Source organism: Bidens hawaiensis, unplaced genomic scaffold, assembly GCF_021521415.1.
Source record: "Bidens hawaiensis isolate Kalapana, Puna unplaced genomic scaffold, B.hawaiensis_p1.1 tig00046108_1, whole genome shotgun sequence".
NCBI lineage: Eukaryota > Viridiplantae > Streptophyta > Magnoliopsida > Asterales > Asteraceae > Bidens > Bidens hawaiensis.
In genome coordinates, this window is record NW_027498210.1 from 39,619 (window position 1) to 111,707 (window position 72,089).

Genomic DNA, 72,089 nt, shown 5'->3' on the forward strand with positions numbered 1-72,089 from the left:
ATGTTTGAGAAAGCCATCCAACAAAAAGAATCACTAATTGCGTTTCATCAAATAATGTCAAATATGGGTAAATGTGCACCGTACGATCCTAGAAACTGGTTGTTGATTGAGATCGTTACGGAGGTCCTTCAAATTTTTAAATCTTGCACAACTAGTTTATCCGGGGTTTACTATCCAACAAGCCCCATTGCTTTACCAAAAATTGCTGTCATGTGCACAAAGTTGGGTGAACTTCATTGTAGGGGTGCACCTTATTTTGATATGGGTGTAAAAATGAAAGAAAAATTTAGAAAATATTTTCAACAACTACCCGCTGTTTTGACATGTGCTGCTGCGTTAAACCCTTGCATAAATGTTGGTGGTGTTGAAGCTTTAATAGAAAAAATTTGTGATGAGCTAGAGTTAAACGACGATCAAAACCCCTATTATAACCAAACTTTAAAGAATGCTTTCAACACCACCTTGTCTAACATGTATGATGTTTACCTTACAAAATACGGGTCGTCTTCCCAAATTCATGACTCGTTAAGAGCTGTTGCCCAATCCCAATCCCAAACCGACCTTGAAATGGGGATGTACTACATGATTTGGGAAGACGCCGGTAAACATCAAAAGGTAAACACCCCAAGCAGTGAACTTGGAAGGTATGGTGGTACCAACTTTGTGAAACACATGACTCCAGATGAATTTAAAAGTCTTGATTTGCTGGCTTGGTGGAGAGGTAAGGAGGATGGGTTTCCGATCCTCGCCGCCATGGCCAAAGATTTACTAACGGTCCAAGCTTCCACGGTAGCTTCGGAGTCTGCTTTTTCTGTTTCTGGCAGGGTTATATCGATTAGGAGGACTCGACTCACTCCACCAGCTGTAGAGATGTCTATTTGCTACAAGGATTACTTGGACTCTTTAGATAGGGCACAACATCAACGCTCACTCGAGGGGGAAATGGACTATGAGGCGGGCTTGTATGAAGACGAGGTCAATCAAGGACACACTCAACCAATGACCGATGAAGAAGCCGCGTACGACGATTACCTAAGGAATAGCTCGGGATCGGGTAGCGATGAAAATAATGAGTAAGAAACAGCAAGTTGTTAATGTAATCGTGTCTAAGCATTCTTTAATGTTTGTATTTTTGAGTTACGAATATGCGATAACGATTTAATGTTTGTATTTTTAATGTAAAGGCTATAAATGAAAGTTATGTATTTTTGAGTTACGAATATGCGATAACGATTTAATGCTTGTAGTTACCGGTTTGTTTATACTGTGAAAAAATAATGGTTATTTATTAAAAAAAAAAAAAAAAAAAACCGGTTAACCGGTTAGACCGGTTATTAAAAAACCGGTTCATAAAAAAACCGGTTTATTAACCGGTTCTAACCGGTTCCTAAACCGGTCCTAACCGGTTTGACCGGTTATGGTTTTCATACAAAAAAACCGGTTATTAACCGGTCCGGTTATTAACCGAACCGGTTTTTTTCCTGGACGAAAAAAACCGGTCCGGTTAATAACCGAACCGGTTTTTTTAAAAAAAACCGATTTGTGCACCTCTACCTTTGAGCAACTATTATTTTAGGGGCAGGGGATGTAGGCATCATAATGATGGGTGTAAACCAATTGAGTGTTGCATTAGTTGCTCTAAGGTAAAAGGCCTTAATCCAATCGAGCTTAAACATGTTTGGGTCCAAACTTATCTAAGTTCATTTAATTAATGAGCTTGGTTCGAGTTTAGAGAGCTTGACTATGCTCAAAAGCTTAAAATAATTTATTATTTATCAAATTTTATTCAATGTATGTTTACATAATAACTATTATAAAATACAAAATTATAATAAAAATTATTATTATAATAAAAATAGTTATATTCAAAATAATTTATATATTTTATTGTATGTCCTAAAAGTAATTAAATATTAAAAGGTAATAAACAATAAACGAGCCAAACTCGAGCTTAGAAACTACTCACAAGCCAAGCTCGAGTTTGAACCCTCTTAAATTAAATAGGTTGAGCTCGACTTAGCTCGTTTACACCTGTGGGTAGAATCCAGTCAGGACCCGGCCTGAATGCATATTAATCTGTTGGTTTTAATTTTAAAAGAATGCTGAGATTATTACTTTTTATATTTACATATTGTTAGTTGTTTAATTCAAACGAAATTTGGAATAATGATATCATCCATTGCATGTTCTATTGGAATTTGGAAGCCAATTTGCAGCCTAAAATCGGAATCCGGCTCAAAATAAATTTGCAGCCCAGCACTTAAATCCGGTCAGCCCAAACGAGCTTCTAGCCCGACCGCCTAAGTTCCTAACCCGTGTCGAACCTGGACTAACCCCCCCCCCCTCCCCCCAACCGTTCGGTATCTAGTTTTTCCACCTTTATCGTTTTTTTGTCAAATTCGTGATCATGCACAACCCTACTTAGGATTCCAGTACACAATCAACAAGTCAACAATATAAAAGAAAACATAAAATATTAAAATTTTAAAAGTATCTCACAAGAGTTAATAGACAAGACACGAAAATGAAATATATGGTTTGTTGTATGTTGGGTGAAGTTAGTGTTAATATGAATGAATATATTTTAGAGTATATATATAATTTCGATGGATCTTATGTTTTTCTTCTGTAGGAGCCAGGTATGTTTTGTTGTGTATGGAATTAGCTCAATTGCATACGTCAAGAGATATATTTACCAACTAGGGTATATGCCCGCGTGACATGCGGGTGAAATAACTTGTCATTAAATATAATCAACTTAAACATCAATTTAAACAAACATAATATTTCTTTAACTATTAAAAATTGATAGATTTATATTGTCACTTAACACATCACCATACCAACCAAAAAGTAATAGATTTACGTTGTCTTAATATTAAAACTTCCAAATTACAGAAAGTTAATTTGAACATAACAAACATAATAAATTTAAACAACAAATTCAAACAACACAATACTTCTTCAAACTTTCGGACCAAAACGTTAACCATTTACATTGTCTATATCTTAAAAGTTAAAATTTACAATAAGTTAATGTACATCGAACAACCAAAAAACATCAACAAAACACATAAACATGTACTTTCATATTAAACCACCATCAACTTCTTCAAACATTATATCAAAAGAAACTCATTTTGTTTCACCACCTGAAATATATAATAAAACAATAGCATCCAAATTAAATATATCGTAATAACATATTTAATTATGAGTAACATTTGAACATTAATAAAGTTATTTTATTAAATTTTGGTTTTTATTAAAACAAAATAACATACAACAACAAACAAAGTAAAATGACAACATAAAATATCTTTAACTTAAACCATTAAACCAAAAAGATATATCAATAAAAACCATTTTTGGCCGTCATTTTATACCTAACAAATTTTATACTCTTCTAAAACAACATGTTTTGAAATATTTTCAAAATAGTTACAAAATATAAAAAAAATTGGAATTAGTCAACTTTAAAAAATTATGAAATTTTGTTTGATTTTTGACCAATCTTGTAACAAACTTTTAAATCACTGACATTAATATATTGTTAAAATTGGAAACTTGAAAACATTTTACAATAAATGAATTTTCAAATAACTTTGGAAAGATTAAAAAATTTTATGTTGACTTTGAAAATAATTAAAGGTGAAAAAATATGATGCAAAAATCAATGAAAACAAGATATAAACGTATAGGAAATAAATTATCAAATATTTTTAATATTCTTTGAAAACATTATGAAGACTTAGACTATTAAATTGTTTGGATGTTATAATTAGAATATTTATATTATGTTTAAAAAACTTTTTAGTTAAAATGGATAAAAATATAATACGTGTTTATTATATATTGTTGAGAAATTTAGTGACATTAATATTTTGTGAACACATGATGTGTGAAAAAATATATATAAATAAAACACGAATCGCAACTAAGCTTTAAAAACCAAACAATCTATCCTAGTTCACACAAACGACAAGTGTACTGGTCGCGTATAGCAAAGATCAAGAAAGTCCGGATATCGAACTCGAAGGCACGTGAGAACGACTCAGATTATAAACCCTTATCCAAGTCCTACCTTAAAATATTTAATTGATATTATTATTCTTTTATTTTTTTTATATTTTATTTTAATTACTTTAACTAACTTACTTAAGTTAATGAAACTGACAAGAAAAACTTAACGGCACAACGGAGCTCTCAGATATGATGAAGGTGAACACCCAGGTAAGGTATCTTGACGACTATCAATGACGCTCAGGTGACAACGAACACATAAAACCGGGTTATAAAGATGATCTCACTAGACAATAATTAGGGAAAATAGGTCCCCACGGTCAGTTTTACTAAAGACCCCTAAAAACGTCTAGAAAAGAAGATAAAACACAGTTGATTTTCTAAGTACCCAATTGATTTATTACTTGATCCGTATCAAAATCACAAATTCCTCTAAAGCTCGTAATCTTAACAAAATTAAGGAATAAGGGGTAATTCAATATTAAAGATTAAATAATTCGGCTTACAAATTAACCTAATCAACAACTAGAAAACCGCACGTGGTCTCGCAACGGCAAACTAAATTGAATAGACCAAAGAGACAAACCAACTCCTAATGTCTTGGTCCAACTAAAAGGAGATGAACCATTGATATGAACAACTTTAACCAATCAAACCCTATGATGACGTCTACCACAAACAACTAAAAACACCAAGTAATTAGTCTAACATGCAATCCTAACAAAACACGAAACTAATTCATGTAAAGATATAATCACACAGGGTTTAATTAATATAATATTGAACAACTCAATAGCAATCATAGAATAAAATCATAATAATATGAACTTAACACTAGAAAATCAATTATATGTTCGTTACTCAACCCGAAACAATCATCAAAACATCGTCAATCAACCAAACCTAGGCAGTTCTAATAAGTTTAGCTACTCATATTCAATGACAAACAATAAAATAATAATATGCAAATCATGTTTTTAATCTTTGAAAATAATAAAAACATAAGCATGAAACAATAATAATAATACGAGCAGCTTCTTAGACCATGTGTACTGGTCACGTTGTGGCCAGATTGTGGGTGAAAACGCGGGGGGTACACCGCCCCCCCCCCCCCCCCCATGCGTTATGCTTTTTTTTCAAACGTTATATCCAAAACGCGATACATGACACGCAGATCCAAAAAAAGAGCCGTTGGTCTTGGAGCCGTTGGGCTTTTTTTTAAAAAAAAAATATATTAATTATATTTATACTATATAAACAAACCAAACTCATATTTTTTAACACATTCCTTCCACTTTTATACCAATTTATATCTTTTACACAAGTATTTATACCATCATGTTTCCAAACAACAAACAAAATATTCTTGGTTTCGGTCAATATGCCCGTCAAGGCAACCAAAATCCACAACCGAACCAATCTACCGCCCCGACGCCAACCGTACCCGTCCCGCAAATGTATGACCCGCAAATGGCCGCGTACTTTGCGCTTTTACAAAACTCTATGCCAAATGTGTTTGTCGGTTTCCAAAACCCGACGGCGAACATTTTTGCCGGTTCGAGTTCCCAACCCGCCCCGGAGACCCAACCCGAGGTCGAGTTCGTGCCGGAGACACAACCCGTCCCGGAAACCGTAGGCGGTTCGAACCAACGCGGACGTTCGAAAAAACACGCAAAGAAGCCCGCCGGCGAACCTCGGGTTAAAAAGACGGTGATAGCGTGGAGTATCGACGAGTGCGTACTACGTGCTCGTGCTTGGTGCCAGATATCGGAAGATGCCAAATGCGGTAGGTTTTTAAAATGCATATATATATTTTTAAATTTCTTATAACAAACATTAAACTTGTAATGTTTTTTATTTTTTTAGCAAACTATCAAAAAGCGGGGGCATTTTGGCACAAAATTATAGAGAGGTTTCACAACCTTGGCGGGGACTCGCGTCGAGAAAAAGATTCGTTACTGTCGAAATGGGGCGGCATAAACACCAAATGCATGTCTTTCCATACGGTTTTCTCTCGGATGAATCGAACTAGGAGTAGCGGTGTCTCGGACGCGGAAGTCATGGAAAACGCGTTGGTTGAGTTTCAACATAATGTCGGCGGGACCTTCAACTACTTTGGCATTTGGAAAGACCTATTGAGGTTTCACCCAAAATGGGGCTTGGTGTTGGATGCCGAAGCCGAAGCCGACAGTGGCCCGAGTAAAAAAAAGTTTAAAACATCGTCTTCGGTTGATTCAGACACGCCCCGTTCCGACGCTCGAAACTTCAACTTAAGCGATAATGACCCCGTGAATACTACCGAGATGCCTCGATCGGGGGTAGATAAACCAAAGCCAAAGGAAGGGGGAAAAGGGCCGCTTCGTCGTCGACAACGGGTTCAAATCCCGAATTGGAAAGCCAATTCAAATTAATGAACTCTCGACTCCAAGATTTACACGAACTTGGAACCCAACGACTTCAAGTAAATTTGGACGCCGTCGACCTACTTAAAAGGAATGAAATGGACAAAGACATCGAGGTTTTATCAAACGAGCTATCCGAAGATGACTCGATAGTCCAATCTCTAAAAGCCACTCGACGAGCGAAAATTTTAGAAAAATATAAATGAGTTTTAGTTTTATTAGTATTATTTATGTTTTTTTTAATTTTATGTATTTTTTTAATTTAGTTTAATGTATTTTTTATTTGGAAGTTTAATGTAATTTTTAATTTTATGTTAATTTATTTAATTGATTTAGTATATAAAAAAACAAATAAAATTAATAATGACTGTGCGTCATGTGGCGCATAATGCATGGATGTAGAGAGTTATGACTACAGCCTGTTTTTGTAAAAAACCATAACTCTGACTGGGCGCCACGTGACGCATAATATCTGGTAGTAGAGCTTTATGACTATACATAATCTTAATTTATTTCTTGCGTCTTTATTATCTTCCACCAAACCAAAATTGTGTCTCCCAAGAACTTCCAAAATAAGCCTGCACCAAACCAAGTTATGGCTATGCTTCTCTTCACAAAATTCTGTAGCCACTGTGCACTAATAATAATAATATATATGTTGTTCTTCTTTCTTCAAGTAAGGCTGAGGGGTGTGGGGGGCGCGAGAGGGGGCGTGAGTGGGGGCTCCAGCCAATAATATTGTGACGTGTGGCAGAGAGAGAAACTTGATAAGATGGGTGTTGGTTGTGGTGCTCGCGCCCCGGGCCCTGGTGTGGAGGGGCGCGAGAGGGGGTGCGAGCGGTTTTTTTTTATAAATGTATTAAAAAAACGTATTATTAAAAAAACTCATAAATTATTTAAAAAAACACACATTAATTAAAAAAACACATTAATATCTAAAAAAAAAATTAAAGTACTAAAAAAAACATTATTCTTATTCTTCGGCTTGGTCTTCTTCGATCAACCTCTTCCGGATACGTTCCTTTTGTTTTTCCATCAGCATTTGGTCGACCGGATTTAGGTTACTGAAGTCTCTTGTAAGGAAGTCCAAATCTCTCATTCTTTTTTTTTTCCTTTTTGTCATTAGAGACCACCTCCATGGTTTTGTTGAATTTATTGAGGGATTCAACAAGATCGGTGATGTTTACGGCTTCCCCCTCAGCCGGTTTTTTCCCCCTGGCGTCCCTTCCCAATGGCCGCCTCCTCGGCGGTGAAGACGTTTCCTCCCCCGCAACGTTTAGGTCGAATCCAACCCGGCAATCCGACCCGGCGGAAGTGCTATACGCTCCAGACGAACTAGTTTTAGTCCGTTTCGGCCCTACTTCCGCATCAAGGTCCGGCGCCACCAGCTCAACCCACTTAGAACACCTTCTCAACCTCTCCCACACCTTTACATCGTCCCACGTCTTCACCGTCCCATACCTCCGCAGGCACTCCTGCTTCCACCCTTCGACAGTGAAATTATAAACCGCCAAATCGTCACTGCCACTTGGTCTCATACGACCGGCGTTCCTGTTGAACAGATTAGTAAACAAGCCGACAAATTTTCTGATTTCGGTCCACCGACCCGAAATCATATCGGCGTTCCGCTCTGTACTCCCAACGAGCGAATAGAACGTCTCCCTAACCTTTGTCCAAAAGACCTTGCTCTTTTGGTAGTCCGCTGCAAAATGCATAAATAAATTTGTAAGTCATTTAACTTTTTTATTTAACTTTTTTATTAAAAATCATTTTTAAAAACGTTAAAACAATTACCGCAACGCCGATCCTCAGAAATGACTATCCAAGCCCGACACAGGGCTTCCTTCTCATCCGATGACCACGGAGTGGTTTTCCGTTTCGTCCTTCCAGTCGAAGCCGAACCCGACCCGTCCGTTGCAACTTGTTTTTTCCGGTGGACGCGTCTTCTTTGTCCCGCAGCTTCACCTTCTGGTTCTTGTGTCTCCGGAACAACAAAGTTAGGAGACGTTTGTATGTTGGATGGTTGAAAGCCGGATGATTGTTGCGACCCCGAATAAAACATCGGTTGGTCCGGTGCCGACCATAAATCGTCGTAACTGTAATCTGAATCTAGGTTTGGGTACCAATTTCCAGCCATGTTTTTAAAAAAAGGTTTGGAAGATGGGGTGATTTTGGGTTTTGGGTGTGGTATGTGATATTGGTATGTGATATTGGTTTTGGGTGGTATGTGATATTGGTTTTATAGAGAAATTTTTTTTTTTTTTAATAAACAAAGAGCCCAACGGCTCTATTTACGCATTCCCAGGCCACTTCACGCGTTCTCCCAGCCGCTACCCCTCTTGCGCCCGCCTGGAAATCCGCGCTCGCGCCCCTCTCGCGCCTCGGTGGTGTGGTTCTCGCGCCCCGGGGCGCGAGCGGATGGCCTCACGCGCCATTTCTCACGCTCCACACCCCTCAGCCTAATATTGATGTGACTCTGCCAATTGTTGACCCTTCCAATCAAGAATATATATATATATTATTCTTCTTCTTTTCTGCCTTGATGACTGTCGTCGTCTCTCTCCATCATATATATATCTTTTCTGACTTTTTCTACACGTAAAAACCCTCCAACCTATTGGCTTGAAGGATCCATTAATTGTTGTCTAGCCCACTAATTGATCAGCCCAAACTTTAAGATTATTAAACGAGCCTTAAAGCATCAATGCATCCATATTTCTTTTCTTTATGTGCCCTTCATCATGTAGGCCTACAACAACAATAATAATTCACGTGGACTCTGAAGTTGAGATGTAGCATATATATTGAATAATAATAATGATAACTCTTTCATATTTTTTTTCTTTTTGTTAAATATTAATATAATTAAGGAAAAGGAAAACAATGACAAATAAAATTTGTCAAAAGTTTGCTCGTTGGTTTAGTAAAACTGTTCCAGTTTAACTCGTTGACTCCTGAGACCATTAAAATTTGAATATGGGCCACATAGAAATGTTATTCAATAAAAACTAGCTCGAAACCAATTAAAAGTGTATGAATTATTAATATTATTTATAGATAATTTAGACCACATCAACACAAATTCAAAAAAAAATATTAAACATACATAATCAAATTTAAAACGGTGAATATAAAAAGAAACTTATGTTTCATTGTGGAATCTCATAATCAATTGAATCTACTATAAATAATAACAATAAGAAATTAATATGTGATTAATTTAATTTTTGAAATAGAAAGTGAAATTAATATTTTATGAAAAGTTGTCATTTTTAATAATATTCACTAAATCATATGTGCCGAATAATATTTATAAATGATGATAAAACGGTTATTTAATTTATGATATATTAAGTATTGATTATTAGAAACTATGTCAATTTAAATATTATGTTCTAAAATAACGCGGTTATTATTTTAGTATTAGTTAATAATTAATATTCACGTAAATTAAAGTAAGATTACATTTCAATTGTGGTAAGTATTTTTAGTTTGACAATCAGTTTTTTGAATATTAAAATGATAACTTATTCTAGTTAATGCCAAATCACAAAAATTAAATCAAATCGGTTTTAATTTTACTAATATGACTAATTAATTTAGAAATAATTACAAAAATGAAAATTAAATCAGTTAATTTGAAAACTTCAAAAAGTTATGGAAAGATTTGAAATGAGTTTAAAATTATGGAGAGTATTAAAACCTTTAAAAATTTGTTGAAATATTGGTCAATTTCTGAATTTAAAAAGAGTTTAAATATGTTAATTAAAAAGGAGTTTAAATTTTGTAGTTTTAAGTTTGAATTTTGTCTTCTATGTAAAGATATAAATAATTTGAAATATCTTGATTCATTAGAATAATAATATTAATAAATTATGAAAAGTTGTCATGTTTAATAATATTCACTAAATCATATGTGACGAATAATATTTATAAATGATGATAAAACGGTTATTTAATTTATGATATATTAAGTATTGATTATTAGAAATTATGTCAATTTGAATATCGTGTTCTAAATAACACAGTTATTATTTTAGTATTAATTAATAATTAATATTCAAGTAAATTAAAGTAAGATTACATTACAACTATGACAAGTATTTTTAGTTTGACAATCAGTTTTTTGAATATTAAACTGATAACTTATTCTAGTTAAAGCCAAATCACAAATATTAAAATCAAATATGTTCTAATTTTATTAATATGACTAATTAATTTAGAAATAACTACAAATATGAAAATCAAATCGGTTACTTTGAAAACCTAAAAAAATTATGAAAAGATTTTGAAATGAGTTTAAAATTATAGAGAGTATTCAAACCTTTAAATATTTGTTGAAAGATTAGTCAATTTCCGAATTTAAAAGAAGTTTAAATATCTTGTAATTAAAATCATGAAAACTTTATAACTTATTTATTGGGTTTTCCATATATAACGTAATTGGTTATATATAGAAAATATAATGTATCTTACTATATAATAACATAATAATGTTTTAAGTCAAATATATTGAAATATAAAAATGGTAAGGTGTAAATGTTATTATTCATGTCAAAATAAGATGTAACAACTAATTAGAAAAGGTAATGAATTAATAACAAAATTGCTAAAATTATAATAATTATTATAAATTATATAGATTATCATTAATAAATAAATAAATATAAAATACAAAAATAAAATTTTTCTTTAATACATCGGTTCTGATTAAAATATATTAAATGGACAAAACCAACACTATATATGATTGATTATATAAAAATCAAATAAATTATATGAATTGTGAAAAATACATAAATACATGAATAATAACAAAAATATACATCGATATTAAACAAAAAATAAGATATCTTATCAACAAATTTCAACCCTTGAAATTAGCTATATCAACCTGGGAACATAACCTGAAATGAGAAAATTAAATATTAATATTAGTTTTACAAATATTAAATTTTAATCGTGGTAATGTTACATGTTATGAAAAATTTACCCAGTAATTCATAAAATTCAACTTTAATTTAAATTTAAAAATTTATAAATTTTAAATTGCATGGTTTTAAAAATAATAAATTTTTGCGATGGTAATTTTAGAAATTATGAATGTTTGTTTAATCACCCATTTAAAAAGTTCAACTTAAAGTTAAAATCAACTTTAATGTTTGACCAGGCAGTTTAAAAATGTTTGACCAACTCAAACGTTTGACCAACAATTAAATAAAAAAATCAACTTTAATTTAAATTTCGAAATTTAAACTTTTTTAATCAAATAGTTTTAGAAAATAATAAATTGTAATGATGGTAAGTTTAGACGTTATGGAATATTGACCAACTATTTACAAATTTCAACTTTAACTTAAATTTGGAATTTAAAATTCGAAATTGTTATCGTTTTAGAAATAAAAAAAATTAGTCGCGGTAATGCTACATGATATGGAATGTTAAACCACTGATTTACAATTTATTATTGGCCTTACCGGAAAAAGAATAATGATAATGTACATGGATGAAACTTTTTATTTAGAACCTAGAAGAACAACATGTGAAAGAAAAAAACAGGAAAAATATAAAACTTCAAATAAATATAAAACAACCATTGTTATAGGTATAACACATGAACGGAAAAACTTATCGGAAAAACGTAAAAACGTAGAAATATTAGCTTCATCGCCGTTTTTGATTTAGAACCTAAACTGATTTAAAAAAAATCAGTTAACAATGAAAACAAAGATAAAAAGCTTAGATCTACAATAACCGGAAGAAAATATGATGTTGCCGGAAAAATATATAACCTTGCCGGAAAATCATATAACATTGTTGGCCATTGAGTATAATATATAACCTTAACAGAAAACGATTAATCTCGATCTACATGACCGGAATATAGAAGATGATGGATGGTGGAGAGGGAGAGAGAGATAGAGATTAAATACAAACAAAAACGGAAAACAAAAATCTTACCGGAAAACCGTAATAACTTCAAAATATCAATTCAATCTTGGATTTTAATATACAACCTAAAGAGATTATTACAAAATCATATAACAATTAAATTAAATATAAAACCATATCGGAAAACCTTACCGGAAAAAGATATTACCTTGCCGGAAAATCAAATAACATTGTTGGCCATTAGAGTATAATATATAACCTTCCGGAAAACGATTAATCCCGATCTACATTACCGGAATATAGAAGATGGCGGATGGTGGAGTTAGTAAGTCGAGAGAGAGAGAGATTAAAATGATTTTGGTGGAAAATATTAAGGTTTAAATAAATTTTTTGGTGTTTGGTCAACATGACAAATGGCACAATATTAGAACTTCTGAAAATGGTAATTTAATGACTGGATTGCACATGTGGACAACCTAATTGAAGGCCATGTGTCCACATTGTATTACTTTATGTGACATTCGTCAATTTCGGGTCTCGTTTGTATTCGTTTTTGTATTCGTTTATCATGTAAACCGACCCATTTTGTAAACCAAAGCTTATGATATAATCAAAATGATGGATTTTATGTTACAATATTGTTTTACACTTGTTGGGTCTTGAAAACATTCTTTTTGGTCTTTAAAACTCCTTAAAATGACTTAAACCAAACTTTGGGGACTATTATTGCCATTTACCAAAAACTTGTTTGACCATTTCAACCATCACATGCATCTTTACCCTATTTGTATGAACCATACTCTTACCATTATAAAAGCAAGGCTCTATACACCATTTTGGTTGTTCATCTTATCCAAATCTCTCTCAAATCCAAATATTCATCTTCAACATTTTGTTATTTTGATTTCTTAAGGTCAACTAACTATAGTCTTTCATTTTAACTTGTTCATCTAATATTACTAACACTTGAATATTGTGGTAAAACATATATATAATACACACCCCTTGTTTCCTTTATTTGTTACTTCACCGACTCCGGTTGGTTAAGTTTCGAATGTCATAAGGCAAGGCTTCATGGAGGACTTCGTGTTCTTGATATATATTTACACACACATAACTTATTACACATATCACTTATGACTAACTTCTAACCTTTTTTAGTTTGTTCATCTTATTTACAAGTTCCATGGTGTGGGTTTGTATAAGACTAACCCCGGTTTAACCGAAACTAGTCCAAACCGGAAACCGAACTTTTGTTTACTAGTTTTATTAAAATAGTTGTTTAAACATGTTTATTGCTAGATTTGAGTTTCAAAAATCATTTTTACAAGTTCTTTGATATTAAGCATATGGAATCCATCTATGAACTCGTTGGGAGATGGAAACCGAACTAAACCGAAACTTTTGCTTAAAAGACTTGTAGTTAACTTTTTAGTTGTAAAATTTAAGTTTTCTTCATTTATAAACCAATATACAAGTTCTATGATATTTGGGCATGTAGAAACCATCTATGAACTATTTGTGAGATGGAGACCGAACCAAACCGAACTATACCGACTTTTACTCGCTTAAGACACACAAGTGTGTTTTTAGCTATCAAGACTTGTATATTTCTTTAAAAATAGTTTACAAACTGATTTTAATTATTTTTTAAGTACTTGGAATTGTTGGATCCAACTTGATCTCATCACATAGTTTGGACCGACAAAACCGAACACTCGCTTAACGTGCGTTGTTAGTTCTAAACAATAGATCTACATACTTGGTTAAGTGTTAGTATATTTTAATGAGTTATCTCATAACAATTAATATGTTGGAAAGTTGACTTTGGGTTTGACAATTTGTCAAGACTTGAATCGACAACCCGAACACTCGTTAAAAACCCGTTTTAGTATCTTTGTCCCAAAGAAACTTGCATTTTAGCATTTTTCCCACCTTATTACTTAACATTGGTTAAGTAAATATTAAGGTTAGATACTTTAACCCGGTTTCGAGCAAACTTACATTTTTAAAATATTGTTATTATAAATTCTTAAATAGTTACATTTTAAACCTTGAACTTTAATTGTTTACTTTTTGCAACAATTATTTTATTTAAAGATCTTCAAGACAACCATTCTAAATCCAAGATTTTATTGTTATTTAGGCCTTGCTCGTTAAACTTCATCCATCCGGTTATTCATCTTTTACCGATCAAGTTTTATACTTGAACGTGAGTAACTTCATACCACGTTTTCTATCTTTTGTTTTGGGTGACATTTCATACTTATTCAAATCAAATGTTTTATACTTGAGTCTTAAACCACAAACGTTGTTGTATACTTTACTTGAATAATTGCTCGATTTGGTGTTCTATGCTTATATGCCTATGTGTTTATCGCTTTCGGTTGGTGGAATCTATAAATCCTAGACTACTTGGCATCCCCTTGTAGCAAGGTGTCGTTAACGTAATGCATTAACGATACTCTATTAAATCCTAGACTACTTGGCAATCCCTTGTAGCTAGGTGGCGCTAAAGTAATTCTATTAGCGATTGTCAATTTATCCAAGTTTATAGCTATTATTTATGGTTTTGTATACTAGTTTTGTGGATTTTCATACTATATATCTATTGTTCAAACTTATGAATTGCTCACCAACCTTTGTGTTGACAACTTTATTTTATGTACAGGTTTGCATATAGGTTGATTATGGAGTTCGGTGAAGGAAATGACACAAACACCGTTAGGATATTAGCGAAAATGAACAATATTTGATTTGCTATATTTTGCTATATTTTGTTGTATTTGACTTATGAATATTTGGTTATGTGACATTTTCGATGTTGTGAAATGAAATGAGTTTATTAAATATTGTCGCTTTAAATAGTGTCATGCGCTTATGGGCAATCGTTACACCTCGGCATGTTCCGTCGTCTTTGGTCGGGGTGTGACACTTTAATAGTATTTAAAGATTTCAGTACTATTTTATAAAACAAAATAGTTACTAGTGCACTTTGAAATTTGGATATGGTTAATTAGATTGGGTTGGAAACATGTTGAAACAAATGGTTGTGGCGTCATGTAATTCGGCATGCATACATGTAGATCTTGAAAAGTGATGTGCGTGTGTGCGGCTTGTATAAAATATGATGGATTGGATATTTAGCTTGTGCACAAGATCGTGGTTTAAATTTATAAAAGTGATTATTACAAAGACTAAACACACACTAAATAGGCAAGTGTACCTATCGTATATGTAGAATAGTATTGGTAAGAACCAAGTATCGATCCGTAGACACAAATGTTTCTAATAATAAATCGTTGTTTTACTTTAATCGGAGGTTTTAATCATTTTGAGGTTAATTTTTGTACTTTTTATAAAATGTAAATACTTATATATAATATATAGGTAACCAAGATAAGAAATTCTAAATGAGTTGTTCAATTATGCGAAGGTTACCATCTAAGATCAAGGATCCACTCCATTTTAGCATTGATAATTAATATTTAAACATGTGGTAAACTTGCCGTAGCAATATATGATAGATAGCTCCTTAAACCTTAAGTGAGCATCTTTGGCACTAAGGAGATAACATGCGTATTTTAAAGTCCATCCTTTCCTAATGTCATGCCATCTCAATGATGTCAATTTAAGTTGGCAAGTAGTTTCGTAAAGTAGAAAGATTAGGATTGACTTCGATTTCTCAAATACCAATTCTAACAACTTCGGTTGGTTGTAGTTAACTCACACAACCTCCCCTTGGTTGATTTATGTAGGTTATAATTACACATTCCATTAACATATGATTTCTTTAACTAGCATGATATCCTAGGCAAAGCCGTTTTCGGATTACCAAGACTTAGAGAAATACATCATAACTTATATCTCATCATTTCTAAGTACAATATAAGGATCCGTGTTTTGATAATGTATCAAAGTATTTCTATCTTTCAAGAACATGAATCGATCATGAACGATTGCCAATAGAATTGGCAACCACCAACTTTGAATTAGTGATTTAAGATGGTGAAACATTTCTCATCAAAAGATAATTGTAATATAACCATGTACTTTACTATACTACACCACATGTTTTATATAATTATCAAGTAAAACAAAGCTTCTTCATAGATTTTAGATGGTAAAAGGAGTTTAGCTCATAATGAGCATGATGATAAACATTAAGATGAATGATGATAACAAATACATGATTAAACTTGGAATGATCTAACCAAATGTAGATGAATCTTCCTTCTTAATGATGTTGATGGTTGATGGTGATAACCTCCAAGCCTTCAAACTCTTCACTAAACCTTCTATGTGAGTGTTAGTGTGTATTTTTATAAGAGAGAATCAGATAGAAATCTTTTCAAGGCACACTTAATGAATGCAACATGAGCCACTATTTATAGGCAATCTGGATGGTGAGGCACGGCCCCGTGCATGATGAGCACGGCCCCGTGTATCTTTATGACATGTGCCAGATTTGTTTTGTCTTTTGTGTGAGGTGGCAACGGCCCCGTGGTTGGTAGGCACGGCCCCTTTTTTTTTAGTGACATGTGCTCAACTCTTTTTGTCTTTTCTGTATCCTCGTCCACGGCCCCGTGCGTGATAAGCACGGCCCCGTGCTTTTTTAGTGACATGTGCTCAATTCTTTTTGTCTTTTCTGTATCCTCGTCCACGGCCCCGTGCGTGATAAGCATGGCCCTGTGCTTTTTTAGTGACATGTGATTAATTCTTTTTGTCTTTTCTGTATCCTCGTCCACGGCCCTGTGCTTTTGCTTCCAGATTTTGTCTTTTCTTATGTTAGAAGCATGGGGGCGTGTTTCTTGAGGCATGGGGGCGTGTTTCTTCGTTTTCTTGTGTTTTCTTCTGTTTTTCTTCGTCTTTTCGCTTCTTTCTTTGTTTGGGGCTTGGTTTCACCTGAAATTATGTTTTATTATGATAAGTAGTCTTTTATGCTATGTTATTAGATAAAAATTGCAGTTTTTAGAGATTATTTGATGCAAAAAAGATGAATATTTATATGTACATCAAAAAGACCGGTGGGATTTGAGCGAGAGACACGTCGGAGGATCTTCCAACATCGTGACAAAGTATTATCCATGCAAATATGCAATCTAATCTCCGGTTTGTCCAACATCCGTAGTAGTATGACTGTCTAACGGGTAAGTTATCCAACAACTAGATGTACCATCAAACTTGTTCTTTCCTAGCCAACCTGTAACGCTTCAAGTCAGGAAGACGGATGTGCCATTATGACATAAATGAGAAACAAATAAAGTATTCCATAAATATCAAAAGTTCTATAATAGATTAATTGCGTAAGTGAAATAACTTATTACTGAAAAAACTTGTAAATTTGTAACGTGAAAATATAAACGTGATTGAGCCCAATGCCCAATAATGGATGACAATAAGTAACACTAAAACAGGAAGTGAGCTGTAATGAAAGGACAAAACAAATTTGCACATATCGAATAGATTAACAGAATTCAGATGTATTTTTAAGTATAATTTACTTATTTGTAATAAAACTTTTAAGGTGCTTAGAAAATAGTGTAATTATCATGTTAACAAATAAACTATATTCGCAGTGAAGATATCTATTGATTAAGTTACGCACATATTAACATACTTTAGAGTAGCGATACGTTACTGAATCGGGGTAACGACGTGACAGGATCACAAGTAATGGTGTCTCTAAATAACAAGGTACCGGAGCAACAACATAGGATACTAAATCAATAATTAGAACATAACAAAGTCTAAGAAATCTTAATGAAAAGGATACTATTCAAGCAAATAAAAGTAAACAGAAGTTGCTAAACGTACACTCTTATACTCATTTTTACTAAATATACTTCATCCCTCAAGTTTTACATTAATGCAATTTCAAACTCTTTGTGCTTCTTTTTTATTTGGTTCATATTGTTAACTTTTATTATTGTTGTTTTTAAAACACATTTTTAAATATTTTTTATTTTTTACTTTTTTTAATACTTTTTAAAATGATTTTTTGTTTTTTCTAATATCAAAAATCAAAAAACTTTGTTTTCTTATTTAAAATAAATATATTTTTATTATTTATAGATACATTTTTTTTCTAAAACTGTTTTATTTTATAGGGAGTGTTTTTTAAAATAGTTTAATTTTAGAGATAGTTTGCATTTTATTAAAACAAATTTTATATTGTTTGATACAAAAAATAAATAAATAGTGTTTTTACATAATAAATTGCACAAATTTTGTGAATTGAGCATAAACTATATAAGGTTATGTGATAATTAATACTTTAACATAGATATAGTGTTTATATCTGTAAAGGGTGAAACTTTATAGTTTTTGATTTAATATTTTAAAGAGAAACTATAAAATGGAAAAAATGTTAGAGAGGAGTAACATGTTCAAAAAATTGTTAAAGGAGTTGAAAGTTCATGGGAGAGGGTATGACAAGTAAGGGAGAGGGTACGCTTAGCATAACCCGCAATTCCACAAATATCATATTGAACATGACATAAGTTAATAGTAACCAATATCCAAAATTATGTAATTCGTACATGGGGTCGTAAATGCATGCATGAGGGAAGAGTCCTACAACCCCAAATACACAGGTAGTCGAGGGAAGATAGGGGAATACACATCACTTGTTCATAAAGGCATACACACCTAAGGATTGATCCTTGTCTCTTCCGATAATTTGAATGACCAACTGGTGGAGGCGTGGCTAACTAATCAAACCACAATGGGTAGTGTCACTCATGTTGCCAAAACTTAGTACCTCCAAGTTTCAATATTTATAAAATCAAAATTAGTTTATTTAACAAGTATTAAGCAATAAAGTTTACTAGTTATGCTATAAAAAATGTTAAAAGTAAAAAAAAATGTAATAAAATTACGAAACAATTTTTTTTAATTTTCCGATATATTACATATGTTTAGAAAAATGACGTTACACAGGATTTTTACGGGTTTTCTCAACTCAAATGGATTTTCATTCTATATATATCCTACATATGTAATTGTTTCTCACTTCTTAGCCTTTGCACATAAAATCAGTTGCTTGTGTGACCCGTTTATAATTGTGTGTGTGCACATGTGTATTTTGTAGATATAAAAGTGAACATGTATCTCTAAGATCATCTAAGAGGGTGTTTGGGATTTTGCTTATTCAACTCCAAAGTTGCAAGTTTCAACTTAAACCAAAAAACTTATATTATAATTTACATATCCATATAAATTCATTACCAAGGCCACTCTTTAGGCCTACATTACACAACTTAAATTAAGCATAATACAAACTTATTTGTACCAAATCATACAACATATAAGCAAACAAATCACACAATGATCGGGCTCACTCATCATCTTCAAAAGATACGTTGTGGGCCCATATCGTGTTGTTTGCCTATCAACGACCTTTCAATTTTCCCTCTCCTGTACATTACTACTATCCACTTGTGAATCTAAATGCTGGTGTTGGCTTTCTCCCGGTCCACCCGATGATTGCATATCAAATTCATCTTGTGAACCTTTTCGAGTGTGTTTTTGCGACTTCATGCTTTGCAACTCATCTGCTAGGTGGTTGCTTTTTTCTTTTAAAAAGTTAAGTCCGTTTGTTATTTTCGACATTGCTGAGCCAGTTGACTGCCAAAAGTCATAGTAGATGAGATCAAATACATCTTTTATAATTATAATTAACATCTATAGTTTACTTAAAAATATGCATGTATATTTACCTCATTCCTTGAGTTCAACCTTTTAGGTTTGTTTGTAGAAGTCCTTTTCATATCCTTGCTAGAACTTGTCTCCTGTTACCAAAACAAAAAATGAAATCTCAACATAACAATATCTCCAAATGTGTCTTTAAAGGAAAATTAAATATTATTTTATAAGCTTGCAAAATAAAATTTGCGCGTGCCTTTGAGCTGCGAGTTGGATCAAGCTGTTTGTGTGGAGGTAATTTAGTAGAATACGAGTGAACTTGGTGTTTGCTAGATTGTGTGTCCTGTCACAAATAAAAGACGCTTTACGGTTAAACACTTAAATGTGGTGATTGTTAGATCTCATATTAATATCAGTAATCAATTCTATACAAATGTTATAAGAGTGTTACCTTACTCTCCTGAGAAGTAACCGTAGCCTCATTATCATCGTTTCTGCAACCAAACAACGTTTGAAAGTACTAAGTAAACGTGGGACGCGCAATCTGAAAACGACAGATGGACACAACACTACTTACTCTTTTTCTGCATTTGAAGATTGTAGTTCAAGATCATTATATTTCTTACTTATGCTGATAACATCACTCTCTGCCTGAGAAAAATTATCCATCTATGTCATCTCTCTTAACATCTATGGTTTTATAAACAATATAATATAGGGATCAAACCTTTTCATCAGTAGGAAATTGTGAAAACAAGGCTTGTTGAGATATCATAATTCCCGTCTCGAGTTTCTTTCTCAATTCCAACTCCTTCTGCAACTTTTCTTCTAACCTTGCAACCTACACAACATTTAAAATTAACATTGTGCCAATACGATAGATATCATCAGAAAAATATATTGTTCATTAGAAATAACATAATTAATGAAACAAGAAAAAGAATAAACGATACGAAAAATACAACGAGTATCCTAAACATACTTCCTGTTTGAGATGTTGGCGGTGTGCTTCTAAAGCTTTCTTTTTGCTCAACAAGTCATCTGCTTCAGTTTTAGCTTTCGATTCTTCTTTAGTGTCCTCGAGCCTTATGAAATGGTAAAAACAAACAATTAAATAGATACAAGCAATCAAGATTAGTAATTTCAGAAACTGAAAATTCATATAAAGTTATGCCAGTTAAAGAAGTGTCTTACTCGTTTTCCTCGATTTTTGGTAACTGTTTCTTTGCCTGCACTCAGAAAACAATCACTAGATACACAATTTGGTAGTTTAATAAGGTTACAAATTCATACTTACATCAGTTTGTTGAGAAGTGGTGTGTTTCGTGTTTGTGTGTGAGTCGGCAGTAGTTGATGATCTCTGAATATTATCATCCAACTCTCTTTTTGTACTATGTTGTACACTGTCGCTTTCATGATGTCCAACATGCTCAACTGTTTTTCCTGTTGGGTGGTCATTAATCTGGCTTGAAACATTGTCAGTAACTTGGCTTACTGATCGCGCATGAGTTCTTGACCGTGACTTTAACCTGGCCACCCGATCGTCAGTTACTCTATGCGAAATGGTATGTGATCTTATGGTACTAGGTCCCTGCATCAATAGATTTAATTACAAAAAAAAAAATCGATCGAATGAAAAGTACAAGCATCTAACCTTGGTCTTTTTCTGGTAACCCTCACCGTCACCATCACCATCACCGCCACTGTGACTAGATGTTGATGCATGTTCAGAACCTTCAGATGAATATTCACCGTCATCATAATCATCCTCACTAAGCTCTTCACTTCCAAGATCTTCTGAATCAGTGTACATATCACTTAACATATCTCCTTCCTGTTAACATAGTAACAACTATCAGTTAACTGTGAATACCAAATGCACATATAGTGTATATATAGATATTAATGGTAGACCTGTAAACAAACCAAACGTTTGATCGGGTAGTTTGTTTATGTTCGTTTATATAATAAACGAACAAACATGAGCACAAAAGTTTGTTCAGTTAGTTAATTGAACGAACATGAGCACATGTCTCATTCGTTAATTTATGTTCGTGAACGTTCATTGAATTAAATTCGGTTATGGTTGTTTGTTTACGTTCACTAATGTTCGTTAGTTTACCTTTGTTTAAGATTGTTTGTTTACGTTCACTAATGTTCGTTAGTTTACCTTTGTTTAAGATTGTTCGTTTACGTTTGTTAATATATTCATTTAAACTAGTTTTAATAACTTTTTAGGCCAAATCAATTTGATTCATGAACCGTTTGTTTATATTTTTAACGAACGAACACGTTCATTTTCTTAAACACGAACAAGAAAACCTAACACTCGATCGTTTATTCAGTTATAGTTAAGCGAACGAACACGAACAGTTCGATACAGGCGGAAGAAAGCAAAAGCTTACACCAAATATGTTATCATATTCTTCTAGAAGAGTGATGACAATTGCTTGAGCATGATTAGCAGCTGCAGCTGCTTGCATAAGTTGATCAGATCCATCACCACCTCCCATATTAAACTGACTATCGAGATTGCACTCGCAGGCTAAAATGGGTCGAAGAAGTAACGGTGCCATGCAAGCAGCAACAGCAGAAACACTCATTCGGTTCACATTTTTGTTATCAGCAACGGTTTCCATCATTATCAAGCATCTGTGAACAGTAAAGTTAGTTAATCAAGAAAGATATAATTAAATAAAATATAAATGCATTCTTAGTAATTAGTAATAAATTAATAATTAATTACCTCTGTAATAAACGGCGATTTGGTTCAGGAAACGTGTCACATATGGCTGCACGCATTGCACTGACTCTTGTGGATCGATCGGTTTCTAGTTATAAGTTGTCATAACTATAAGCTAAAATGGTAAAATATAATATGAACTTTCATATAATGCCATGGAAAACTTACTATACGCGTCTAGCAAAGCATTGCAACAAGAAGCTGGAACTGGGGATGATGGTAATTCCCGAAGAACATACTGAAACAAAATATAATCATAAGTAGAATGTGAAAAACAAAATACTTTAACGCATTGTTAAGCATTAATAGTAAGTATATGTATGTCAAGTGTACTTATATTATGTAAAAGATACTAAAATAATATATAGGAAACCAAAAACTAGAAACCATAGATAATTAACATATTCCATACCTTGATGCAGTCTCCAATAACATGTGCATCCTCATCTTCATTAAAGTCCATCTTTCCTGGACAAGATCATAAATATTATGTCATGTGGAACTTTCAAACAAATCATGCTTCCAATTGGGCAAATATAAGGGTGTGTAAATTTCCAAATTATTGTTATTATTAAATGGTTAAATGTGTGAAAACTAAATTTTGATATTGTATTTTGATGCAACTACCGACCCTGTTCGTATTCTCGCATTCGGCGCTCAACGTCTTCAACGTCTGCAGCCTGCCTCAAGATGCCTTCTACTTTCACTCCTGTGATATTTAAGTCAAAAGTTAATACATCCATAACTAATGAAGTTTGTAATTTGCATCTTAATTACCATAATCTTCAACATATCTAAGAGCTTTCTCCAGGAAAGACGGAGTTCCATCTTCGTCTTCCAATGCAAGTAAGATCGGACGACCAAGAACCTTTGGTATTTCCGGTGATTTATCTTTTGCTATTGTAACAAAAACAAAGCCAAATACAAGTGAAAACACACTCCTACCATTCTAACACTGAATGTATAAACAAATAAATTGATTTTCTGTTGTAAATTGTTCTTACACTGTTCTGAAGAACCGTCAGCTGTATCGCCCTTCTCATTTTTCAACGTTCCAGTAGGCCCCGCCTTTGGACTAGCACTTGGCGCATTTGCTAAAGCTTCATCCAATGCAGTCTTCCACTCATTTAAATTCTCTGTAGTTTCAGCCTATAATAACAGAAATCAATAATCAGTTTTATTAAGAAAACAACTATCTAATTAGTTATACTAATCAATAGACTGATACATATTATATGACAAAATCTAACGCCTTCGTGTTCTTTTGTTTCCGTACAATTCTGAATCAGGTAATATTGGTTATAACTTATAAGTTGTAACTAATTATTAGACTGCTGCATTCACAAAACCGATATAAAAAGCACCTTAAGAGTAAAAGATCTCCCATCACGACCATCAGGAAAGGAAACCGTCAATAGTTTCTTATCTGCTTTAACAACCACACTGCAATTCAAAAGTAAAAATCAGGACAAATAATTGTAATGCATATATTATATATATAACTTAAAGAAAGCAAGCCAACCTGCCTGAACTGTTAAGGTCTATGCCACCAAGTGTAAGATTCGCCTCGCATCCCTTTTGAGGAGCAGTGCTCTGAACATTAACAAATCAAAACTATAAATGGCCCATTAAAATTTCTAGTGTTACTATATGCAACTTACGGGATCACTTCGAAAGAAAACCAACGACGTTTGTGTCAGCACGAACCACCTTTTCTTCCAAGAGGTCCAGCCAATCCCTGAGTGACAAGTGTAATTACGGACTTCTTTTAAGGTATGATATTTAATGATTTCTTTCTGGGAAAGAATAAAATGGTTACTGGAAATATAACATTTGATCAAATTTACCAATTATTTAATGTCAAACTAGACAAAAACTAATTGTAGTAACAAGAACAATCAAACCCAATGAGATAGTGCATTATTAGTTTATAACCCAAGTCCGCTATTAGAACCTCACGGGGTTTTCATTATTCTACATCCGCAAGCATACTAGATGACAACAATAACACATAAGGAAAAAACCACCACTGTAATGCTTGTTAGCACACGGTGATGAAAGTAACACACCTTTTGATGAAAGAAATAGTGATCCACTCTTGAACACCTGTAAATCAATAATTACAGGAATCAAATGGGATACACAAAAACGTAACTACATGGTCCTGAAATCGAGTTACCATCCCAAAAGGGTACACCAGCTTGCCAATCGTATAATACGGGCCTCATAATGTCTTATGGTTTGTATGATAGGGCAATAAGGGTCATATGGCCCGTATGATAAGACGAACAAGGTCATATGGTCCATGTGGCTTTTGTCATTGGTCACTTCAGTCATTAATATGAGTTAAAAAATCATATGGCCTGTATGATGTCATGTTGTCATATGGGTCATATGCAAGTGAAAAGGTCATCAGTCATTCCTTTGTTGCCTAAAAATCACACGACGGGATAATCTGGCCCTCATACGACCCTATGACCTTTTCCGTCATATCATATGACCTGTATGACTGCGTGTGCATTTAACAGGTTCTACAAATGGAAAACTTATCTAATGTTAAATTAATGCAACAGGATCAATAACGAATAAGAGCAAGATATTATATAACCATAACGTAATGAAATGTCCGGAAATGTATAACGAATAAAGAAAAACCTTGTTGTCATCAAGAGAATGTCCGGTTTCCGACGATGGCTGAGCCGCCCCATGAGAAGATAATGTACCACCTTCTCCCTGGATCACAATAACAACAAAAGTCACCATTGATCACTTTATCCTACTTAAACAATCCTATAATCAGTTTCTTAAACCTATGAACATTTAATTAACTTCTTTTTAGCTAGATTTTCGGTTTTAGTTCCAGTAGTTTGTTCAGATTTTCTATCGCCATCCCTTGAGTATCATTTTCATTGCAATTTCCGTCCTGTGGTTTGTTAAAATCTGCTATTTCAGTCCAAAATATGTTAGCGAGAATGATGAATTTGCCACAAAAATGAAACAACTCTAGGTATGAATATAGCAAATTTTAAACTTTTAAACTGAAATAAATTTGAACAAATCGTAAGGACGAAAACCACAGTTCTCTCGTTACGTTAATATTAAACCTGAGAGGAAGCATGATCAGCGTTTGCTTTCGAATCATCAGGATGGTGGTGCTTAGCTTCAGAATTATGATTATTATTTTTAGCAGCTTGATTATTATTCTTCGTATCCGAACTGTTGTTTTTGTTAATGGCAGAAGTATTATGTTTCAAATGATCAGCATCAGCAGCAGCGTTAGGTTTACTCACAGAGGTGTTGTTCTTCGATTCACCGCCCATATTAGGTTTGGAATTAGGCATATATTATCTGATTCAGAATCGCATCTCATTTGAACAAATTAATAACAACCTGCATGCAGTTCGTACGTCGTGGATTAACAATTAATGGCGCATGCATGGATTAATTAAGATCATATAAATAATATGCGTGCGTACCGCTTAAGATCATCGATGAAATTGGAAAATAATAAAAATTGGAGATTGAGAGAGTGAAAAGGTGGTGGTGGTTTCATTTTTGGGTTTGGGGTGATAATGGGAAGTCAAGGGTTGATAAAAATTGGAGATATTTGTATTCACTACTTTTTCCTATTTTATTGCGTACATTGGTTTTTTTTTACACGTTAAATCATTATTTGGAATATGATGTAGATACGGTGGTTTATGCTGTGGATGGTCTAAGATATGGACATTTTGTTGATACGAGCCAATGACGTGTTATCACGTGACGTTTTGATCAACGTTTTTATAGCCGGATCTGACGGCGGACTGGCCAAACAACTTTCGCCCAAAAATGGTGGGTAGGGCTGAAAAGGCGATTTTTTAAAAAAAAATTTTTTTTTTCATATTAAACCGGTTCAAGCAGTCTGGTTTCCGGTCTGACCAGCCGGTTCCTTGAAAACGAGCGAACTGCATAGAACCGAACCGGTCAGTGGATCATATCTCGGTCAGACCGTCTGACCGGCCGGTTCGGTCTGGTTTCAACAACATTGGTTTTGATGTTTTGCATATATTGGGACATCAAAGTCTGTGGTTTTGATTTTTTTAAGAGTTTAAGTCGAGTATATTATTTGCCGTTGTTTGAAATGAATGGAGTGTGTGGTGCAAGATCTAGGTCCGATCTTCCTTTGACTTGGTTATTCAAAGATTGGGAGTTAGTAAAGGAGCTAAACGTGTTCGTTATACACAAAAAGATAATAGAAGCAGTATTTATGGTGACATGATGTATCTGGAGAAGTAAAAATGATAAAGTTTTCATGAATATGTTTGCTTTAGTATTTAAAATTACGAAGGCGTAAAGATGAGTTCGTTCCTATGGGTGAAAAATAGATCAAGGAATTATGTATTGATTGGTTGTCGTAAGTTAGAATCAATACTGGAAGTATGTTGTAATAAAATATTTGTATATGGTATTTCTAGCTTCTAGCTAGATTTTGTTGTGGTTTGATAAAAAAAAAATGTCATTTAAGAAAAAAAGAATGTAATATGTGGGATCGTAATAATTAAGTCAAACGTTATTTCAAGTGGTCTCAATAAAACTATATCTTGAGATTGAAATTGCTTCTATTTTTTTTCTTTTTAATATGTGTGTGTTTTTCTTTGGCAGACAATGCAAGTGAAGAAAGTGTTTTTTAGTGTTATCAATTTTTTTATTATTGATGTCTTATTATTAGGTAACAATATAACATGGAAAGACCTTATACATGTTTGAGGAGGCAGACCATGAGTTAGAATCATCTATACATAGTTATATAATATATAAAATGACTAGTTGATAAGATTTGATATGATTGACTAAATAACAACTTAATTAATAAAATTACTTTTTTAATAGCAACATGTCAGTTTTAATTTGTACTTGCAAGGAATTAAACTAGCAACCTGTATGCATCTTGTGACATGATTCTTTGCTTTCTGTAGCTTATTTAAGGTTTTATGTGACTTGATGACAATCATCATGTTTATCTTCTACTCTAATAAGAAATTGTCTTGAATTAGTGTTTCTTGACAAGGAAAATGACTTTGGAATATTCCTTTTAAGGGCTTGTGTAAAGCATATATGACCAAAAGAGGAAAATCATAGGTTGTTTACCTTTGAAAACCTCCCCTCTCAAGCCACACATATTTTGGCCCACGTAATCAAGATTGATTAGACAATGAAAGGTATTTTCTTCCACTCGGTAAAGTTTATGCATCGAGGAACTTTGTGATGGTGATGGTGACGAAGATTTAAAATCTAGTAATCCTTTTCTATATATTAATTTTTATTTTATTATTTGTTGGTATTACTTAGTATATCTTGAACTCCGAATTACGTAGATGGGTGGATGCTCTATCTTGACTACGTTAAAAAACTTATTTGATTAAAACTGATATTTACAAACTAAACTCGCATGAACACAACACAAAGTGACAAAACTATTCTAAACTAAAAGTTATGAACAAAAGAACTATTCTAAACTGAAAGTTATGAACAAAAGAAACTTTGATGGTCCAGTTGCGAAAAACAAATTTTTTGAATAAAAGTCGCACTATGATCAAACATTAGGGATGCTTTTGACACTTTACTCACAAATTAGTTTGATGACCTTGCGTATTGTGAGGCGAAATCAAATAGTATTTTACAATTAAAGTGTTTATGAAAACATTTTCTTAACGTCAATTCTCAAGTGTATTAGTCAATAATTAACAAGGCTTTTCTTTATTGAACGACTCTTAATTTATTGCTAATAAATCATATATATTTACATCTTGCAAGATTTGAATATTCAACCTATTAGATGCATACGTCTTCCGTTGGTTTTCATTTAACAACTCTTTATTTAGTTCACTTGGTTTTATGTTTTTATCTTATAGTTCCTGAGATAACTGTTATATTTCAATACTCTATTGTCACTTACCGAATTTTTTTCAAATACACAAAAACACTTTTCAATCTTTATATTATCTGTTCCATGAATTTTATGATTTATTATGTTTTCAAATATGATCTTTAACTTTAAAAAAGTGTTTCATCATGAAAGAAAAAAATTATATTCATAAGAGGTTAAAGTTGTTTATTTGATTAATGCATAATAGTTAGGGTTTAGAGACTAACATATCGTAGCGAACATCTGGGTCGAAATCAACATCATGAGGTCGATTATTGTTGATTTCGACCCATATGTTCGACCTCATGGAAATGTGGAATATTCGACCTCTTGATGTTGATTTCGACCTAGATGTTCGCTACATATGTTGATCTCTAAACTCTAAATATTATGCATTAATCAAAGAAACGAATTTTAGTTCTTTATGAACAATTCGGTTTCAGGAAATTACCTTGACCACTTTACCATTGAATTCAACCATGGGGAGGGGGTGGGTTTAGGAAATGTCTAGAAAATAAATACGATGGGGGGTATGATTACTGTTGTCAGCATAGTAAATGCAGACCTTTATTGGTCGTTGCTTGATGGTTTTGGGCTTGGATTATGCTCTTTGGGGTTACAGAAAAAAAAAAGACACTGAATTAAAGTAAACAGTATGTAAGGCCCCGGTAGCCCTACTTTAGCGTCGGATTTACTCATAAACACAGTTCTTACAAATCAGAGTAATTAAAACTTTCGCGGAATATAAAAACTTTCATAAAACATTACAACAATCCAAAACTTGCCTTAATTAAACATTCTTGTCTTTCAAAATAAACGTCAATTAACATTAAAACATCTTGAGTCTTCAGATGCCAGTCTCCTATTCGCCCACCATGTGCCCGCTCAAGCTAGCTGTCTCATTCTACTCACCTGCGTGCATACTAAAAGTCAGCTACGCTGAGTGAGTTCTAGTTAATCGGACGCCATACACTACATACACATACATACATATCCGAAGATACATATCCATACTTAATCCGTTACCCTACTACCATACATACATACATATCTACAATCACTAACCTCAGTCTACCGAGAGTACGTTCATAGTCCGCCGTCTATACCTGTACTCAAGATCGTGAACACGTAAAAGGTTCGCAGTCCTTACCTATGTTCACCCTTTCATGGTATGTACAAGGTCCGCAGTCCTTCCCTATACCATCCTACATTAACAACACGTACAAGGTCCACAGTCCTTCCCTATGTTGCAACCTAGTTCATAGCACGTACGAGGTCCACAGTCCTCCCCTATGCTATCACAATACAATTACAGCACGTATAAGGTTTGCAATCCTTTCCTATGCTGGCCCCTATCTGAAGTACGTATAAGGTTCACAGTCCTTAACTACGTTCTCATCTATTATCTGTAACACGTATAAGGCCCACCGTCTCTATCTACGTTTACATCTATCACCTATATCACGTATAAGGCCCGCAGTCCTTAACTACGCCATCACCTGCCAAGTCTATGTCCAACAGAAGCTAGAGGGATTTGCCATCCTAACTTACTATGTCGAACGTAGAACTCACATACCATTCGTGTACCTGTATACACATACTTCACATATACAATAATTACATTATAGCATAAGAACACTCTAGGCGTTCTTCACCTCATTCATTTATCGTACTCCTTGTCGGTCCGTGCAATATCCGAAGATACGTTCACTCCCCGACAAGCATTCATTCATAACGATCATACATTATCCATTTATAACATTCATATCTTTATTTACAACCTAACAGTACGCACAATATCCGAATATCGTTTGCGTACCGACAGTCAATCATTCATATCTATCACATATATCATATATGGCATACACTTACCACTTAAGGTAAGTGTATTAACTAATCACATCGAGTATGCACACAACCCCGAAAAACATAACCAGGAATGGGGCTAGAAACTCACCTGAATGCGGTTCCTTTCTCCGTTTATCGTGGTTCCTCTCTTTAACTGTGCTCTGCTAACTATATAGGTTACACGTATCAATACTCGTCCTATCGTATCAGATTATTTCAACTTAGTGCTAAGTTAAACTCAGGTCAAGTTAACCTCAGGTGAAGTTAACCTCAGGAGAAGTTAACCTCAGGTGAAGTTATCAACAGGTGAAGTTAACCATAGCGAAGTTAACCTCAGGCGAAGTTAACCTTAGGTGAAGTTATCAACAGGTGGCGACGGTTTTGATTTTAACTTCATTAACACCCATGTTCAACCCGTAACCCTTAATGATGATGTTAATCAGTCTCGCGAACATCCCCATGGCCGTTTTTAAGCAAGGTTCGGCCCGAAAACGCGTATAGGTTGGACCTTTAAGTTAAAACGTTCAATACTAGTTTAAGGTCCTCTTTTAATCGAGCTGTAGATGATTATGGTTTCATTAGTTTCGTTTTGGTATCAAGTTTACAGCTTTTCGTTCTATTTACACCCGATCTAATCTTGTTCTAAGTTTCACGATTAAACGTTATTAAAAACATAAACTTTAAAGGCGAACGACTTACCTCGATGCGTTCTTCGGTCTCGGTTAGCTTGCTTAAGGGCTCTAGATCTTGTGTCTATCTTGAATCGCGTGTGCTTGCTCGGATCTCACCTCTCTTTCTCTCGGCCGAAGGTTTATGGTGTAGGTGTGTGTGTTTTTTGAGTGTGTAGAGATTTGGGTGAAAGAAAATGAGGATTTAGGGTTTTAGGGTGGGTATTTATACTACTAAGGCCCATGGACTCTAAGCCCATCCCACTGTCTTGATCCATTTTAATTACCCAAGTCCATAATTCTTTTCTTTATTTAGTATTATTATTATTCCACTAACTCATTTAATTCATCTAACGAAAATATAATATTAAATATTAATCTAGAAATTTCGGGATGTTACACATTAAATTGACAAAATTTCAAACTTTGGACTGAAGTGACAAAAGTATCAAACCACAGGAACGAAAATGACCATTAACTCGAAATAAAAAGGAGAAAGACAAAAATACCTTTAAACTGACGCTATAGTTGGATGCCGTTAGACGGAGAGAATGTAATTGGCTAATGTTTAAAACTATGAAGACAAAATTGACAAAATTTCAAACTTTGGACTGAAGTGGCAAAAGTAACAAACCACAGGGATGAAAATGACCATTAACTCTTTCATTATTTTTCTTAGTTAATTAAAAAAATAAATTTCATTTCATCATTAATAATAAATAAATAAATACACATGCAAATATAGGGCAGGTTTTCTTATATTATTGTCACTTATTAAAAAGAAAACTTAATTCTCATTACAAGAAGCGTATAAGAGTATTCAATCCATCAAAATATGTGAGTGGAGTTTTATAATGTAAGAAGTGGTTTAGGATGTTATATGTAAAAGAGAGAAAATTTCAATTATTTTTCTAGTATATTTGAAAAGTTATTGTTCATGTCTTATAATTTTTTAATATATTTTAAAAGTGGTTGTAAGTAAGAAAAAAGAAATGATAATGATAAAGATATAAAAGTATATTATTTAATTAAAATATATATATATATATATATATATATATATAATAACTTAGTATAATTTTCAATTTGATTATAGGGATTGAATGGAAAGGCTATAAGAAAATACACTCAGCCTAGTGTCTCAATACACTTTTGCATGGCTTTGACATAGTTAAAACATAAAAATAAAATAAAAGGCTGCAAAAAGAACTTTTCCCAAAGTATTCAGTCTTTTCTATACCTTTTTACCCATATGAATTTCACCTTTCCACTCTCAAAATTGCTAATCTCAACCCAAAATGCAATACCTAATGTACATAAAGCACTAACTGGTACCAATCCAAATCTGGGAAAGCATGCATGCCAAAAACATGGAATAATATCTTGTACGATAAGGAATAAAATCAAAAACCCTAACTGTTGTCTTCCTTTCTTGTTTATGTTTTTTTGTCTCATGTTGTTCTTTTGACTATAAATAAGAAAATGTATGATACAAAGCCTATTAATATTACAGTGAAATTAAGTTGAACCGTTGATCATATGGAGGTGCAAAAAGAGGCTGTGAAGGGTAGCAAAAGGTCCGTGAAACCTGCTGGTCCATGGGTGGTTCGCCGACCCACCAAAGATGGTCGTGTGGTCATCCGATACCGCCATCCCAAGCCCCAGGAGCGACAAAACAACCGTGTGCGAGAAAGAAACCGGCGATCCGTAACCCGGAAAATATTCTATGGGTTACGCAAGTTCGGAAACTATAACCTTTCCAAGAAGGCTGACACCATTGATATCTTGAATGCAGTTTGTGAAGAAGCTGGTTGGCACGTTGAAGAAGACGGAACCGTTTACAGAAAGGTTTTTTTTTTTCTTTTTAACAAAATAATCCTTTTTTTTTCTTTTTCAATTTTTGTATAATTTTGTTAATTAGATTGTTTATACCCATTGATGTGTGTGTTTTTTGGTGACCGAAGGTGGCACACGAGGTTGGTGGTTGTTACAAGCGTATGGAGTACTCTACTGAACCAAGAAATGTTTTGCTGGAGGTGGCTCAAGAAGACGATAACATCGACTTGAGGCTTTCACTATCTTTGGCCAGTCATTAGCCGGTGCATTTCATCAAAATTTTAAGAGAGAAACAAAATGATTTGACACAAACAAGTCATAGAGAATGGTAATATTAGGAAATTAGTTTGATAGGTAGTGCTTACTATTGTGGTCCAAATAGATTATATTAATGACTTTATAGGGTCCATATAGAAAATTTAATTGTAATACGAAGCATGTTATATAAAAGTTGGTTTATAATATTATATATATTCCAGTTTGAAGATTGTCATTCAGATAAGAAAAAACTTGCTTTTACCCATGTCAACTGGCAGGTATAAGATTAAAATGTCTGGGCTAGTAATTAGAGCTGAAGCAATGTATTGTTTGTTCTTGATACAACATATATTTTAATCACTACTACAAATAAGGCTCTTAAACAACTGGCAGGTATAAGATTAAAATGTCTGGGCTAGTAATTAGAGCTGAAGCAATGTATTGTTTAATCTTGATACAACATATATTTTAATCACTACTACAAATAAGGCTCTTAAACAACGGTTATTTGCTAAGTTAAAAGAGGTTTTGAACCGCTTTATATTGTATTGTTGTTTATCTATTGAGAGTTGTGATTAACAGCGGTTTACTTGTAAATCGGTTTTCAAATTGTGTTTGCAGCGGTTTTTATTTTATTTTCTTGAAAACAACAGTTTATACTTTTTAGTCAAAGCCAGTAATTGTTACTCTTGAGCATTATATTGAGCTTTATATTTTATACTAAAACTAGCCGAGTGCCCGTGCAATGCAGCGGGGTTGTGCACGCAACTCGACATTGAACGTATAGTATGTGCCAGTACATACATCATCTGATGACAGTGTGCACGTAGCCCGAAATTTGACACGTAACTCGTGCAAAGCCAGTTGCGTGTAATCGAAGATTGAACACGCGTAACCGGCCCGGAATGCACGTTACTGACATTAACATGCTTAACCAACACCACGGGTGTAATTAATAACGATTACCGGTGTAGGGCGCTATGTTGAGCGCTTACCATTATTTGGTTATGTACGTTACGTGGTCCTGAACACGCGTTTATCGGCCCCGGTACATGTATTCAAAGACATCTGCGTAACCGATGACGAAAATCAAGAAGCAAACCCGAAATATACATTAATTTCAAATAAATCACTTTTGTAAACCAACCCGTTTTGGCCCTAAACCCGAATGGACTCGACATCGGTCTGACCTGCCCCTATCTACTCGAACGCGAACCAAATTAACCATTTTTTTGTATCGAATTGTTCTTACTCTAATCCACTTTTGCAAATGACTCAAGCTCACCCGACTCAACCTATTACCGGTTCTACACGGTAATCGCGTAACATGTTAAATTTTTAAAACTAAAAAACTATAGCAATATCATACTCAAATTAAAGAGAATAAAATCCTCGTTTTTATGATGTAGTTATTTTAAGAAAAATATTAAGCGTGTGAAAAGATGTGACCGTTAAAAAGTCGAGGGGTAGTTAGTTTTGAATTAGGGGGCATATGTGTAACTATTATCTAAATTTACAAAAAAAGTAGTGAAGTTGTGGGACCAAAATTATAAGTATATTTTAAAGGAATGAAGTCTTAATTACCCTTAATTTTTATATTTTTGGTGCATTGTGCGTTGTAAATAAAGTATTGACTTTTGTATCTCTTAAAATTTAAGAGGCTCCTTACTCATACTTTATATATAGTATAGATTACAGCTTCACATTAAAATACAAATATTCACCAACAACAAAAATCCAACTTTTATACCAATAATCACAACATTACAGATTTAAATACACCAACAATGATATCAAAATACATAAATCCAATATTAAGATTAATATGTATGAGAATCACTGGGCCTTGCAAACAATCTATCAAATAGTTTCGGCATATCTCATAATCAAATCTTCAAGCTCGGTAAGTGGGGCACCGTCGAGTTTTGCCAAATCTGAAAAATAAAGAAATACAAGTTAGAATAACTAACACAACCCAAAATAATCCGAACAAACCACAATCTTAAATATAAGAACCCAAACAAACCAAACCCGACCCGAACTAACGCAAACAAAAATCAAACAAACCAATGCGAACCAATTCAAACTAAAACCGAGCACGACCCGAACTAACGCAAACAAAAACCAAACAAATCGACACAAACTCTCCCATACAAAAGCCGAACACGACCTGTACTAACCCAAACCCGAAAATAAAAATAACCCAAACATTTATCGTCTTACTTTTGACCACTGAAAAAAACTGAATATTTTTTTAATCAATCATATGTAAGCCCGAAACCGAAAAACCCAAACATTTTTTTTTATTATATCTCAACCCAAAAAACGAACATTGTTAGTTCGGAAAACAGCTTGAACGTTTTTTTTCAATTATCTAAACCCAAAAACCATACAACCAGACCTAACCCCGAACAACAAACCCAACTTGGTAGTTCAAACATATAGTGTACTAAACAAAGTATATAAACATATAGAAACTACTTACAAGGTCAAGAGATTGATTTTGAGGATTATAGATAAACTCAAACATATGTTTTACAACCATGTAACAGTATTCCAAACAACGAGCGACCCTAACTCCTGAGATGTATACACCTTGCATTTAATATTTCAGGAATGGTTAGATAGATAATGAAAGATTGGCAAACCTATGATAAGAAATAGTTTACAACATACATACTATCTGAAAAAATCACAAATAATAATAATAAATATAGTTTATGTTCCTAAAAATCAAGTTGTCTTCATCAGAAGAGTGATTAGAATAAGCCATATGCATATATTTTCAATTCGACGGCATTTTTATATAAGCTCTATATTTGTACTACTAATATTTTCAATCTGCTAATTCATCCATTCCGAGTACCAATCAAGAGAGACCACACAATTTATTATATACAACTAAGCATGTAAAATTAGTACACACCAAAATATAAGTAAGCCTTAAGCCTTAAAAAGAACACGAACAAGGCTTGCTCATGTTCCTTCGTTTCATTAGGAAAATGAATGTGCTCGTGTTCAGGTACAAGGTACATAATACTTAAACACACGTAAACATGTGAACATAAATAAACAGTATATTAAGTAGTGGTGTAAATTTTATTTTACGCACAACTTGTGATTAGAAAAGGTACAGTCACGCAACAATGTTTTATAAACTAACACCAACAAGGGCTACTAATAAAGACACCAAACCTTGAACAAAATCAAATTAATATACGATAGCAAAAAGTAATCAAGTTAAAAGATCCTTATAGCCGGCCTAGCAGTTTGTTCAAACCTTTTGTTTATGGTTCTGGTTATAAACTTATAATGTTGTTGCTTGCTGCAGTTGTATTTAAACTTAATAAGCACAAAGTATATTTTGAAGTTGAGTCACTAACCCGTAGCAGTTGGTGTAACACTTTTGCTGCTGATTTGAAAGCAAACCCCCTACCAAATAGAGAACAAACCAAGAGGTCGAATATTCCACATTTCCATGAGGTCGAACATATGGGTCGAAATCAACAATAATCGACCTCATGATGTTGATTTCGACCCAGATGTTCGCTACGATATGTTAATCTCTAAACCCTAACTATTATGCATTAATCAAATAAACAACTTTAAATTTTTTCTGTTCAATTCAGTTTCAGAGAATTACCGTGACCATTTTACCATTGAATTCCACCATGGGGGAGAGTTTAGGAAATGTCTAGAAACTAAATACGAAGGGGGTATGATTACTGTTGTCAACAGAGTAAATGCAGACCTGTATTGATCGTTACTCAATGGTTTTGGGCTTGGATTATGATCTTCGGGTTTATAGACAGAAAAAAATTTAAAATAAAATGAATTAAAGTAAACATCAAACTTTGGATTGAATTGACAAACGTTTCAAACCACAGGGACGAAAATGACTATTAACTCAAAATAAAAAGGGGAAAGACAAAAATACCCTTAAACTAACGGCATAGTTGGATGTCGTTAGACGGAGAGGACGTAATTGGCTAATATTTAAAACTACAAGGACTAAATTGACAAATTTTAAAACTTTAGACTGAAGTGGCAAAAGTAGCAAACCACAGGGACGAAAATGACCATTAACTCTAAATGAAACATCTAAAATCCTATGTGTCGCTCTCTGGTTATTTCCTACGTCCTCTCAATCCATCAGATTGCATTATTTGTAAATGGAGACCTCTCACGCATATGACCCAAATTCACGGGTATAGGTCACCAAACCCAGATATTCCTTAAACGAGTTATAACATCTCATTAATTAAAAATTAACCTCACCAAATATTTTATATGAAAATCTTATAAAGTAGATATGTTAAAAATTAATATATGATTTCTTTTAAAAAAAGATATATATATATATATAATCAATAATTAAAACACAATGCTATAGCAAAAAAAATAAAATAAACGGGTCATGGGTCTCATTAAACCCAAATAACTTTTAAACCGAATTATAACATCTTATTTATTTGTGAAACTCTTTCATCATCAAATACTAAGTATATTATTAACTTTTATACAATAAATAAAATTAAAATCCAAAAAATATATAACTATTATAAACGAATAATGTAAAACCCCCATAATACAGGGGATAAAAACTAGTAATATATATAAACAAAAGCTTTAAAAGCTCTCTAGTTGCTTCATACTTTTATCAAGCCACCAGATCGCTTTATTTGTAAATGAAGGTTTCCCATGCATTTGACCCGAATTCATGGGTATGAGTCTCACCAAACCCAGATAGTTTTAAACGGATTATAACATCTCATTAAATTAAAATTTAATCTCACCAAATATTTGATATGAAATCCCTATAAAATAGGGATACACTAAAAAAATTAATATCCTTTTTTTTGAAAAAATATTATTTATAATTAATAAACAATTTTATAGTAAAAAAATAAGTGGATCACGAGTCTCACCAAACCCAGATAGTTTTTAAAACGGGTTGTAACATTTCATTTATTTGTAAAACCTTTTTATCATCAAATCATAATTACATTATTAACTTCCTCAATACATAAAATTAAAATTCAAAGAATATATAATTATTAGAAACTAATAATGTAAAACAACCCCATAATACACGGATAAAACCCGTGTGAAATGTTAGAATGTTACGTTTAGGATTATGATTCATAGTATTCTTAGAATGTGAGTCATTATCGAATTGGATTAGTATTATTATAATTAAACCCAAACCCAAACCCAAACCCAAATTCACATTAACTTTTTACGAAAATCCGAATTTGTCTTTGTAGAATTGTAGATTGCCTACACATACATAGCAATTATATAATAAGCATCAATAATGGAGAAACGGTACGTAGGCTGCTCACGCCAGCAACCCAAATTCATCAAGACTCACACGTAATCCTTCCAATTCCACTACGGTAACTCCAATTCCAATTCCAATTCCAATTCCAACCCTTTAGTTTAACCCACCCAAATCCAATCAATTTCATACCCAGTTCATCAATTTCACAACTTCAGATGTGTAATAATAATAATAATAATTAATTTAGGGTTTGTGTTCATGGAGGCGAAAACCATCGTCGGCAGTTCGGAAAGAGATGAGATGCGTGTGAAGAGGAAAACCCTTGAAGAAGTTCTTGATCAGTGCCAAAGAGCTCTTGAATTGCTCAGTAATACTGGTTGTATTGAAGAAGATGACGAAAGCTTTGATGAGGGTGTTAATGACGGTGATTTGGCTGGACCTAGCGCCGGCCGCCGTGACTCGCCGTCCGACGGCGAGGCTGATTTGGTAAATTCAGTGTTTTTGCTTCTTAAATTGTTGGTTTTTATTTGATTATTGTTGAATCGATTACATGATTTTGGTTTGTAATTTAGGGGGGTCACTTTTATCTGTAACCCGAAACCCGAATTCATGCCATCCAAACCGAGAGACTGCTAAACCAAACCCAAATTCACGCTGCCCGAACCAGAAAGTGGTCTTATCCATAGAACCCGAACTCGAACCCGAATTCATGCTACAGACCCGAGAAACTGCTAACCCAAACCACCAGAACCCGAAAGTAGTCTTATTCATATGACCAGACCCGAGAACCTGCTAACCCGAACCTAAATTCACGCTACCAGAACCCGAATTCATGCTATTCGAACCCATAAGTAGTCTTATCCATAGAACCCGGACCTGAATTCAGGCTACCAGACCCAACAAACTGCTAAACCGAACCCGAATTCACGCTACCGGAACCCGAAAGTAGTCTTATCCATAGAACCCGAACCCGAATTTATGCTACCAGACCCAAGAAACTGCTAACCCGAACCCAAACCCAAACCCAAACCCAAATATGTATTCACGCTACTAGAACGCGAAAGTAGTCTTATTCATAGAACGCGAATCTGAATTCATATGACCAGACCCGAGAAACTGCTAACCTGAACCCGAAAGTGGTCGTGTCCATGGGTTTCGGTTCTAGATTTATAATTCTCAAACCCTAGAAACCCGAAATTCGAAATCTCAACCCGAAGAACATAGTTGTCATTACTTATTTAGTCGGTTGCAAATCAACCAAAGACTCATGTTACTGTTTATTAAGTGTAGATAGTTATTAGTATTTTCCTCATAGTTATTGTTATACTAAAACACTTGTAATTAAAAAATTGATGGCAATTTATATTTGTTGAATTGTGATAATTGTTTCTTTTAGACTTTTAGCGAAGTTGTAGTTTGACTTCTGTTTGTATTGAATTTATTTAATAGTATGTGAAATTATTAATAGTTAAGTTGATTGATATCAAGGGCTAATTTATACTTTTTTTTAAAATATCTTTTTTTGTTATGTAGCTATGCAGTCTTCTAAAGTCAAGACTTGAATGCCCCGATTTTCTTGAAAAACTAGAGTGTGCACAAGTTTCAGTCCCGCAGACTTTAGCTGGTATGTATGGAAAACCTCTTCCAACTCGAAGCTCATATTTTATGAAAACTACATATTTGAATGTTATCTTTGTAATTGGTTTTTATAATGAGAAAATAAGGGAATCATCACCTAAAGTCTTGTATAACATGTAATAGTAGTAAAAAAAAATATATGAACTCTATGGAACATAGTGATAGTGCCATAGTGGCGAATGCTAACAATTGTTTGAATTAATTTTAGAAGAAAATAGTTCGTGGGACATGGTTAGTGAACACGATCTATGGGAAAGTGGAAATAACGGGTCAGATGAAGATTATGTGTTGGTTAGACAAGATGACATCGTGGATGGAATCGCATGCTTCATGGCTGCATATCTTATTTCCCTCAAAGAGACCAAGGTACACACATTTTCCTTTTTAAATAATGTTTTGAAGTTACATTTACATATTAATCCTGAATCTTATTGATTTGAGAGGACCTGTTACTCTGGTTTGTAGTTATAGAATCCTTGAAGGGCATTCTAGGCATTTTTGAATAGTCAAAACAACTTGGATAGAACACATGTGTTCTAGTTCAAATTTACGGTTTGCGTTGCAATTTTCATAGGACAAATAGATGCATGTTTCACATCTTTTACCAGGCCTAGCAAATGATAGGTGACAAACTGGGTGGGATTGGGTAACGGGTCAAAATAGTTTATGAAAGTCAATATGGATCTGATCAAGACGAATTTACCAGCAAACGCTTTTTTATTCATTTTTTTTTGTTATACAGTTAAATGTATTACTGTTTTACTGTGATTGAAAAATTACATTATTACGATTTAAGAGATTAACATCATCAGGTTAGGGCTGTTTAACAGTTTGTGGCTCACCTGATTTTTTGTTGAGCAATAAATCATTTACTAGTTAATAATTTTCCAATTTATGAGCCTTTTATCTTAAAAAAAAGGCGATGCTCTTTGTTTAACTAATTGCGTTTGTTTTTTTCACAGGATTTGAGTCCAAAACAACTCCAGGATGGTGAGTAAATCCAAATTTAACTACAATAGGTTGTGATATTGTATTCACTGTACTGATAATAAGTCCTATATTGTAGCACTTAGCAAGACATTCTCCATGAAGAAACAAAAGGGTAAGCTTCGAAAGGCATGGGACGGAAGCAAAGTTATATATAATGTTGCTTCTTGGGGTGCAACCGCAATCGGGTAAATAAACATCTGTGGTACATTATTTTTTTACACCCTCGCTTACTCTCTTGCCTAAATACATTTATGAATTTTGTTAGGATATATCAAAATCCGGCCATTCTGAGGGCTGCTTCAGCTGCATTCTGGACTTCATGCAACGTGATATCGAAGCTTTTCTAGAAAAATTGCAGCAGCAAAGTGTGTTTGATGCGCTAACGTGGTTCACAGTCTGTATGACTTTGGTTCCTAGGATTACCACACCGCCAATGTTGTCTATATTTCATTTAATTTGACTTAGTGTGATTGCTTTCTTCTTTCATCATCCAAAATCTTTCTTCATTTGTTCAAATTTGTGCCTTCCAAAGATGTGTACTTCGCGTTATAGGGTAATCAGTTATCTATCCATCACAATCATATGGTCGTTTTCCTTTTTAAAGGTTTTCGGATTGTAAATAGAAAACATTGTATTTGCGTATACATTTGCCTTGTGTGGCCGTCATTACCGGTCAATAAATCAAGTTAAGTTCGGTTCACATAATAAAAATACAGTCACTAAGAAATACATGATAGAAATACATTGTCATTAGAAAACAAATAATAAAAATACAATGTTCTCATAATAAATAAAAATACAATGTTCATATTTTGCATTGAAGAAAAACATTTTTCAGTCATAGCTTTCACTGCACCGACGTGGTTTTCACTATCGGTTTTACAAGATTGGATATACCGTTCAAGTTGACAATTATTTATTTGCTTTCGAATGAGCAATGTATTTGGAGAGTTCAAACCTAAGTTTGATTTATCATCATAATCTTTTCATTCTCTCTTAGCCTTGTATTTGCATTAACCTTTAGTTTTCTCTTAATGTGGTCTTGATCAGGGGAATGTGTAGGTACCCCCACAGGGGTTAGTGCTATCTTTTTCTTGTTTGTTTACTCTTATGTTTGTTGCACATATAGTTTACTTGGCACTACATGCTCGCTATAGTATACTGTTGTTATATATATATTTTTTAATCAGTACTCTTATATGGTTGTTGCTTTGATTCCCTTAAACACGTTTTATTTTACATAGAAGAAGAAAATATATATGGTTTTGGGAATCCTGGTTGAGAGGGAGCAACTTCTCTATTTCACATGATAGATGAAATGTTTTCCTTCATCTCATCCTCCTCATACCCTATAAATAAATATGATACGAGTAAGATTTTATTGAATGGTAGTAGCACGGGTGAATAATGCAATTGGTTGAGTGGGAGGAGGCGGTCGTTGTTCAGGCGGGGCACCGATGGAAACATACGTTAAGCGAATTCAGTCTAAGAGATACCAATTAGTTTTTATTTTAATTTTAACATACTAATATAAAAAAAATTAGTTTAATTTATTACTTTTCATTATAAGGCTTCTACTTTACTTTTTGTGTCTCATTGTTTATTTTTATTGCACCTTTAGGCTGGGTGGTATGTTCTCGCGAAGAGTATGAGGGAGATATGGCATATCCCCCCCCCCCCCCCCCTCATTTTCTTTCTTTTTTAAAAGGCTTTATTCCATTACATGAGTGTTATCGTGAAAAGACAACGGAGCCCCATGTATACGTGACATAGACATGACACAATAATCAATAGATCCCCGGCTCCGTTCCATACCACCCAACCTAATATAAAAAAAAATCAATAATATAGCTAGCATGTATAAATCTTGTTTGTGAAGTCCATCTCAACGGACTCACCACATCGTGGGAACATATAATAGATCGAACCATTCACCCCATAGGCCATATCTATATGCACCATAGCATGCTACTTTTTATATTTCACAAATGTCATGTTTATTTAGCTTTATCACATATAAAAGGGTTGCAACTTTCGATATTGACAGAATGTACAAACTTGCCGTTTAATCAACACCACATTAATAATATGATACAAAAATATTTAGGTTTTGTGTTATCATACCTAACCTATTTAATATATGAAGTCGTATTCGAGTTGACATGTTTAATCCGGTTAATCAAACTTGCGGTCTCGCTATCCTGTTTTGACCATTTTTATGATTCACCTATTCGGTTAACACGTTTATTACATCGTTACCATCAGCCAATCCCTCAAACCTTTTGTGTGTGTAGGTTTGGACTAATATATAACTAACACACATAAAAATATTGTTTGTGCCCAAATTAAACAATTCAACCAAACCATCAACCTACACACCCCTACTTGACTCATCATTCTCCTTTATAAATTCCCATGCGCTTGGTTTTTCATTGGCCAAAAACATTGTGAGATTTATGAACAAAATAGCTTTGAATTGACAAAGGTATATTTATTGGAGTTACTCGTTTGAGTTCGCGTGCGTGCAAAGAAGTGTAACGAAAGGGCACAAAAGAAACTTGGAATGCAAGTTTGATGGAGTACGAGTAAGCTTAGGTCTAGTTAATTATATATTGTTCTTTGTTTGTTTTTTTTTTCTTTTTAATTAGGAGATAAGTTGGTTAAGGTTATGTATGTCTAGATTAGGTTAAGATAAATACGAGTTGATTAGGAGTGGATGAAGTGTTACCTTATAGTTCAAAGTTTGAGTATTCTAATTTGGTCGGAATGAGTTTGATTAGGAGTGGCCAGTGGGTGAAATAGGCTGTGCTATTTGTGAGATTTAGTGACATATCGGATATAGTTGTTGTATATAGTATATTAATACGCAGTGACGAAATTTGGACAAAGATGTCGAGGGGGCCGGACGAAAATACACATTAAAAAAAGCGTAAACGGAGGGGACAGGGATCAAATTTTCGGTTGAAAACGGATAAATTTACACTACATATAAAAAATGTCGGATGAAAACGGGTAAATTTACACTACTGCACAAAAAACGGAGGGGGCCGGAGCCACCCCTGGCCCCAACTATCCTTCGCCAGTATTTAATAGAGTAGTTGATCAACTAGATTGTGATCATCCCATGCTATTGGTCTAATACTCTAATGGTATCATGCTCCCTCTTATAAATGTGAAATTGTGAGTTTAAATCCATCATTACACGTGCAAAGTAACTGTGAGTTTCTGTTCCTATATTCTTTTGTCTTTCTACGTCATTATATATCAGCCAGTTAGTTCTAACCCGACTCAATGTTCCTGTAAACCGACGTAAATCAAGAAAATCTAGAAAGTAAAAACCAAAACATGTATGCTTCGAACCTTAAATACATTCATTAATTTTTCAAAAACTTTAATAATAATTAAAATATTACTTTATATTTATTTAATTATTAACCCGTCAGTTACGTCTTGTATTTGGATTTTATTATTATCTTTACTATATATAATACACCAAACAAGGGTAAATTAAAACACTCATTTTTAAGTAATTTACAACACTTAAAGCATTGAGGTACATGTGTTAGTAAGGGTAAACTTGTCTTTTAAACATAATCCATTCAACTTACAAGTTTGATCCCTAATCTTTAACCATATTATGTTTTTAATTTAAGTTGTAAACTAACTTCTCACCCATGATTTTTATTCACTATAGCCTTTTCAAACGTTAATATTTTTATAAAAAAATTACACCATAAAAACGAGCATTTTATTCTATTTAATTTGGATATGATATTGTTATAATTTTTTTCATTTTAAATAAATTAATGTGTTACATAGGGGTGTTCAGTGTCGGTTTTGATGGTTTTTAAGTTAAACTTGAGAGTCCAACCGTTAATACTGATTTTTTTGTCATCCAAAACCAAACTCAATCATTAAAAGTTGAAACCAAATCGTTACTAACGGTCTGGTTGCATTTTGGTTTCACAGTTTAAACTTTAATAATAAATTTAGGTTAAAATAATTATTAATTTAAATGTACCATCAATTTTAACTAAACACCAACATAATATGATACTCGAGAGTATCATAAATAAAAAAATGATAATAGCCACATAAATCGTAAATATTAATGGAAGATCTAGGACGTGAAATAATACAAAAAAGATCACAAAATGAGTAATACTGCAATTATGTTAATTTGAAGTTGTATAGCCAAGTTATTTGTAATAAAAAGATTATGTTCAACTAAATTTTAACTATATATAATATATATTACAAAACATATCTAATAATTAATAATAAAAAAACATTAAAATGCATTCAACATTTACAGTCTGGTCTGGTTTCATATGGCCGGTTGCTAGTATAAACCGCGAACCAACCGTTCACTACGTTTTGAAAATTTTGAAACCGACCAACAAACCGAAAGTTAAAAAAGGAAAAGAAAAAAGAAGTCAACCAATGACCGGTTTAAACGATTTCAAGGTTCTAACCGAACCATAAACACTTATATTTATTACGTGAGTAACAAATATAATTAGACGTGAAAGTAATGACAGAGAAAATCGTTTGAAGAAAAAACTGAAGTAAACGGTTGCCTTCTTTGTTCTTCAATTCTCCTTTGTTCCCATTTACCCCTAAAATTATTATTCGAGATTTACGCCGAACCCTAATAATTCTCGAATTATAAATCAAAATGATCGGATGGCTCAAACAACTCCGATTCGCTTTCGGTGCTTCGTTTATTTGGCTCGTCTGCTTAATTTATTTCACTCAGGTTTCATCATTTACTTGTTCTCATTTTTCATTCCGATTGATTCGATTGTTATGCGATTTGCTATTTCGGTTGTATGTTTCAGATTCAGAAGTTGTATGTGATATTATTTATGCGTGTTTTGTTTCAATTGATGTGTTTATGTTGATCACTGGATTATGATCTGAATTCTAGGGTTTGAATGAGAATGTGTATGATCTGTAGTGAAGACAGTTAATGGATTTTGGATTTTGAAATATGATTGTTGAAGCTGGGGATATAGGTTTAGGCTTTGAGATTTTAAATCTGATTAGTTGGAATTGGATTCTAATAAGTAGTCAAATATGTAGAGAGAAGGGGTCAATTCCATGCTATTTATTGCACCAATAAGCACAATTGTTATTTTCCGCTTTTACTCAGTCGATAGATTCTCCCTTGTAGTTGCAGTGATTATATCCTCCATAAATCTTGGTTCTTTTTTTCTTTTCCTTTTCATGGAAAAAGAGGCCGAGTTGTATACTATTTTTAAGTTTCTAAGTTAGAACTTTTATAAACACTTTCTTGCCACATCTTGGTTGTATGTTACTATGTTTGTGTTATCTCTCCCATTATCAGTACCATTATGTTTTCTTGTTACTAATCAGTGAAAATTTTTGTTACACATTTATTTCTTTAGGGTTTTAGATCATTTGTCTGGACAGCGGTTTCGTATCAGCTTAAAGACAAACTAAAGCTGTCGCCCTCAGCTTCTCAGTTAGTGACTTCAGTAGCATTTTTTCCATGGAGCATAAAACCAATTTACGGGTATTGATCTAGCATTCTAGCTATTTTTTTCGAAATATATTTACTAAATGTAGTTCTAACCATCATCAAGAAGCACCAAATATAACCAAGAGATGGTTATAAAACCTCTCTGTATGGCGTATAGACGCATTTGTAAATCAGTTTTCATGTGTATCTGTAATATGTTTACATGTGTGCATTTCTGGATGCAGAATTTTGTCAGATTGTATTCCAATAAAAGGAAAGAAACGGATTCCTTATTTAGTCATTGCAACTCTTCTCTCACTCTTTCCATGGGTGATTATTGGTCTGCAAGAAAACATAAGAAACTCAAGAGATCAACTTATGATCTTCTTATTGTTACAGAATCTTGGATCTGCAATGGCGGATGTTGTCATTGATGCAATGATTGCTGAAGCTGCAAGACTTGAAAAGTATGTCTACCAGTCGGTTTCCCGTTCCTCTTGTTGTTTTGTTTTTGTATTTCCTTTTCTTCTTTCTAAGATATATAGCATTCTTTTTATCGCGAGAAAGATATATATTAATGACACTGAGGTCAAAAAAGGACTGATTTTGAACTTCACAATTGACATGAATTCTTTTTGTCCAGAATCTTTAAAAAAACAATTTAGGTTCTTGAATATGATTACTAAATTAACCTTACCTGTTTCCTTTTTAATTATTTATTTTTATGTTACTCATTTAGCCCGTTAGTGAAAGTATGTATTTTTAATTTTCTTGCAAATTAACGTGTGGTCAGGGCTAAGTTTGCTGGCGACCTGCAATCAGTATCATGGATGGCAATGGCTCTTGGTGGAATCTGTGGGAGTTTATTAGGAGGATATGCATTAAGTAACTTTCAGATGGAAAACATATTTTTGGTATTTGCTGTGTTACCAGCTGTACAACTACTTTCATGTGTTTTTGTGAACGAAAGTTCTGAAAGCTGTGAGCCTAAAGTAAAGCTTTCTACATCTAATGATACCAATGGAATAGATGGAACTATATCAGATGAAGATGAATCTTTGGTTCGCGTGCATAAAACCAAATCTTTGAGGAGAAACAAGAGTTCTAAACAGAAAAAGAAGAAAAACATTAACAGAAGCAACGATCAGATGCCTGAAAAAGATGTTTCTTTATCATCACAATTGCTTCAGTCATTGAAAACCGCTGGTTTTACTTTGTTTAAGGCTTTTCGACAACCAATTATTTTCAGGTACGGAATGGTCAACTTTTATGTACAATTAGTTTTCATTCCTACTGAACTAAAATATATGCAAAATGTCACCAAACCTGTAGTTCAGTAATAGTGTCACTAAGCCTGTAGACTGTAGTTTAATAATAGTGTTTGATCGTTTGCCACATATCTGACTTTAGGCCTTTAGATTAAAAGAAGTGAATCAAGATTGAATAATCACATGAAATTAAGAGGTGCTCATGTGTATGTGATTACTTAAATCCTTTTACCATCTAATAAAAATCTAAGGGCCTACTAGCCTGCTTTGGTTTTGTGGATCTCAAATAAACCCACCAGATACGAAAATCTTTATTATAGAAAAAAACATAATGATCTTGTGGATCAAAGTTATATGTGGCAATTTCGACCCGTTTATTAATGAATGGTTGGATATTCGTGATGGTTGATATCAAACATGTCAAATCAAAAGATTTAGCTAAGGGGGAACATGTGCACACGTGCAAAGTCTATTTTTAATGCACAAAACCCCTAATTCGTTTCATTAATTTATGTTGATTATATTGTAATAGTATTGTTTTTGTCAAATGTAACCATCATTAACACACATTGTGCAAATAGGTCACTTAAATCTAAAACTTAAACAAGAAAAAGAAGTTATTGCAGTTTTCATTGGGTGGAGGAAGTAGGCAATGAAATATAGAATGCTTGAATATTAACCGTCTGAAACACCATTTCTAAAATCATGAAAAGATATTTATTTTGTTAGTCTTGACTTTTAATTTGATTTAACCTGGAGACCAGACCAATGGCTTGGTTTTTCCTAGCACAGGTAACGATGCCAAACCTATCAACCGTCATGTTTTACTACCAGACAGAAGTCCTAAACTTGGAAGCGTCGTTTCTGGGGACTACACGTGTTATTGGATGGATCGGACTCATGATTGGAACTTTTATTTACAATCGGTTTTTAAAGAGAATGAAATTAAGAAGAATTCTCATGTAAGTTTTTGTTGAAAATCACACTTGAACGCTTAATAAGCTGCTGCTTTTGGTTATTGGTCTCAATATTTGAATTATATGTATGCAGGTTTGCACATGTTACTCTGGCTTTGATAACTCTTCTGGATATAGTTCTGGTTACAAGATTGAATGTTTCACTAGGTGTGTCAGATAAGACAATGATGTTGTTTGGATCTGTTATCTCAGATGCAATCAATCAGTTCAAGTAAGTATATCTTTGTATGTTTGCATCTAGGTTGTTCTTTTAGTGTTTTCTTGTAGTTTAACAAGAGGACGGTTTGTTCCCACTATGCCTGACAAACAGGCAGGTTGGGTTGGATCAAAATGGGGTTCGGATCAAAGTGGTTTCGATTCAAATGGGTCGGGTAAAAGAGTGTGAACCTAGGCTCATGTTATTTCGAAAAATATCGATTTGGTTCGTGTCAAACTATGTTTGGGTCCAAGTGTCAGACTGGATTCGTGTCAAAATGGGCTGTCTTAAAAATATTAAGTTAGTTCTTGTCCAAGTGTCAGATTGGGTTCAGGTCAAAACAGCTCATGTTAAGTAATATCAATTTGGTGTGGGTCAAATTAGACTGTTTTAAGTAATATCAATTTGATTTGGGTTCAATGTCAAATTGGGTTCTGGTCAAATTAAGTTGTTTTAAAAATGTATCAAAGTGGTCCGGGTTCAAGTGTTAGACTAGGTTTGGGTCAAAACTCAAAACAGGCCGTTCAAAAGAAGTGTCATTTGGGTTCAGGTCAAACTAGGTTTGGGTTCAAGTTAGGGATGAGCAAATGGTACTGGGTACCGGCACCGAATCGGGTACTGTTGGCATCAACTTTTAAGGTTTTGGGATTGGTACGGTAGCGCTATTTTCTCGCCTTTTTGCCATTGGTTCCGGTACTGTACCGAGTATTTTTGGTACCAGTGCTGATATCCATTTTTGGGGATTTTTGGTACCAGTATCGGGTTCATTTCTAGTTCAAGTGTCAATATGGGTTCGGGTCAAAATGGGTTGTTTTAAAAAAATCAAGTTGGTTTGGGTCCTAGTGCCATACTGGGTTTGGGTCAAAACAGTCATTTTAGAAAAGAAAAAAAATATCTAAAGTTGTCAAAGTCTAATCTATTTCAAACAAGAAAACTATTTATTTGACCTTTTAAAGCAAACTATAACTTCGTTGACCAACTTTCTCATTGACTTGCAGGTTCATGCCTTTCCTTGTATTATCAGGCCATCTATGCCCACCTGGCATAGAAGGGACTTTATTCGCCCTCTTCATGTCCATAAACAACCTTGGGGCCACAATCAGCGGGTTTCTTGGTGCGGGGTTGGCTTCGGTTTTAAACATCTCTTCAGGTTCTTTTGACAACCTTAGTGTCGGGATAGCTATTCAAGTCATCTGCACATTTTTGCCAGTCGGTTTCCTGTTTTTGATACCGGAGGAAGCTACAGGGGTATCAGCATAATAGATACACATGAATGTTGTTCTCATATTTTGTTAGATATTTAACGGTCAGGGTATGGGTATAGTTCAGATAGATGCATTTATACACCCATGAAGTGTTGATTCTTGAATTTTGAATAGTTGAGGTGGATAGTGGTCAGTCAGTTATAGCTAGCTAAGAGAGATTCATATATTCATGTTTGTTTGGTGTTGGTTAGGCTCGAGCTCAGGCTCGGCTTGAAAAGCGTGAATATTTATATTGGAAGGTTTTCTTTTAATTTTTTTTTTCAAATATGTAGGAATAATATCCGTTAACAAATTTATATATAACCACAAGTCCAAATATTAGCAACTCGTTTTTTGTGGGTTTTAGCCAAGAACTAGATGCTAAAATTGCAACCAAAAGCAATACAAAACCGATTTATGATGTTTTAATGGTTAGAACCGACAAAAATCAAGCCATTGATGATGCTCTAACAATAATATCATTTTCAATTTTTGTTTATCTATTTGTACGCACTTGAGAGTTGAGGATCAAAAAACCTAATGGAACCCGAGTCGTGCTTGTTATTGTTCGAGTTTGATAAATACTCAACTCAAGCAAGCTAGAGTTACTTCACTCGTTTGCCATTACGCAAATAAAACATATAAAAGCAGACAAAATGTTACTACATATGAAGTTCTATGAGTATTAATAAAGTATACATCTTTAAAGTTGTTGTAGCAAACTAACAACCTTCACGTGTGCTTAACTGCTTAATTGTTCCCTGTCACACCATCTCATATTTTTCTTACACACAACTGTGAATATAGTTGAGAGTTCCTACTTTTAATTAGAGTTCCAAGTTCAATCTATTAGTGAGTCCCCTATTGTTTTGTTGGTGCTTCTCCTTTTCGATCTCTATCTATCAAATTTAACTAAAAACACATTTTGTATTTTAATTATATATATATTTTTTAAAATCTTCAACATCACATTCTTCATCTTTGTTTCTATCGTACTAAAAGAAAACTTATTTTTATAATTTTATTCTTTTTTATACATTCACAATAATCATATAAAGTGTAAATAGTAGCCTTTTAAAGATAGAGAGTTAAGAGCACTCATATTGGAGTCTTTAAAATCTACTTTCTCTATAAATATATAAAAAAAACAACTAAAACATCCCGTTGGAATAGTTATAATAAAGAAAAGTTTGACAAATACAATAGTGACCCTCTATATTTAGAGGGTTACTATTAATCAATGATCAATCTATATAATATTGTGGGTGTATAAAATTGTGATAAAGAAATAAAATAATTGTTTGTGAGTACGATAGAGATGAATTCAAGAATGAGACTTGAGAAGTCTTTAAAAAATAAAGTTTAGAGAAAAATGTGGTTTTTAGTTAAATTGTATATATGGAGATAGAGACTCGGATGAAAATGCTTTAAAGTACTAACTATAAAACTCGGATGAGCATGGGATTTGAGTGCTATACTTGTAATCCACTATTAGCGAAGCGTTTAGATTCATTCGTTGGTGAGTTAATAAAAATGTTAATAGTTTGTGGTTAACTAGTACAAGTAAGTGTCCATTGTACTGAATCATTGGAAAGAATACAATAAAATTTTCATATCATACATTCTCTCCCTAATCTCAAATCTCGTAATTGTTTTCGTATATTCATTTGTTCTTTCACGCCCTTATTCTTCATCCTCCTTAATAGCTAAAAATCATGCATCGGATTAGCCCCACCAGAGCGATCCATGTCCATCTATATCGAGCGTGTAAGACATACAATTGATTGTCCCATACGACCATATCAATGCTTGTACCTCATATAACAACCGGAGATTAATGTTGTTGCAGTGATTGCTCCACTACAACAAGGCTTCATCTCTCTAAATATATGAAAGAAATGTTTATTACATTCATTAGGAGAGAAAGGATTTGAAGAAACACAGATCTACTTCCCACTAATGGGTCCTAGATCTAATGAGTCAACAGGGTAGGATACGGTTAACTGCCAACACGATATGAACCCAATTGCCCAAAGTCCAGTGACGAAGACCTGCAAAACAGACACCGTGAGCTCGTTACGGAAAGGACAAGAGGAGGGTCTTCCCGTAACCACCATCCGGCGTGAGAATAAGTACCGTTATGTAAAAGATAAGCACTTAAGTAAATTGAGAGAGTACGGTGGGAATGAATGAATACCTCATGATGACTGAGAGGGTATTTATAGCCGAAGAGTGTGGGGAAGTGATCGGGCCAGCTGTCCCTTAAGAAGATGCTCTTATAACCACCTGGACACGTGTCGTCATACGATAGGTTCAGCTTATACGTTGCATGTGCATGTATAACAACCTAGACACGCGTCCTTCTGATATTGGTTAAGGGGTAATATTAGCCATGTGCATGGTTATAACGGCCTTGCAAGGTGCCACTGGTTAATTGGCCGAAGTATCACGTATTGCCCAAGAAAGCATCTTGGGAAATCTTCTAGAAGGTAATTGGTTATTGACAGCTGTCCCGGAGCATTACCTCGTGGTCATTTACGCGGAAGGATATTTCTTCTTGTGGATGACTTTTGAGGGTGTCCGGATGCTTCCGCATGTTTCATAAGAGTGTTTTTTCCTCAAATGATTTATGCGGATGATTCATATGTCCTGCGGGTGCCTTATGAGGGACTTCTGGTTGACCCGCGGGCATTATTTAGGGGTATTTGGGTCTTTTTGGTACCCTACCTTTATAAGTCCTGATGTGCTCAAAACAGTCAATTAAATATTAACTAAATTAAACAAGTAATAAAAACTAGACCTGAGACTCAACTAAACAAAACACCGGCAAGTGAACCGATCAATTGTATTAAAGCTAAGTAAGTCCGGAATATCAAACCCACAGGACTCTATAAATTACGTTAATTAACTAATTAGACTCAAATTACGACACGACTATTTATTATTAATGTTTTAAGAGAGATTTTAAACTAATATTAAACTAAGAAAGTAAATAAACAAGTAAACGAGAAACAAGCAATCAAACACAAGATTGAAACCAATAAGAGAAGGAATCTACCTAGGTAAGAATCCCATGCAGCAACAATCATCAAGCAATGGACAAATAACATGATTATGGAGACTGATTTCTAAACGTATTCATCTAATAAACCCTAAAGGACCCCGACTGAATCAAATGGAATCCCAAAGAACAATTATTAGATTATTAAGCAATCAGTTGAATTGATTTCCGCAAAGTTATCAAATAAGGTTAATTAATAGTATCATAGGCAAGCAATCTTACGAAACACTAAACCCTAGATAACTCGATAAGCTAAACATGACATCATGAACATGGATCAACACAATAAGCAAGAATATTGTCACTATCTATCCTAGCATGCAATTGACCAAGACACATGAACAACTCCTCACCTTACAGCTATTGGAATTTGGCAAAGCATTCATAATCCTAATCAACAATCAACAAGCTTCTATGATCTAACGGGCCCATTTAATCACAATAATCAGAACACCAAGTAATGATTTAAACATAAACCCTAAATCTAAAGAACACAATCAAAAGATAAAAGATCTATGTGAAGCAATAGTTAATAACCAATCAAGATAATAAATACTTATACGCATCATGAAAACAAAACCAAGTCTTTACTATTAATATAACGAAACCATAATCAAACAATTATCCAAGGCAAGAATCATGCATCAAACATGTTCATCAAACCTATGTAGACATGAAGTCTAGCCTAGCATAGTTATAATCAAAGAACTAAACCAAAGAACAAAAGGAAACATCATGAAAGATAATGAACAAGAACAAAGATAAAGAACGAAAGAACCCGTCTTAATCGATCCTTGAACACCCGTATGAAAGCTCGATGATCTCCCTTGATTCCTAGCTCCAAATAACCTTCAAACCCTTTGTTTAATCTCCAAAATCGGCTGCCAAAAACTCTCCAATCGGCTAGGAATGCAAACATATGTTTATATAGAACTAGTTGGGCTTGGACTTGCAAAATAATGACCAGAAGGCCCTAGGCGCCCCGCGACCCCTTCCTTCGCGTGCGGAGGCTTGCTTTTTTTTGCTGATCAGAAGGCCTAGGCGCCCCGCGAAGGCATACTGCCTCTCACCTTCGCGCGCGGCAGCGTTTCTTTTGGGTGATTTCCGGATTTTTTTTATTAATTGTTGTTATTTGTTTTCAAATCTTGATAATCAACTTCCTTGAACTCCAAGTAACGCATGGAACCTTCTAGATCTTCTTTCCCTTGCTTCTACACGCCATCATATATATGAAAACATAAAAAAACATTAGTGAAGCAATCACGTAACTGTTTGACGAACAAAACGAACATAAGCACGAACTTAACCTTCACATGATATGATAGAAATAATTAAAGCTTAATATTCAAGACACCAAAAAATATAAAACATAATAAATAGATAAACTTGACTCAAAACCTTAAATAACAAAAGATTACAAAACTCGAACTTAAACGAACTTAAAACATTAAATAAACATAACTTTACAAGGGATTCGAGATGTATAAATAGACGTATATCAAGTCCCCCCCAGTCCAGTGTTTCTTCCGTGTGAAGTATTTTATGCAGGTGAAATTCTGGACTTAATGTGGATTTGGGGATTTTTGGCTCTGCAAGTTGGTGAGAAATATCTTTTGTTGCTGTGGATAATCATAAAAAAGGACAAGTTGACCACTCGCAGGTGCGTGTGCAGGTGACAGGACGTTTATGACGGCTGTCACTGTACCCTACTGTACAACTTTTTCCCTTTTTCGAATTTCCCGCATGACGTGGCGATCATTTACTTGACGGTTATTTCTCTCTCCACTATTCGCATCCCATCGCATTAATTGTGGTGGGTATAAATAGAGGGAGTTAACTTCTTCTTGAAGTTTTATCGCCTTTGAATTCTGCATATTAACTTGCTTTCTTTTTCTGAATCCTTCGATCTTTCTTTTGATTCCTTTTGAACTAATCCAAATATTTTAACCGAGTGTTTCCCATAATGGCAACTGTTCAATCTGAGGTTGATGAGGTAGAACTCCACTGGGATAAGGAGGAATACCAAAAACTCATTACAACTTATGGTATTCCGCCAGAGTGGGAACCGGAGTTCCCATCTGCTGGTTCTAACGCCAGTTTCCCATGTCCAGGGAAGATGGCGTTGTATGCCGATTACTTCATTCATGGGAACTTTCGCCTTCCAATCACGAAGTTTTTTCTACGCGTGGTGAAAGCCTATGGAATCCGCTTATCCCAACTTCACCCTTGTGCCGTCATGCGAATTCGTCACTTCGAGTTTGTGTGTATGGAACATGAGATAGTGCCCCGACTGGATCGGTTCGTTGTCTTCTATAAGATGGCAAACCGGAATGGATGGTTTACTTGCCATAGCTTGCCTAATAGGGTTATAGGCAATGTAACTGAAGAAACTTCCAAAGACTGGAAGAAAAAGTTCTTATGGATCTCTAAGGACGTGGTGCCCGAGACCATGACCCGTCGTTCTCCTAACGACGCTCTTATTGATATTACTCCGGCCGCTCATGAGAAGCGTGACTGGTTTCACAAGCTGACTACTCCGCCAACTTCAATGCGGGCACTTCCCGAGGAAGCCCTTGTGTGGGCGGGCATGAGCCGGCTATGGCCGTCTCAATATCTGGAGCCTGTTTTTATTGGACTAGACGACCTTAATTTCTATTACTCTGTTCTTTGTCTTGTCTTTTTTGAGGTTCTGCCATTGATATCTATATTTGTTTTCAGGTTTTGGATCTATGTTGCATGCCCTGGATGACAGCAAGGGCTGCGTGGGTAGGAATATTCGTGATGCGAAGGATACGCCTGTCCTTGAAAAAACTGCACAGTACTTCTTTTTTCCGGTCAAAGTGCGTGCAGAACCAATTGTCTCGGAGTCTATATTCGAGTCAGGTGCGTATATCCTGAACCCTCCTCCTCTTAATGCGCTGACCTCCGACGGGACAATCGTCATATTAAGTGACGATTCTGCCATCCTTGAGGAGGAAAGCTCGGATAATGCTTCTGAAATTTCATCTGTCTCCCATTTGCTAGCAGAACTCTACCGGAAGAGGTCTTTCCGTGTATCCCAGGCGAGTGACGCGGGTACTAGTTCCGCAGACGCCGGGAAGGGGCCGAAGACAAAGAAGCGCCAGACTCATCGTCCGAGGAAACCACCGCCGCCCAGCCTTGCGGAGCGTCTAGGGACGGTTTCTGGTGAGTTCTTACTTGTTAACTTTGTTGTTTTTCGATAATGAGATCTGACTATGATTTTCTTATACAGATCCATCCATTGCTGAAGGTCATGCGGTCGGTAGGCTACCGACGCAGACGCCACATGTTGAGAAACAACCGTCGCCTCCTCCGGAGAAGGATGCGGATAGACCTGTTACCCCTCCTGTTGAAACGACTGTGGAGGGGTCAAACGTTCAGCCGGTGACTACCGGATCCCTGGATTATCTTTTCCAGGGTGGGGATGTCGGTGGTTCTCAACATGATAACCCTGAGGTTACTGCTGAGGGCTTCAGGGTTAATGAATCTCCTCTGCGATCCGGTCCTCAATTCTACTCTACTTCCTCGCCTTTCACGTTGAGCGGGGAAGGTGACTTATTTTTTGGACCGTCTGCCCATGAGGTTGGAGGAGGTTCCTCACAAGGTACCCCACAACAAACTTCCTCCTCCCCTGTTCGTCTCGGAACTTCAAGTTCTCAATATTTTGGGAACGTTCAGTTGGGAGGGGACTATGATTTGTTTTTCCCACCTTGGGACATTGTCAACGGGTCTCGGGTTTCTAACCTCAAGACCTGTATGAGTTTTTTTGAGCACTGTATGCCGCCTGCTGAAATGGCATACCAGCAAACTCGCTCCCGCCAAGATCTTCATACCGATTTATCTATTTTTTGACTAACAGCTTAGCTTGTAGTCAAGAAATCTTGAGGGAGTGGCGAACAATGGGCGGGAAGCTGGGTGCAGCTTCTGAGGCCGTGGAGGTTGCGGAGAGGGAAGCTGAGGAGCAGCGGAAAGTGGCGGTCGCAGCTAAATGGAAACAGGTTGATGTCGAGGCCGCACTTAAGCTAGAAAAAGACCGAAGTGCTGCTGCTGCTAAGAGTTGGAAAGAGGCCTGTGAAAGGTCTAATGCCACTCTTGAATCTTCCCGAGTTGAAACTCAAAGGAAAAAGGACGAGTTGGCGAAGACACAGGATGAAGTGTCTCGTCAGAACGCCCGGATCCAAGAGCTCGAGGAAGCATTAAGATTGCAAAGGGAGCAATCCGAACTTAAAGATAAGGCTGCTGCTGAAATGCAGTATGCATATGACTCCCTTTTGCAATCTCAAACTGAAGCAGGCAACCGTGCCTCCGCCGAGTTACAAGAACTTCGTGATAGGGCGGAGCGTGCTGAGCGGGAAAGACAGTATTTCCTCAACCGTGGCCTAGACTCGGTAAGATTTCTTCGTATGTTGCTTTTGTCTGTGCACTTCAAGTTTTGCACTAATATGCCACTTATGTTTTGTTGTTAGGTCATCCGCCATATCAAAAAGAGTACGGAGCTTACTGACTGCTTCGTGAACTTAACAACTGCTTCGGAAGGCGTTGGCCGGGTGAAGGACTTTAATGAAGGGTTGGCGTTTGCCCAATCCGGACAGTCTATTGAGAGTCACCCGCTTCATGGCCTCGACGCGAAGCAGGAATTGAATATGCGGATAAAAGAGTATGATGAACTGATCTTTCCGCTGCAACATATGCTTCCGGAGTTCGCCTTGACTGAAGATGGCGTTAAGCATTTCATGCCATTACCAGGACTTGGTTTTGTAAAACGAATGGATGATCTAGAACTTCTACACGAATATCTTTGGCAAAATGTTCAAAATTCGTTGAAGCTAGCTTGCTAAGAGCGTCCGCCGATTTGTTTTCGCTCCTTTTAATGTGAACAACATTGAAGGAGGCGAATTGGCGAATCAAGACCCTTGCTTGCGAAAAATAAGAAGCCATGACATCATTTTTTGCTTTATATGTTCCATTTATTTGTCCCGCAATAAGCATGGAATCCACCCGTGCTTCCAGATGTTTCACCCCAAGCTTTTTCGCTATCCGCAGACCTGCCAGGAAGGCTTCATATTCCGCCTCATTGTTGGTACTTTTAAAGTCCAACTTGATGGCGTATATAAATTCATGCCCCTCGGGATTGACTAGCCTTAAACTTGCACCACATCCTTCACTGCTTGATGCTCCGTCCATGAACAATGACCAAACTTGCCCTTGTTTCGGAGGTTCTTGGGGTTGTTGTTCGATCAAACATTCTTGTTCTTTGTGCTGCGGGACTTCTGTGACGAAGTCCGCCAGCACTTGCCCTTTGATTGCCGGTCTTGGTTTATACTCGATCGAGTGTTCACCCAATTCGATGGCCCATTTTGCCAGTCGCACGGACAATTCAGGCTTACTCAATACGTTCTTGAGTTTATATCTGGTTAAGACATTAATGGGATGACCCTGGAATATCTGCGGAGCCGACGGGCTGCGTATACCAATGCCAAAACCAATTTTTCCAACATTGAGTATCTTGTTTCCGGGTCTGACAATGTTCTACTGACGTAATAGATTGGAGTTTGAGCGTTCTTCCTATCTGTCAGTAAAACAGCCCCCACGGCAATGTCAGACGCTGATAAATACAGTGTTAATGGTTCACCCGCGTGAGGAGCAGTTAATGTGGGTAATTCCATTAAACACTTATTGACTTCCTGGAATGCTTGTTCAGCTTCCGGAGTCCATCTGAATTGTGCCTTTTTAAGGCAGTTTCTCAATGTTGAAATGAACGGGTAAGATTTAGCAGCGTGATTTGCCAAGAACCTGTTTAATGCTACCAATCTTCCATTAAGTGTTTGTACTTCTTTGAGGGATGCGGGAGATGGCATGCGGGCTACTGCTTGTATCTTATCCGGATTAGCCTTGAAGCCCGTGCCTGTAACGATTACTCTGAGGAACATTCCTTCCTCCATCCTGAAGGAACACTTTGCTGGATTGAGTTTCATGTTGATACTTCTCAATGTTTCGAAGGTTTCCTCTATGTCTCTCAACATTTGATCCTCATCGGTGCTTTTGATCACCAAATCATCCATATATACTTCGAGGTTTCAACTTATTTGGCCTTTGAACGCCTGATTCATCAGCCTTTGATATGTGGCCCCCACATTTTTTAATCCGAAAGGCATCATTCTGTAACAGAAAGTTCCTTGGTCGGTGCGGAATGCTGTCTTGTCCTCGTCACCAGCTGCCATGTCAATCTGGTGATACCCTTTGTAGGCATCGAGGAAGCACTTGAATTTGTAACAATCTTTCGGACATGCTTTGTTCAGATCTTTATAATCTATAAACATCCTCCGCGTTCCATTGCTTTTTGGGACGATCACTGGGTTGGTGTAACATTCATTACTTTTCAAACCCGAAAATCCGACCCATTTTCAAATTTTCGGTTTTATTTATGAGTACATGTATAAATTTAAATGTATATTTCAAGTTTCGTTTTATGCGTGTTCGTCAACCGACTCATTATGATGTTTTGACATATTCGTATAATTCTTTTATTATATATATAATTTTATTGTTATTTATTTAATAATATTTACGAAGTGTTATAGTCGTTATTCGTTATCTATCTTATATTGTTTAATAACGAAGTACCAAGTTCTAAAAATGCGTACTTGAACGAGACCCGAACTATTCGGGCATAATATAAAAAAATAGCTAAGTTTATAAACCCTTACGTTGTTTTATAACATTCAAAAGTTCAAGGTTAATTTGTAACTATATTTAAAAATCAGTTTTAAATAGCATATGAAAGTCCAAGGGTCAAAATGAAATATTTCAAATTATTATATTAAATAATATATACCCAGCCCCTACCTCCCTTACCCACGTTTTCCCGGCGCCAATTCCGGAGACCGGAAAACGTCTCCGGCGAACTCCAAATACCCTCTTAACTCGTCCTATAACAAAATTGAATGCTCGTAAATTCGTTAGTATATAACGGCAAACCATGATCAAACTTTTTGTCTAAATATATTTTATTTCCCCATTAGATTTAAAAGCATCACGATTTACAACCGATTTTCGTAAATTAAAGTTCTCATTTCTTTCCCCTTCAAAAACGCCAATGAGTTTCGGCTAAGAAATTTTAGCACCACCTCCCACGTCAACTTTCATACCACAAAACAACACTCGATAAGACAAACGTTGCAAGCTGCATTTTCTTTTCTTTAGCTTCTCCTTCGCATATTTTCGGACTTACCCAAAGTGATTTTAATCCACTTCTTTAGAGTATTATTTACGAAGTTTATTTCGACTGTTTATTGATCTTTGATCCATATCCGTTTGTATTTTATGAAACGCAAATTCGTTCATCATTTTTTTAGCCGCATTTTGTGAATTGGTTTACGTTTGTTACCTCGGGATCTATGACCAATTTCCCATTAACATAACTGTTAAGTGGAAATTAGAATCGTGAACGTGTATGTGTACATAGCTACCTAATAGAAACCGTATTTTCAAATTATTTCTACATTTGGATATCTATGACCGACTCTCTCTAAATATATTCGTTTACCTTGAACCGGGACTGTGTCCCATGCACATGCCGAGTTTATGTTATGTCTATTTTTACACAAATTGCTTTGGTTATTTTTATTTTATTGTTTTTTTTTGTTCTCTTTCCACTCAATGTTTTATTTGAATCAATTCGTAATTTTTTTTTATCTCAACATTTTCGACGCTTTATTTTAATTTCGAGGTTTCAACTACTTACTTTGATAAACTCAAGGTTGCTATTGGAAACTTCCTTTCGTAAATTTAATGGATTGTAATATTGTAATAATAGAAGTTTGTTTATCCGTTTATTTCAAATTATCAGTTTATATGTTGTAATGTTCACTTTATTTCATCTCAATGCTACCGTTAATTGCACTGCAATTCATTCGGAAATTTCCATTTGTTAAACATCATGATATTTTGATACCTTAAACTTTCGTTTATCTAAGCTATTCTCGAACTCAATACGTTATCAATTTACATGTTCATATTTCGTTGGTTAAATGCTATGTTACTTGCCACATTATTATCAACCACATTATTTCAATTACATGTGACGATGTTCTAATTATAATGTTTTCATTCTTTAATTTCATTACCTCGTTTAGTTCATTTTCAACATCGTTTACTTGGTTTAGACACGATGATTTTTATCTATTTGACTTAGTATTTTCGCGTTGCCTAGACCTGAATGGTCTATCAAGGTATCTTGTAATGTTTTTACCCTTTTAATTCATTATTTGTGATTTTCAACGTTCTATATGAGAATTTTATTTATTTATCTAAAGTCTATGTCTTAAAACCACACAATAGAGCAAGTTATATGGACCATCCGACGATAGAGGTAATTATGGGTCGACACGTAATTATCAAAGTCCTCGCATGGAAAATATAATAAGTCCGGTTGTGTGAAATAACTCGGAACTTGGAATGATTTTGGGGAACGGGACAAATACAATATGATAAGGACATGGTGGATACGCCGCTGGTACATCCTATATATAAGTGTCCTTGTCATATTTCCTATTTGTGGCGTTCTTTCAGGTCATTCAAAGATCGGCGTTATCTTACTTTAATTACGTAAAATAAAAAAAAATTGTTAAAATTTCTAACACCTCCGTATATTAATTGTTCTCTTTTAATTTTAATTTCAGGACGAAATTTCCAAAAGTTGTAAGTCTTGTAACATTCGTTACTTTTCAAACCCGAAAATCCGACCCATTTTCAAATTTTCGGTTTTATTTATGAGTACATGTATAAATTTAAATGTATATTTCAAGTTTCGTTTTATGCATGTTCGTTAACCGACTCATTATGATGTTTTGACATATTCGTATAATTCTTTTATTATATATATAATTTTATTGTTATTTATTTAATAATATTTACGAAGTGTTATAGTCGTTATTCGTTATCTATCTTGTATTGTTCAATAACGAAGTACCAAGTTCTAAAAATGCGTACTTGAATGAGACCCGAATTATTCGGGCATAATATAAAAAAAATAGCTAAGTTTATAAACCTTTACGTTGTTTTATAACATTCAAAAGTTCAAGGTTAATTTGTAACTATATTTAAAAATCAGTTTTAAATAGCATATGAAAGTCCAAGGGTCAAAATGAAATATTTCAAATTATTATATTAAATAATATATACCCAGCCCCTACCTCCCTTACCCACGTTTTCCCGGCGCCAATTCCGGAGACCGGAAAACGTCTCCGGCGAACTCCAAATACCCTCGTAACTCGTCCTATAACAAAATTGAATGCTCGTAAATTCGTTAGTATATAACGGCAAACCATGATCAACAATAATAACTCGTAATAACATGTAATCATACGCGAATTAAATCTATCAACGGCCGGAAATAATCAAGATGTCATTTACTATCAATTAAACTCCAAATGTTCCAGTTAACACTATAAATAGAACCCCGGACTTCGTCTAAACTCGCTAACACTTTCAGCTCTATCTAAAACACTCTTTAAAACCACTAATTTACTCGGTGAAACCCAACTTCTGGCGAGGCCTGGTTCTCCTTCAAATGGGCATCAATCGAGGTAAATATTATATGGTTTGGAAGCATTTCATGTCAATTAATAAAACCCCTAACACATCTCGGGCAAACATGGGTTCAATTTGGAGAATTGAAATCCTAGGGTTCCTTAGGAAGATGATGAACATAAACTGTTTTATTTAAATTATTCTTTTGCTTGTTTTATCAATACATTAAGCTGGTCCAGTGGTTATTCTACTCTATTGCGTCCATAAGAACCCGTGTTCGAACCCGACCAATGTATTTTTTTTAGTTTTATTTCTAAAACCTTTATATTAATTATTATAAATCAAATAAGATTATTTTAAGTTAAACAAAATTAAATATAAATTATAGTTTACAATTTTTCACTTAAAAACCCGACTTTCGTTTCCGTTAAGTTTTCGTTAGAAACCCGATTAATATAATTAATTATTAATTCGTTAAACTTTATAACACGCCAACGTAATTATCCTCAAACTAAAATTTCGTTAAAAATCCATAACTCATAAACATTATAAATCTCAAACCCGTCAAGTTCGCTTAAAAACTAGTTTAAATTATATATATAGATATATGTTTGTATAAATATTTTTGTTTGTTAAACCTTAAAATTCGTTAACATATTCGGTTTTCAAAATAAAATATATCGTTGACACCAATATTTCTGTAACCTTAAAATATTCGAACATGATATTAGTCTTATAATTTAAACTAATATTAAATTAATAATTGGTTAAAAATTCGTTAAAATTCATTAAAGCTTAACAATAACATTATATTATCAAAACTCCATAATATGATAAAATATACATTGAACACTTCTAATTTCAGGCAAATAGATTTATTTACCTTTATAATTCGTTAGTTAATATTTGATTTTGTACTTTTAATTTTAGTTCGTGAAGTTCATTTGCTTCGGTTTCATTTACGCACTTTCAGTTTTATTTCAAGTTTGTCTTCAACTTCAAGGTGAGTTTCTCACACCCCTTTTTTTTTACTCTTTTATTACTTTTGGGGGTAGCATATATATCCTATCCAAATTACAATTTCGTTTATTCATTATCTACAAACTACAATTCGTTACATGGACTTGTGTGTTTATTTGCTTACTTGCTCAAAGATTACTTGCTCATGGTTTCCTCAATAAGTATGATCATACGCCCCCCTATGCACTCAGGACCTCGATGTTATGAGTGGAATAGGGACCCCCGATCCGAGTACATTTGGTTGTTACCGAGTGGAAAAGACATTGCTTGCCCTATTACTACACCAAGTTTCATGGAATTGTACGGTTTTTATGTACTTGTATCAAACTTGTGTGAACTCCCCAACTATTCAATTAGTTGACTTTATTTTATATATATGCTACCGGTACTTACATTAGAGGATGAAATGGCGAAAGACACTTGAAGTTAGGTTATTTAAAGAATGAACAAGAGGATGTGTTTAATTGTTTTTCCTTTATATTTGTCTTATTGAACAACTTGTGTACTTGGGATTTGAATGAATTAATGATATTATTGTCACTTAATAGTGTCACATGTGTTTTGGGCAATCTGTACGTCACACCCGGGCGTATTCCGCTTTAGCCGGGGTGATACAGTTGGCCACCCATGTTTGGTACTTTATTTCTTGTATAATCCCAGCGTGAAGAAGATCTTGCACCTGTTCGTTCATGGATTTCGTCTGTTCTGGGCCCATCTTTCGCTTCTTATGCACAATTGGGGTGATTAATGGATTCACCTTTAACTTGTGCTCTGAAATGTTCCGCGGGACACCTGTCATGTCCGCGGGTTGCCACACGAAAATGTCGATATTCTTTGTCAACAATTGCTTCAAGAAGGTTCGGACGATTTCAGAGATGGCTGGACCAATTACTATGGTTTGATCGGGAAATTTCTTGTTAAGAATCCATTTTCTGGTTCAGGCCTCTGGTTTTGTTTTGAAACCTTACTCGGTCTTGAGCTTTGGGTTGTAAGCAATGTCGATTAACATGAATTATTGCTACCCCAGTGCGGGTCGGAACCCCTACAGCTCCATGAGCTGTGGATGGATGGGCATTGAAATCACCAATTGCCTCTCGTCCGAGAATAATATCATGTTTGGAAGTTTCCGGTAAAACTAAAAATTCGACTTCTTCAGTTCTTGAGTGGACCCCGTCACTAAGTGTGACCGGGAATGTAATGACACCGCGCGGGTGCATTATCTCCCCACCGAACCCAGAGACGGGTGCATGAATAGGCCGCAATCTTTTTTTATCATCTTCCTCAAGCTGTTCGAAGCATTGTTCGTACATAATATCGGATGTACTACCAGTGTCGAAGAACACATACTGCGATCGATAGTGCCCGAAGAGAGCCGTGATTATCAGAGGATTCTTGTTGCATGGTCCTCCTCTGATGCGTGGAAAAATGAATGGCTCATTCTTCCAATCCTCATCCACAAACTCTTTCCTCTTACCACTGACGTGTTGACCTCCTTGAATCATGTGGACGTTTAGATCTTTTAATTGCCTTGTGGCCGGGCCCTGGTTATCCTTTGCGGGAGGTTTACCAGGCCCTGGTCGTACACTTTTGACCAAATGATCTAACTTCCCGTTCTTTACAGCCGCCTCTATTTCATTCCTTAGGGCCACACACTCGTTTGTATTGTGCCCTATATCATTGTGATACGTGCAATGTTTCTTGTTGTCGAGGAATGATTTCCTCGGTAACGGTTGAGGCTTGCGGAAGGTCAAGTTCTCAGTTGTGAGGATCTCTGAAGGAGTTTTTGACGACTGAGTCCAACTGTTGTTGGAAGATCGTGCTGGAAAGTTACGCTTGTTCTTGTTGCCAATCAACGATCTTGCATCGAACTGTTTCAGTTGTTCTGTGGTCGGTTGCAGCCTTGACCAGATTGTTCCTTTGGCTTGTCTATTTGGTCTTGGAGTCTGAAACTCAACCCTTGGTAATTGTTTCTGGTTGCCGGACCCCAGTGTCTTTTCAGTTCTTGCAAACAACTTAGCTGCTGTCATGATTTCATCCCAGGATTCGGGCATTCCGTCTTTTCCAGTTAGTGTGCGGATCAAGGCATCACTATGGACGTTCTTGCGGAATGCTCCCCGCAGTATATCTTCACTAACTCTCCAATGTTAAGGCTCTCGTTATTAAACGAGTAATGAAATCCTCAATGGATTCATTATTTCGCCTTTCAACATCCAGTATTTCCGAAGGGTCACGCGTGTGTTTTCTTTGCTGGCTAAAGTGTTGAGAGAACTTTACCACAAAGTCTTTCCAACTTTTAATTTGTCTGCACGGTAATTTTTCGAACCATTCTCGCGCTGCCCCAGTGAATGTCAGTGCAAACATGTCGCACCAATACGGAAGAGTCCAACCACTGACTCCTCCTACTGCTTCAAACCTCAGCAGATGATCACTAGGATCGGTCATTCCACTATACGTTCCAACAGATGTTGGTATTTTTGCGTTTATCGGGAATGGGGCCATCGCGATGGCTGGAATGAACTTCGATTTTTCTGTGAATGATTCCGGACGGTATGGTTTAAGAAAATCATGCTCAGCACTACTATAGTATTCCGCATGGCGAACCACCGGTCGCGAGTAACTAGCCCCTCCATATGAAGGGAGACGGCTATCCCCGCTATAATAGCTTCCGTCCAGATGATACGTTGAATCATGCCCATCTAGTTCGTCCTCATAGGATGGTACCGCATATCTATGCGGGGACGAGGACGTAACCTCCGGATTTCACCTAGGTTTTGTTCTGGTGGTTGACTATACTGAATGTGACTTCCCCTTATGGGAGGAGAAATGGATCTCCTGGGAGAGTCATCGTATGTCAAGATACGAGCATGGAAACACTCATTTCGTACCTTACGTTCGTACTCAGCGATCAGACTTTCTTGTTGAATGCGGAGCCCTCCATCTAGAGACAAGAGCCCTCCAGATCTAGAGTTATGCTGCCGAACTCTCCTTGAAGCAGAGTCACCGGAATTTTCATCCAGGCCTAACTCTGAGTGAGTTCGATTATCATTTCTCATAATTCGGTCCAGATCTCCGAGATCGGAACCTCTTGGGGCTGTAACATACCCCAAGTCAGTAGCTGGTGTAACAACATTTCCGGTGTCCAATGGAGTAACACCTTCTTGCTGAGAAAACAACCCCCGAGCCGTCGAACCACCCAAAGAAAAACTTCCCGGGTTGACGACGTCGGTTCTTGCGACAGGAGTCGAAATTCGAGCAAACACAGACGTTGCTCCTTCACGTGTTTCCAGGTTAGGACCACGTGAAGATTTTGCTGGATTCTTCGCACGCCCTTTAGGTAACTGATTCATATCGTAAAGAGGACGGAATTTTTTTTTTTGTTGTTCTAACAAAGACACGGATGGCGCCAATGAAGAAACACGGATCTACTTCCCACTAATGGGTCCTAGATCCAATGAGTCAACAGGGTAGGATACGGTTAACTGCCAACACGATATGAACCCAATTGCCCAAAGTCCAGTGACGAAGACCTGCAAAACAGACACCGTGAGCTCGTTACGGAAAGGACAAGAGGAGGGTCTTCCCGTAACCACCATCCGGCGTGAGAATAAGTACCGTTATGTAAAAGATAAGCACTTAAGTAAATTGAGAGAGTACGGTGGGAATGAATGAATACCTCATGATGACTGAGAGGGTATTTATAGCCGAAGAGTGTGGGGAAGTGATCGGGCCAGCTGTCCCTTAAGAAGATGCTCTTATAACCACCTGGACACGTGTCGTCATACGATAGGTTCAGCTTATACGTTGCATGTGCATGTATAACAACCTAGACACGCGTCCTTCTGATATTGGTTAAGGGGTAATATTAGCCATGTGCATGGTTATAACGGCCTTGCCAGGTGCCACTGGTTAATTGGCCGAAGTATCACGTATTGCCCAAGAAAGCATCTTGGCAAATCTTCTAGAAGGTAATTGGTTATTGACAGCTGTCCCGGAGCATTACCTCGTGGTCATTTACGCGGAAGGATATTTCTTCTTGTGGATGACTTTTGAGGGTGTTCGGATGCTTCCGCATGTGTCATAAGAGTGTTTCTTCCTCAAATGATTTATGCGGATGATTCATATATCCCGCGGGTGCCTTATGAGGGACCTCTGGTTGACCCGCGGACATTATTTAGGGGTATTTGGGTCTTTTGGTACCCTACCTTTATAGGATTGGTACACTACATACCCATGAACATCCTTAGTTTTATTTTTGGGGCAACAAACCAAGTATCGTAGTTTTCTATATTAATTAGTAATTACTAGAGCATATTATGCCATGCTCTAGTAATTAATACTAGAGCATGTTTTTGTTTTGAGCAGTCCTTTAAAAGAACGGGGAATTTTTTGTTCACGCGAGGCGCACAAGCTTCGGTTTTTAAATAACATGCACAAAGAAATGTAATGAAAATCTCTCCGGTGTTTGCAGAGAAAGAAATATGTAATGAAGACCCTTTGGTACATTTGTAGCGTGTTAATTGTATTTATCTAGATTTTTATGATTTAGATTCTTGATAACATGTTCTTTGATGTTTATTAAATTTAGTATAAACCATATAAAACTTGAAAAACACGATCCACCTAGTCAAGATTGTGCGAGTTGAATTGAAGATGTCGAGCTCGAGTTGATAATTAATTGTGTATAATATAAACCAGGTTTCTACCTGCTGCATTTGTGACGATGTATTAACATGCATTCAGTTAGTATGAGTTTAGTTTATTATGATACCGACACTAAAATGCAAAAATTAATTTGTCAACGCAGGAATCAGTATCGACAATCGTATAACTTATAATAAAAAACGACCCAATTTTAAATAGGTTGGGCACAACATTAATAAATACATGGATCGGGTCAGTGTTGACGAAATTAAAACCGTCAACTCGAAACCCATCAACCTGCTAGGATTGACACCTCCAAGTAGTGTTTGGTATACAAAAATGAGTGACATAATGGAATGGACCATTGCGTGGGATGAAAAAAAAGGGTGGTTGGTTTAATGTAATGGAATCGCCTATTACAAATAACATTTCTTTTAAAACACCTCAAATTCATTCTCTCCACCCCTTTGTGTTTTTGTTCAACTCCTCTTTCATGCTATATCAACTCCACCACCCTCCCACCATCGCTGCCACCACCACCACCGCTATCGTTGCTGCCCATAACTAAGTTGCCATCCACCATCGCCAACCCACCACCGCTATCGCCGCTGCCCATAACTACGTTGCCATCCACCATCGCCAACCCCCATCGCACGCCCCTCACCACAACCTCCAGTCGCCCACCACGCCACCGCCAACCACTATCACTGCCCCGCCGCCCACCACAGTCACCAACCACCACACTCGAGACCGCCACCACCGCTCATCCTCAACATCGTCACTCACCATCAATTTTATTTTATAATTTTGGCATTTTATGCTTACCAAACAACACATGTAATGATTAATTTTATTCTCACATGGTAATTAAATAAGACAACAAAATGATACTAATCCAATATATTCCTTTATTTCATTCCATTATCCCATATCAAACAAAAAAAATAGCTAGTGTTATTACGTGAATTATTTTGATCTATGACCAATGGATCATTTTCTGAAGGGTTAGACTAAACGTACCCTCCCTCGTGTACTTGTCAATTGTCATACCCCCTCCTCTATACTTTCAAACTCTTTTAACAATTTTATTTGACATATTACTACCCTATAACACTTTTTATAAAACTTATCATAATAGTAAATATTGATTATTTTTTATAAAGTTTTTTTTTATTTTCTCTCGTTTTGTGTTTATTATTCTTTTATCATAATAATAATAATAATATTTATTATATATTTAAATAAATAATGATATAATCTCCTTATAAAAGCAATTAAACGATTTGTATATTTTTTTCTTATTATACGTCTCCTGTCCGACAAAAAAAATCCTTTGAATATGTTTTGTTAGGTTCGGACGTATAAGATTATTGTCACATTATAAAAGAACAAACTTGTTGATTAAGTCGATGTTGTTTAATCTTTTTTTGATAAAAAATAGTGCATTTTTTAAATGTAAGCTATCTCTATAAATTATTAAAAAAAACATACTCTAAAGTTTTAAAACACTTTATAAAAAACCGTATTAAAAAACTCTAAAGAAAAACTCTTTAAAGCATAAAAAAACTTTCTAAAATAATAATGATAATAAAAGACAACAAAATGGTAAAGGAAAAAAAAAAGATTTAAATCGTATTAATGCAAAACTTAAGAGACGGGTATGTTTAGTAAAAATAAAGGGGATACGGTTAGCAACACGCTTACTAAATTAATTTTTATTTAATTAATATATACATTTATTATCAGGTAAGAGTTGGGTATTTGGGATGTATTAAGGAAGAGAAGAAATAGGGTTTATTATTCTTGGCGATAGAAAGTATAAACCTTCTTCTTCTTCTTCTTCTTCTTCTTCTTCTTCTTCAATATTTCATTACATCTTCTATACTCTTCTCTCTGTCATCATCAGCTTTGTGTGTTCACTTCGAGTACCTAGGGTTTCACCTGACAACATCAGGTCAAGCCTCTAGATCTCAACCAGTAAGCTCCAACACACTTTTTCATCAGATTCCTATCAATTTTGCAATGCGTTTGTAATTTTGTTCAATTCGATTGATTACAGGTACATGGAGGAGCAACAACAGAGTAAGCTCTCCTTGTTTCATTTCAATTTTGTTTTAGTTTTCCTTACCATTTCTTTTAAATTCATGATTACGGACCGGTCCGATCATTCGCATTGTTTACGAAATTCGAATTCGCTTGAAAATTTAGGTTCTGATAGATGCTTTAGATACCTAGGGCTTTTGGATTAGTAAACATGGCAAATCGTGTCTTATCGTGTTTAACAGGTTAGAGACGACACGATTACCACATGTATTAAACATGAAAACGACTTGTTTAACACTTGGTTTTGGTGGTTTGGCGTGGCGGTTATACGTTTTATTAGGAATGATGAACCTAGACTCCTAATTTTTATTGTTTAGAAAAGTATAAAATTGGATAGGCTAAGCATGTCTTATCGTGTCTAAACAGGTGCACAATTTGCCAGCCCCACTTCGTTCATGCGTTCACTGTAATAATAGATTCCATATATATGTGGCTTATATTTAATGGACCAAATGAATCAATACTTTATGTTTTGATACTTTTTGTTAAGGCACAATATATCCTGTCTTTGATAACCTATTATGCACATTAATTATGAACAGTAATACAGAAATCTTAATTAATATATATTGCAGGCGTGTCAAGTTGTTTTGTATTCAAAAGTCGATTGCAAGAGTATGCTCAAAAGGCGGGACTCAAGACTCCTATATATCATACTATTAAGGAAGGTCCGTCACACAGCCGGTATTCAGGTCAACCGTGGTCATAAATGAGGATAGTTACCATTCTTTGACAGGATTTTTGAACCGAAAGGCCGCTGAACAGTCTGCTGCTGAAGTTGCTCTCATTGAAATTGCTAAAACGGGTGCTACAGATAAAAGTATCTCTCATCCCGTGGTAACTAATACTTCGTTAAATTTTGCATTAATTGTGTAAATTCTTCTTTGCTGATTGTAAAGGCGTAAATTAAAGGGCAAACATAATTGGGTACATTAGAAGGGTAATAAAACATATAGAGATAGAAATTAAGAAATCATAATATTTTAAAATTAATCTAGGCTGAAGTTCCAAATAAACTTAATCTAGGCTGAAGTTCCAAATAAAGCTTTGAATTAGTCTTATTATTTTTTGTAGTAGAGTTTTCAATTTTTGTTATGGTTTCTGAAGCATCATGAAGTTTATAGCATTCATATAAGCTTTGAATTAGTCAGATTATAATGTTTTATATCATTTACAGAGGGCACGGGCCAGTAAACTGAAGTTAAATATCATTGTCATTATGCCTGAATTCTTATGTTAATGGTCATCACTAAAATGATCTTTTTGCCTCTAGTTTTAAGAATCTAAAATCTTTTACCTGCTGAATTTTATCCCCGTTTTAACTTTTAGTTTTAAATATTTAATGGATCGTCTTTTGTAATTTTTGTAGCACGAAACTGGGTTATGCAAAAACCTACTTCAAGAA

At 34.9% G+C, this 72,089-nt stretch overlaps 2 protein-coding genes and 1 pseudogene across 5 annotated transcripts in view; all 3 read left to right on the plus strand.

Moving 5' to 3' along the window:
* Nucleotides 1-38,474: 38,474 nt before the first annotated feature.
* On the plus strand, nucleotides 38,475-41,643 carry LOC143596149 (uncharacterized). Of its 3 annotated transcripts, XM_077074996.1 has the most exons (7): nucleotides 38,475-38,624; nucleotides 38,757-38,995; nucleotides 40,043-40,133; nucleotides 40,356-40,513; nucleotides 41,110-41,137; nucleotides 41,214-41,322; nucleotides 41,403-41,643. In XM_077074996.1, exons 2-7 carry the CDS (start codon nucleotides 38,768-38,770, stop codon nucleotides 41,482-41,484), a joined length of 696 nt encoding a protein of 231 aa, XP_076931111.1. In that variant the 5' UTR covers nucleotides 38,475-38,624; nucleotides 38,757-38,767; the 3' UTR covers nucleotides 41,485-41,643. The 3 variants fall into 3 exon arrangements, with proteins under 3 accessions (XP_076931111.1, XP_076931110.1, XP_076931112.1); XM_077074995.1 differs by lacking the exon at nucleotides 38,475-38,624 and having other exon boundaries at nucleotides 38,642-38,995; XM_077074997.1 differs by lacking the exon at nucleotides 38,475-38,624 and having other exon boundaries at nucleotides 38,642-38,995; nucleotides 40,359-40,513.
* A 4,082-nt stretch (nucleotides 41,644-45,725) lies between these two features.
* On the plus strand, nucleotides 45,726-50,498 carry LOC143596150 (putative folate-biopterin transporter 4). The gene is made up of 7 exons (XM_077074998.1): nucleotides 45,726-45,896; nucleotides 46,549-46,676; nucleotides 46,868-47,089; nucleotides 47,416-47,871; nucleotides 48,655-48,852; nucleotides 48,941-49,078; nucleotides 50,062-50,498. Exons 1-7 carry the CDS (start codon nucleotides 45,816-45,818, stop codon nucleotides 50,321-50,323), a joined length of 1,485 nt encoding a protein of 494 aa, XP_076931113.1. The 5' UTR covers nucleotides 45,726-45,815; the 3' UTR covers nucleotides 50,324-50,498.
* Nucleotides 50,499-70,483: 19,985 nt separating this feature from the next.
* LOC143596148 (double-stranded RNA-binding protein 1-like) overlaps nucleotides 70,484-72,089 on the plus strand; it is a 2,325-nt pseudogene continuing 719 nt past the window's right edge. Inside the window, exons 1-4 of the transcript XR_013146654.1 lie at nucleotides 70,484-70,558; nucleotides 70,641-70,663; nucleotides 71,260-71,521; nucleotides 72,054-72,089. The exon at nucleotides 72,054-72,089 is cut by the window's right edge and continues 362 nt beyond it. The product of XR_013146654.1 is annotated as a double-stranded RNA-binding protein 1-like (transcript). The remainder of the gene's footprint in view (nucleotides 70,559-70,640; nucleotides 70,664-71,259; nucleotides 71,522-72,053) is intronic.

What these genes read in the sequence shown, in the direction of transcription:
- LOC143596149 (XM_077074996.1), top strand. Translation starts at nt 38,768, where the DNA reads ATGGAGGCGAAAACCATCGTCGGCAGTTCGGAAAGAGATGAGATGCGT. An exon ending in TTTCCCTCAAAGAGACCAAG is followed by an intron (nt 40,514 to 41,109) that starts GTACACACATTT and finishes TTTTTTTCACAG; the next exon opens with GATTTGAGTCCAAAACAACT. An exon ending in TCCAAAACAACTCCAGGATG is followed by an intron (nt 41,138 to 41,213) that starts GTGAGTAAATCC and finishes CCTATATTGTAG; the next exon opens with CACTTAGCAAGACATTCTCC.
- LOC143596150 (XM_077074998.1), top strand. Translation starts at nt 45,816, where the DNA reads ATGATCGGATGGCTCAAACAACTCCGATTCGCTTTCGGTGCTTCGTTT. An exon ending in GCTTAATTTATTTCACTCAG is followed by an intron (nt 45,897 to 46,548) that starts GTTTCATCATTT and finishes TTATTTCTTTAG; the next exon opens with GGTTTTAGATCATTTGTCTG. An exon ending in AGCATAAAACCAATTTACGG is followed by an intron (nt 46,677 to 46,867) that starts GTATTGATCTAG and finishes TTCTGGATGCAG; the next exon opens with AATTTTGTCAGATTGTATTC.